The sequence below is a fragment of the Haliotis rufescens genome, unplaced genomic scaffold (genome assembly GCF_023055435.1).
Source record: "Haliotis rufescens isolate VD_foot unplaced genomic scaffold, xgHalRufe1.0.p SCAF_125, whole genome shotgun sequence".
Taxonomy (NCBI): domain Eukaryota; kingdom Metazoa; phylum Mollusca; class Gastropoda; order Lepetellida; family Haliotidae; genus Haliotis; species Haliotis rufescens.
Genome location: NW_025963808.1, coordinates 291970 through 364058, shown reverse-complemented (window position 1 = coordinate 364058; position 72089 = coordinate 291970). Strand labels below are relative to the sequence as shown.

Below are 72089 nucleotides of genomic sequence, written 5' to 3'. Positions count from 1 at the left end.
CATCGTGTTACCAGTTATGCCAACATGACTGGGTAACCAACAGAAAACGATGTCGTATTGGCCAGTAGCAAGATCATTATATAATTCGACAATTTCTAATAAAAGTGGATGATGACATAGATTATTTTGAATGGCCTGAAGACATGAAAGAGAATCAGAAAATATGACAAATTGTTTATATTGGGATTGTTGAATGTATTCAAGTGCTGTTAAAATAGCTTTAGATTCTGCTGTAAAAATGGAACAAGCATCTAGTAATCTTGACGAGATTGTTTTCGATCCAATGACTGTGGCACTAGCCACTGAACAACCATCCTTGGATCCATCAGTAAAGATAGATCGATAAGTATTGTAGGTATGTCGTAACTGATTATATTCCTGCATATACTGTAATGGATTAGTGTCTGATTTCTTTAGTGTTGTTAATTCAAGATCAACCTGCGGCTTTGCCAGTTGCCACGGGGGAGACGACAATAATTTGCCGGGAGATATGCTAGAAAGTTCAATTTCTGCAGCAGAAACGTCAGGCTTTATCCGTTTGCCAAGAGGTGGAAGAATGGATTGTTTCTTTAGATAGAGATCCTCATACAGTGGCTTAAATACGCAGTGATAAGCTGGATTATATGGATTAGAAAACAGTTTGGTAATGTATTGTAAGGAGAGTTTTATGCGACGGTGTTTGAGGGATGGTTCATCAGAGTCTCAGACCTTGATGGTGGATGGTATCCAATATTTTTAAATTACTTTTACAGGCCCCACCATAGACGATGGAGCCATCTAGTTTAGAGCGAATGAGTGCTCTGTACAGTTGGAGGAGCGTTTTCTGATCCCCTCCCCACTTTGGAATTTGAAACGACTTTCAACAAATCAAGGGCCTTCATACATTTATTTCTCAAATATTTTATGTGCGGTAAAAGGTCAGATGATGATCAAATATTATGCTCAAGAACTTGGCCTCTTTCACAACTTGAATAGGAGTGTTATCCAAAACTAGTTCTGGGACGCTATGGGGTTTGTATTTTCTACAAAAATGTATACAATTTGAAACCATTTTCTAAGGACCATTTATTTATTTTATTTAGACATAATTGCAATTGTCGTCCAATAGTATGCATATTTTTACCGCGACAAGATATGTTAAAATCATCCCCCAAAAGTGAACCATCAATCGAATCATTTAACACCTTAGAAAGGCTATTTATTTTAATACTAAACAAAGTGACAGACAAAATACTGCCTTGTGGGACACCTTGATCCTGACTATAATGATCAGACAGGGTAGAACCAACACGAACTTGAAACTGTCTATCTGATAAAAATTTGGATATAAATAGAGGCAAACGGCCTCGTAATCCAAAATCATGTAAATCTTTTAAAATACCATGTTTCAATGTAGTGTCATAGGCTTTTTCTAAATCGAAAAAGATAGACACTGCATGCTGCTTGTTTATAATGGCATTCTTAACGAATGACTCTAATCGAACCAAATGGTCAACAGTACTTCGATTTTTCCGAAATCCACACTGAATATTAGTAATTAAATTATTGGATTCCAAGTACCATGTTAATCTATTGTTGACCATGCGTGCCATGGTTTTGCAAACACAGCTGGTCAATGCAATAGATCTATAATTTGAGGGATCGGTATGATCCCTTCGTGGTTTTGGTATGGGAACAACTATGGCATCATGCCATGAAGGCGGAAAGTTGCCAGATGTCCATATTTCATCAAATATTAATAGAAGGGTTTCTAAGCATGTTTCTGGTAAGTGTTTTAAGAGTTGATAATGTATGTTATCAGCTCCTGTGGCAGTATCATGAGCCTGCCCAAGGGCAGTATGAAGCTCATGGATTGAAAATATTTCATTATAATCTTCCCCATTATCAGATTTAAAATTAATAGATTTCTTTTCATGCTGTTTTTTATACTTTTGAAATTGGGGTACATAGTTAGATGAGGAAGAATGTTTAGCCAAAGTTTCACCAAGTTTATTTGCAATATCTGAAGTATCCGTCAATAATTCATCCCCATTTTTAAGATGGTGAATGCTAGATTTAGAACCCTTACCTTTAATTTTTTGGATCATGTTCCATACTTTCGACATAGGCGTACGTGAGTTTATCTTTGAAACATAAACCCGCCAAGATTGGCGTTTGCTTTGCATAAAGGTGCGCCTGGCTTTAGCATTTAAAATTTTGAAAGTATTCAAATTATGTACCATAGGATGGCGATTGAAATAATGTTCAGCCTTTTTCAAGAAATTAGTACTTTATAATGTAAACAGTGCTGTGGAAGTTACTATACTTCGATTCTGGTGTTTTCTGGAAAATTCAAGAACAGCATAGACCAAGCCTGTTATGAACAATTCTGAAAGGAGACTGACTGACAGGAGACTGAAAAAGACTACATCAGTGGACAAGGGCAAAGGTATCTCATCTCACATATTATCTCACATTATGTCCTCAAGACCAGCTTTTATGTGAAGATTCACCCTGGACACCAGCCAAGGCCACTGTTTATTGTGTACCATTTGTTGTTGGTTTGTTGGTTTCACACTTAACGCTTTTCTGTACAGATTCCTGGGTAAACATATTGTTTCAATTTGTAAAGCGACACGTATCAATCTGTTCGAACTTTCGTCACAAATTATGCTGACAGGCATTGAATCAGAAATACTGTAAGTTGACCCTAGATACATTATTAGGTGTTACATTCCTGTAATTAGAAGGCCTACCTGTAATACGGCTGCCTTCAGTAGCCTCCCATTCAAACCAGTCTTGGTGTTGGGAAAAATACGAGAAGAAAGGTCCTCTGTAGGTACTTGTGAAACCGGCTGCAGTTTTCTTGAAGCGTTCTTCCACATCATAGTCTGCAGCAAGGAGATGTTCTGACAACACAATGTTATATTAATATCACAAATAGCATGTATTGTTGCGCTAATGTATTCCATGAAGTTGATTTGCTGTCACAAACGAAAAATGCATTGAATGAATCTGTTGACCCACTATGCACAGACATACATGTTCAGACATACAGTTGCAAAGATAACAAGAGATTATTAAGTCTACATTGGAGTATAAGTGTAACAAACTGAAGACATGTACACTCCGAATCGATGTAACAAGAACTTTAAACGCGTTTAGGAAATATAAGCACATGTTTTCCTTTCTTCGTTGAAGATTGGACTTTGAAGGAAATGAAAAAACTGTTGTTGATCTTTACAACTTGTCAAAATGATATATATATTTTTGCTGTTTGCGTAGTTGTCATCATGATTTTAAATGCTACTTTGGTAAAGAACCTGCAGTATTATTTTTTTAGGTATATGTTTGAGTTATACACAAATAGTGTTATTTTCAACAACCTGGTGGGAGGGGAATGACGACTTTTAAACCATGACAAACATACCCTGCATTGGCTGCAATATATGTTGTCTATTGTCGTTACAGCAACGTTGTCAAACACAATGTCGTCAATGATCAGTGCATCTACCGTTCCCGTTGACAACACTACCAGCCACCTGGAGAAGTGTCGGAGAAGTAGGCCTGCTCCAAGGTCGCTATCAATCTGCTGAGCCTGTTCATGACAGATGACTGGACAGTGTATATAAGCTGGATATATTGGCAAGAACATCAGACATTTCTCCTCTTTCCCTACTTGGGATGACAGCTTACATGCATTCTCTTTGAATAATAATCATAGTTAGGTTGCACCATATTCTATTCTACCTTGATATAAACAACTCAGGTAATCAGGTTTCCAATTCGCCTAACATACCCCGGAGAAAAAGAAAGCACTTTTTAAAATCTCTATTTGTGGGTAGTTAAAGAACGAAAGCATATGCCAGATAGGTAGAACGATATCAAGCAATGAATGTATGAAAGTGCTGTGTGTGAATATATTTTGAACAGAAGAACGGGTTGATAAAAACTCGGAGAATATAAAGGGTTTCATAAATTTCAATTGCACAGAGAAAGCTGTCATTAATTGCTGGTTAATGTTTTCCTTGATATTATTTTCTCATCAGACAATATTAGCTCTTTAGCGTTTTGGAATAGTCACGTCGTCGATCATACAAGTGTACTTATGATAACACCCAATGTCATAACCATTTTGTTCGTTGTTTAACGCCGCACTCAGCAATATTCGAGCTATATGACGGCAGTCTGAAAATAATCGGGCGGGACCAGATAATCCAGTGATTGACATCATGAGCATCGATCAACGCCTTTCGGATACGATGACATGAATGAACCAAGTCAGCGAGCATGAACACCCGATCCCGTTACTGGCTTCTTAGGACATAATATGTAATAGCGTAAATCAGCATCATGCATTGCATACATAGTAATACCTTTTGTAGCAAAGGACGAATTGTTTCAATGTCAGCGAGAACGAGAAACTTGAGGTTCCTTTTGACAGATTCCTGATTTTCATACAACATGACTGTAGACATATGCCACGATATCATGTTTGGAAAGGCATCGAGATCCACAATTATGGCTTTCGTCTGTCGTGAAGTTGTTCTGATGATGTCGTCTATTCGCGAATCTAAAAAACATATTCCGTCTTAAATGAGAAAATGTCGTTTGTATTTAAAACCGATTCCACAGCGAATAAACAATATTTATTCTGGGTCTTTCACTTGTAAGTGGTAAATATGTTGTATTATCAACATTAATACACAAATGCAGCACAAATACAAACATGGTATGCTGATCGTATTTTTAACGATAAGCATGTCTCTCAGTTTCTGTCAGGTTATCAACATGTCTAATAACCTGACAGACGGGCGGCACCAATTAAAATATGGAACTTGCTAAAGGCAGTATATTATTATAGTATGTAGACATTAATTGATAAAAAGTATTGAGATAACATATAGTATGTAGAGATAGATTGATAAAAAGTACTAAGTATTGGGATAGCATCGCCCAGTAATGTGGCACAAGCATACAAAGCTTTAGCCTACATACAGGAACAAACCATTTAAAGTGTTAACCTGTTTTTGGTCCAATAATGATAGCCGTCGGTAACATGTCCATCTCACAGAGGAAACCGCTGAGGTTCCCTGTATCAGAGACAGCTTGCGAGTACCCAAGAAACCAACATGCTGAAAATAAAGAAACGTTTAAGGAAACATGATTGCAACACACCCAACATAGTCGTTGGGGTATCTTTCTCTTTCCATCCATCCATCCATCCATCCACCTATGCATTTATCTGTTTAAACCTTACACCATACCTTTAAGGGGATTTGTCTCGTAATTTCTAAACGCTGTTGGTGGATGGTTCTGAAATACCTCACCTTCATTTGTTCATACAAAGAAATATTTTCCTTACATGTACACAGTCTTTTTAATGTTCATCCTTGATTATTCCTTATTTAATAAACATTTGTTTTAACGTTATCTAGTTGTAACAGGGAGTGTTTATGTAGACTCCCTGGTTGTACCTTCTTTGAAATGTGCAAATCCCATTCAAATGTTAGGCATTTTCTTCCAGCCTAAGGCAAAAGATGCCCTCTATTTCTGTTTCATAATTCATAAGTAAAACCACTGTCCAAAAGAAACGATACCCAGTGTTTGAATGGTTAAGGAAGAAATATAGAAAATCCATACTGGTATATCTCATTAGAGCAATCTTTTAACGTCATGTGTACAAGCATTGATTGCATTCAGGACAGGCCAATAAATACGCGTGAGGTCAACGGTGAAAGTCACAGTACTAACACATGACGAGGCAAGTGTGTTAAATGTCAGAATACGCATCATAATGTCACGTTAATATCGGGTATGTCCACCTGCAGCATTAAACCACGCCAGAGCACGTCGACAGGCCGATGACGTCAAAGGTAGGTAGGGTCGATGTGCTCTGATACCATGTGCTCGTTTTCTCCTGTACACGGTTTGCCGACTGATCCTGTGTCGCAGTACCTTCTGCTGCCGTTAATGTCGCCGTGACGAAGCGGTTTGAGAGGTGAATTGTCCGAATGCAGATGTCTTGAATGGTCGCCGTGGTCTTCCGCTTCTCGGCCTGTCTGTTGTCGGACCTGTCTGACATAACCTTGTTGGCGCATCCAAACGTCCTGCCAATGACGGCGTGCGTTGCTCCCTGTTGGGCCATTCCAACGGCTCTCTCCCTCTCTATCGCAGTTAAACGTGTTCCTAACGTGTCGAGGTAGCAGTAGATCTTTGTGCAAGTGCACTTTTTGACACGAATTGTCAAATTTTCTTACCGATTACATTTAGCTTGGTTCGTGGGATATGTTTAAAAATGTTTTAATATAAAATAAAGAAATTATAATAGTTTGTGTCGTTTATTTGGACATAAGTTTAGGATGGTCACTGTTAACACAAACTCAAAGGTAGATCATCCTGACAATAAGAATATATAAGTGAATGATTAAGAAATGAGTTATTATCCCCCACTCCAAAGCCCGTTCGTATGTTCGTCACGTTCCGTTTCCGGAGTATAACTCGGAAACCGTTTAAGATTTTATTCTGAAACTTTGTATGTTTCAAACACTTGCTGAATAAGTCATTCTTGATGTTTCAGTATCACTAAAATATGTTTTCTGGACAACAAACAAGGCTTAGACTCAAATACGCCTAGTGTTTTAGGAAACTGTTTAATATGGAACTTTGTGCTTTGCACTTTGGCAAATACAGTAGTAATTCATCAAGACGATTCGTTCTTATTCTGCAATTGATCATCTTGCAGATTTAACAGTACAATTACCTTGTCCATTATGCTAGATATTTGGAATAGGCAAAGCGAACAAAATCAAACCCATATACCCGAGGTACTGAGGTCCGTGATAACACATCAAGCTGATTTGTATTTCTGTCGCTTTTGCTCCCCCTGAAGTGTTAACAGTACAGTTACCTTGTCAATTATTGTAGCTATTTTGGATATGCCAAATCAATCTCCTGCATCCGAGCCGCTGATATTAGACATACAATTTAATGTTTTGTTGAAGCATTAACTATTTGGCAAATATAAAACCAGCATTTGTTCTTGGAAGTTATAGTGATTGCTTATAGTGACACGAACCCACCTTGTATGAACAGAAGAGAAGTTCCTAAAATGTCAGGAATTGCCATGTTCAGACGTCAAACAGTTCCAACACAGTCCGAAAGCTATGACTTTACATGTTGATCCTTTTATTTGAATGCACATGTACAATTGGTTCACAACACTTTGAATGATTAATATGGACGAAGTGCGGCTTCGTGACAACACTTGAAGTGATTTGTAAACATGTTAATGAAGATATTACGCCTTCTATTTGCTCTTCACTGGCGACTTAAAATATGTTAAATGAATCCTTGTAAAACAAAACCCGATTGCTATCATTTAGCAAGGCCATATTGTAATGCTACAACAACTACCATATTTAGGGATATGGAATGGTAAACACATCGCTTGTTTCTGCCAACATCACATTATCGACTTTTATGACATGTCCCTTGAGGCGACTAACGGGAATGGATGGTCAGGCTCGCTGACTTAGTTGATGCATGTCAGCGCTCTCAATTGCATGGATCGATGTTCAAGATGTCAGTCACTGGTTTGTCTGGTCAAGACTCGATTATTTACAGACCATCGTCATATAGCTGGAATATTGCCGAATATTGCTGAGTGCGGCATTAAATAACAAACAAACACATTCCCCTCGGGGAACTATTTACAAAGACTATTGATTTCCGTTTGATTCATTTATGGCATTATAACTTTCATGCAGATGCATTAGAATAGCCACATCAAAATTATATATAATTTTAGTATTCTAAAGAGAATTTTCTCTAAAAAGGAAAAACTGCTATCATGTGTATAATACACTGCATGACATGAAATAACTGTTGGAATATTCAGTATCTGTTGGTGTGGCATATTATGTCAGTATCATGAGTAAGATCATCAATTTATTTTTTACTGATCTATCTTGTCACCATAAAAAGGGGGAAGTGGGGTAGCCTGGTGGTTAAAGCGTTCGTTGAAGGCCAGGGTACAATGTTTCCGGTGAGTCTCCTGCCGTGATATTGCTCGAATAGTGGTAAAAGCGGCGTAAAACCACACTCTCCCACTAATATCAGAAAAATATCCATTTGTCATTTTATGGCTTTGGTCGTATTTTGACAGCGTTTACATTGTGGTTTTTAGAAAGCAGTTTAGGGAGGTAACTCTCTATCATGCTGATATTAGACCCTTGAAGAACCGGGTAAGAATAGCTCTTCAGCTACTAATGATTTAACAGGGGACAGTACTTGTCGTAAGAGGCGACAATCAGGATTGCAGGTCAGACTCGCCGACTTGGTTGATGCATGTCATCCTGTCCCAATTGCGTGGATCGATACCTGATTATTTACAGAACGCCGTTATATAGCTGGCATATTGATGAGTTCGGCGTTAAAGAACAAAAAAATAAAAACAAGCAAAACACAAAACACAGCCCTTGGGAGGTTTTTGACTGCTCTATTTGCCTTTGTCTACAGTCAATTGATGTTTTGTATGAAGCAAAGTGAACCCAGTGTGCTATCAGGAATGTTTAAATACAGTACGTTGATTGTGTGTTTGTAATTCATGGTTGTGCGCCCTATAATCCCGTATTACTGCATTATACTTTATTATCTTTTGTTCCTACTTCTGTTTTATGTCATCGTCTTTGATTCACCCCCTGAACCTGGTTCCCATCAATACTGTTGACTGTGGGGTCGAGCAACTAAACAAACAAACACACAAACAATCTGTCTTGTGCTATGAACTCCCAATAATGTTAGCCAGGAGATATAGGATAGTCCAGTACAACACATGTAATGTACTTTGACCATTCTGTCCCCCTCCGATATGGTCTGATTGATGGTAACAGCGACCCACTCACCCATTTGTTGTATTATTTTTTTAGAGAGAGCATTTACTTGAATTTTATCTCCAATATAATCACTAGTATGTAGTTCACAGTAAGGACATTTTTATATCTGTCATTTTTAGTTATACGTTTGTATTAAACACTCTTTGCTTAACAACGCTGATAAAAAAATGCTACCAACATTGTTGAGAAGCCAGATAAATTGTTGAGAGAGTGAGTGAGTGAGTGAGTTGTCAATACTGCAGCCATATATTGACTAAAACTTGTTAAAAAATATTTATTTTTTAAAACAAAACAAGTCCAGATACATGTACAAAAGCAAGTCTACCAAGCTCTAGCCTGCTCATTTCAACAGTCATGTAAGTAAAATGAACATCAGAAAAATTATCTGTTTAATTTTAGAGGAGAGAAATGTATTATGTAATAAAAGATTTCATAGACCATATGTTAGTCCAATGTTATACATTGATAATAGTATATGAAAATTTCTGAACGGTGCACTGTACTATATCTAGCAATATATCACATTCAGATTTTCATGTCCTTAAAACAAGACTGATAACATTGCATAAAGAAAACTATTGCTCAGGAACACAATGTATAAACGGGCAAAAGACCAACCCAGTAACCGTGGGGGATGGTGGTCTGCCGTCAGTTGCTGACGATCTACAGCCCGTTTTTATATTGTGTCGTCTGTTATAATCTGATTATTTTATTGTTCTAAAACTAGTTTAACAATTAGAATATGTTGCTAGTTCTTATACTGTCCTTCGACGACAGGTCTTAAGATATTATACAAATGCATAACTTGCTCAAGTCACGATATGGCTGAAACAATGCCGAAGTGACTTTAAATATTAACTCACTCACTCACTCAGTAATAGACCGTGGGGGGTTACGGGCTACATGCACGGTTCTCTGGCAGGATGTACATCATCTTACCGCGCATGATGTAGCACCAGGATACGACGACTGTTATAGGTTATAGGTGTCCAATGTAGTTTTGTATACTTCATTTTAGAACAATACGCTATGCATTTCTGTGCAGTTTAAGTATTTTGTTGACGAGAATAAGATAATTAATTGTGTTTCTTGTCAGCCTAATATGTGATTTTCGATATCGAACAGTTAACCATTATGAACTTCCTGCCCACAATTATGCATTATGCCACCTTGATATCACAGATATTTGTCCATAAATTAAATTTATAAATTTATTGTCAATCAGCTTCATAAACAGAACTGTTGTTTCGTCTTAAGCGCCGTGCTAAATCGCCATGACACACAGACGATAAAAATATGAAAAACTATGACACTGGGCGGACGCTCTACAACTGGACCACGGAGGCGGTACCGAGATCTGAAGACGAGGGTTCATGACCACTTAGGACAGCTGTTAACGTCTTTTGGTATGACGCGGCCGGGGATAGAACCCCTGACTATCCGTTCTCAGAGGGACGCTCTACAACTGGACAACGGAGGCGATCCACAGTATAAACGGGCTGTAGATCGTTATCTACCAATCCAGCAACAGTACTTTGTTGAGGAGTATAAGTTAATTAATTGTTTTTCTTGTCGGCCTAATAATTGATTTTCGATATCAAAAGTTTAACCCTCATGGTGCCTGGCTGTCAGCTGGCTTTGTACACCGCTCAGTGCAGCACTGTGGTGACCTAGCGGTTTCACAAACGTATACATTGCATCGAAAGTAACTGTTACGACGTTCTCATTTCTATACACAGTGTTACTAAACATTCAACTTGAGTTGATTGTCTCTCCAACATTACCTAAATTCATCAAGTCCCAAAGGTATACACTGTAAGTTTCAATGAAAGGGAAAACAAATTAAAACCGAACTTTACAGCACATCGTATCCATCCGTAAGCAGTTAACTCAAATGCTAAAAGGTATCGCTGTCATCATTTAGACGTTATGTTTATTGTTTTAGTAGTTGTATTATGTTTTTATCGCGTGTACCATCGACAGAAACTGGGGCCGAGGTACCGCATTCGAAACCAACCTTGACACAATTTGTTTACAATATGGCGTCAACTCACGTTAAGATGTCGTGGCCACACTTTTGAAATCTCCTCTTGCGACGAAATGTGAAACAGATAGGGTAATTCATTCACACGGGTAATTCATTCACACGGTCGGGTAATTTGACCAATCACACGTGATTGCATATTGACGTGTTGATTATTAACCTTCTCCCCACAAATATGAATATGCTACTTGATATTGACGATCACAGCTATCTGTCTATAATTTATATTTAATTATGTTTTGTCAATCAGCATCATAAACAGAACTGTCGTTTCATCTCTAACGCCGTACGAAATCGCCATGACACACAGACAAAAACAATATGAAATACATAAAATACACATAAAATCCTATGAGGTTTAAATGTCAGAAGTCTTAAGCCAGTTACTGTACAGTGGGGAAAGTAAACCTTTCTGACAAGTGTGATCTGAGTTCATTTTCAATTGGCTGTCTGATACTAAATTAGTATTGTGTATGTGACATGGGTGCACAATCAAAATTCGCAACCATTCGTTCAAAGGTTTAAACATTGCCGAAAAAAGTCGACAAGCACAGGAACTACTTTACTAATGTCATATTGCGCAATCAATATGACTGTATTACGTGTATCTTACACCATGTTAAAGCTGATCTGATTGCTGTGATGATGTTTATAATTCTAATTTGCGTGAGTTTGAAAAGAGTGGACGTGTTTTTCATAACTCCCACCATGGGATCTCTCTTTCCCAATACAGAGCTAAAAAAGGGCTGTTTGTACAACCAAACAAAGCGAGTAGAAGCATGAAAGGTATCAAAATTAGCAAAAAGTGTTTCTCGATGAGCCTACGGCTTCTGATCTGTCTGAGTTTGCTACTTGTAGCAGATGGTTGTGTTGCGACGAACCCAGGCCCACCTAAATCCGGCCCCGCACACAATACCCGAAATCAGTCAACTTTGTCCGTGTCTGAAACAGGATCGATACAGATATCGGCAACGGAAAATGAAAACAGCGACTTGATGGCGATTTTAAAGGACATTAAATCTAACACCACGGACATAAACAATAAGTTTGAGAGACTCGATGACAAGGTAACAAAAATGGCGTCTGATTTCAACGAGAAGCTAGCCTCGCTTCAACATGAAAATAAACAACTGAGACTTTCTCTTTCTGGTTTGGCAGAAAAACTCGAGGAGCTAGAGTGTCGTGAGCGGCGAAACAACTTAATAGTCCATGGAATATCTAGAGGGAGGGGCGAAACATGGGATCAGTCCGAGTCAAATGTGAGAGAGTTTCTGCGCGACGAGTTACACATGGAGAAGGCAAATGATATTGTTATTATTCGTGCTCACCGCCTCAACCCTGGCAAAAGTGATTCTCCTATCATAGCTAAATTCCTACTGACAAAAGACAAGAGTGATATTTTCAAGAAAGGACGGGAACAACAAGATAGAAGTCATCGATCACTTGTACTAGAGGATTTCCCACAGAAAATACGAGAGGATAGACGCGCACTGTCTACCTACTTTCAAGAAGCCAGAGACAGCGGGAAACGACCTAAGATACGTGTTAACAAGCTTATTGTGGAAGGGCAGGTATTTATGTACGACCGACAAGACAAGTGTGTGAAGAAGATGTCTACAGGTGGGGGTACGCATCGTGATGCAAAACCCTCTTTTTGCGATCGTTCATGGAGTGATTTGTTTGGACCCGGAAGCAACAGAAACCGAGACACGCCTCCTTCAGGGGAGGTAACTCCCAATGTTGACAATTTTGGTAGGTGATGTGACGGCCACAGCCCAACATTTGATATTCTCTCGTGGAATATAGAAAGACTGCGAAAATATGAAAACTCGACATCCCAGGTAAAAAGTCTTTGTGAACACTTTGACTTGATCGCGTTTTGTGAGTCATTTGTGAGACGGTCCGATGAATTCTCGGACTTCTTGTCCGGTATTCGTGCGGTAAACTGTGTCCGTCCCAAGACACACACGTTCGGGCGATATAGTGGTGGTATCATTGTTTTGATACGCTCTCACTGGCTAGATAGTGGACTGTTATGTAGGCTTTACGATAACTTTGAAAATACTGTTGTACTTTTATTCAAAACATCAAGTTTATCATGGGACTCTGACTGTGTTTTGATATTTACTTATATCTCACCCGAAAATTCACCAGTTAACGACAATATAGATAGTGATGGATTTACTCATCTTGAAAACTATTTGAACATTATTGTTGGGGAACACCCACACAAGCATATTTTTCTTGCTGGTGATCTCAATGTAAGGACAAATGACTTCCTTGACTATATCCCTGATGACAATATTGACTTTATTCAGAGAGATGTTGATGATTATCCCTCTGATACATTTGATATGCCAAGAAAAAACAGAGACTCAGTGACACATAATATTTTTTACAAAAGACTTTTTGAATTGTGTAGGACCTTTGGTATTCACACATTGAATGGGAGATTGTTTAATGATACAAGTGGTGAATTCACATGTTTCACTCATAATGGATCAAGTGCTGTGGACTACATGATTGCCTCCTCTTCTCTCTTTCCATATTTCTCTAACTTTGGGGTTGGTACACAGGATTACTCCAATCACTTCCCCTTATATTGCTCACTCAATATTCAGGGTACCTCATCTGGTAAATATAGTCAACCCCCAACCCCAGGTAGTACAAGGAGTAACTCCAACTGTAATCTGGAAAAGGAAGGTGGAAGCAGTTGGGAGAAATATGTGTGGAATGTAGGTGCTAACGAAACCTTCTTGCACAAGCTTGCGGGAATATTAGCAGAGCATTATGATTATATCTTACAACTAGCTAATAATAATTGTAATACAGCAGTATCTTGTATAGTCAGTTATTATCAAGAAGCTGCAGAACACATAAAAAAAGTGTATGGTTTAAATTCTAATTTCAGGAGAAATCAGCAGCCTCCCTGGTGGGATGTTGAACTTGAATTTATTAAACATGACAAATACAAAGCCCTGAGAGCTCACAGAGATCATGGGAAAGATTTTGCACTTTTTAGACACTTAAGATCAATGTTTAAAAATGCCTTTAGTAGAAAGAAAAACTCATATCTTGAGAGAAGAACTGATAGTTACAAGAGACAACCAAAAGTTGTTCTGGAAACTGCTCAATGATAGTAAACCATTTAATGCAGTCACTCAATCAATTAATACTGAGCAATGGACTAACCATTTTATGTCTCTTCTTTTTAGGCAGGATCTTGAACTTGATAGCAGTATGTACCATATCCCTGACAATAATGATCTAACAATTAACATTCCTATCCTAGCACAAAAAAATATCAAGTCACATAAACCAGCTTGGAATAATAAATCCCCTGGGCCTGATGGTATTGCTGCTGAATTTTTAAAGTCTTCAGAAAAACAAATTACACCAATTTTAGTTATTATATTTAACAAAATCTTTGAGAGTGATAACTTTCCAGATGTGTGGGGAAAAATTATCATCTGTCCTCTGTTCAAGTCTGGTGATATGACTGATGCCAACAATTATAGAGGCATATCACTCATTGATACCATATGCAAAGTATTTACATCTATTCTTAATGCTAGCCTACAGAGGTGGTGTGATGATAACAATATCATTGACGAATCTCAAGCTGGATTTAGACTCAACCATTCCACGACGGATCATATATTTTCACTACAGGCCATTATCCAAAAGTATGCATGTAAAAAGAAAGGAAGGTTCTACTGCTTATTTGTAGATTTCTCAAAAGCTTTTGATAATGTTGATCACAATATGTTGTTACAGAGTTTGGCTGATATTGGTGTCTGCAGAAGGTTTTTGTCTATTATCACATCAATGTATGATAAACTGTGTGCCTGTTAGAACATCTACTGGGTTATCCAAATACTTTAAGTGTAATATAGTTACCCGTCAAGGATGCATCCTCAGCCCTCAGATGTTTTTAATATTCATAAATAAACTTATTGAGGACAAACCGTCTTTATTACTGAAGACTGACCAGCAATATATGCATTTATGTTTGCTGATGACGTGTCATCTATTACTGATACACCTTTAAATTTACAAAATAAGCCTTGGAACATTTTTGCAATACCACAGGCATGAAGGTAAACTTGAAGAAAACTAAAGTTATGGTATTCAGAAATGGCGGACCCCTTAGACATTATGAAAAATGGAAATTTAATAGTGTATATATTGAAACTGTGTCGTTTTATAGATATTTGGGTATTGTGTTCACGCCCAAACTTGTTTGGACTAAGGCACTAAATACTCTTGCTGCACAGAGTAACAAGGCCATTATATAGATATCAAAAGAAAGTTGGTAATATACCCTATCAAGATTTATTCAAGATAGTTGATGCTATGATTGTGCCTATTGTCTGTTACGGCGCAGAAATATGGGGCACCTCATATTGTAAAATTATTGAAGATGTACAGAATAAAATGTGTAAATGGTTTCTAAATACAGGTAAAACAACAAACAATGCAATGGTTTTAGGTGCGGAAGAGCCCCTCTCCAACTTGTGTATACCACAAGAGCCATCAAGTATTGGTGCAGGCTACTGCGTTTGGACGAGCACAGACTGCCTCGCCAATGTTATTTAATGCTCAAATCACTGGACCATTCTGGTCGCACCACATGGGCTACTTACATCAAGAATATTTTGTATAAATTAGGTTTTGGATATGTATGGTTAACACAAGATGTTGGCAATGTGAAGATATTTATTCATCTTTTTAAACAAAGATTATTTGATAACCTTCAACAATCATGGTGTAGTTCTATCAAAAGTACATCTGATACCTTTTATTAGAAACATTTTAAATCCCCGTTAAATGTAGAAAAATATCTTACACTCTTCATACCAGTACATCTGAGAATATGTCTGACTCGTTTCAGATGTAGCAAGTTTAAACGTGCAGTTGACTTGGGGAGATACACAAATATCCCATACACTGAACGATTATGTAAATATTGTATAGAAAATGGTATATCTTTTATTGAAGATGAATTTCATGTTTTACTTGTATGTGAGCGTTATTCAGCCCTAAGAAATATGTATCTTAAACAGTATACCAAGTTTCAAACTGTAAAATCTTTTACTGAAATTATATCATCAGAAAACTTTGATGTTGTATATAACACATGTTTATATCTATATAAAGTCCAACAGTTAAGATAAACTTAAATCGACTACTTCCTTGGCATGCGTAGTTCATGCAATCAACCATTGTCTGTAGTATGGGCCTATGGCCTGCTTACTGAATAAACTGTCTGTCTGTCTGTCTGTCTGTCTGTCTGTCTAATTAAATAATTTTGCGCACTCAGTGTTTGACATCTTAATTTACAGTTGAAAAGGACCATTTTGGTCCCGTGGCTCTAAGGGGATGTGAAAAGTGAGTCGTTCCATGGCACCACGAAGGCTGAATCAGATCACGAAAATCAAACATGAATCGGACATATTTTAGTGAAAACAGTTTTCTCTTTATCCTGTTGTCAACTTTGTCGATGTTGTGCTGTTGCCATGGATGCAGCCACTGCGTCTTGGCTTGAAAGTACGTTTTTGTTCCTGCCTATCGATTTTACCTTCAAGATAATAATTAGCTTAGGACCGTCTTCACTTTCACCTATGAATGATTGATACCTGTTTCGCCTTGTAAACAACTTAAGAATGTGATAAAAACCTCGCTTGTCGTTTGAAGAAACGTTTAAACATTGTCCCACAGAACAAGGGAATGAAGAGAATGAATCAAAACATGTTGGTCGTCACAGTTTACTCAATTCAAACTTAGCAAATCGTTTTATAGTTTAATCAGTAAATCCGCTATCGTGTCACTAAATGTTCCGTTTGGTCAATCAGCTGATTGTCTTGTTTGTTCGCAGACCGTCGTCCCTTGCCCGGGTACTACTGTTCAGAGTCGTGCAACACACACTTACTTTTTACACAAATTGCGCGAGTAGTTGTGCTACCGATACGGCAGAACATTACCATTATCCCCAATAGAACACAAACAGAAACCACTGATAAAAACACGTGAGTGAAAATTCCTTAAAGGCCCCCGCTAAAAGTCTCCTGAATCTATTCACGCGCTGTAGTTATTTACCTTTCTAAGTCAGAGTTTCCCAAACACCCACTGTGTTGCTTTGTTCTTAGGATATTGGTATCATGGAACATATGTTTAATATTATACATTGTGTTATGGCTTCAATAGACAAACCCGATACAATTGGTATCAAGATCCGATAGATATGCAAATTAGGGCACGTGGCAGGAACTATATTTAAGGTCCATACAACTTTTCAATGTCTGCTTGCTTAATAGTTATTAACTATCGTTTCGTCAGAGCATTCTTGTTGACTTTCTAAAGACATACATGGCGGTAAATCAATAGTCACGGTATGTGCAAAAGACAGTTTCCTGAAATATGTAGTCAAATGTGGTTTCTAGAGTTACATGTATTTAACATCAAATATTTTAAGAATGACATTTCATGTTTCTTATGTGTATGGTTCCGTATCATAATTGTCGTATGTTAGGAAGAAAACCCATGTCTTTCCAATACATTAAATGATCCTAATAAATGATATTTACCATACGGAAACACTTGGCCAGTAATGACTGTTTCTCGAAAAAGGTATGGTATGCGTTGTGTGATATGAAAAAGTTACATGTATGTGTTTATGTGTAATCCAGAATATATCTGACCGGTGGTAGGTTTTGCAGCGTGAAGACGGTGTCAGTTTCGTCTGCTGTTATCAACACAATTCCTGATATGAAGTATACATTATTCTGATACTATTACTTTTCTTATCATTTCGAAGCACAGATTAGCAATAAGTGAGGGATTAATTGATCGCCTTGCCTACATCCCATCAGTGCTGTAAATATGCCAGGGCACACAAGGCTACAATCGATGATGTAGGAAATGTTAACTTCAAAATTAATGATCAGTAAACCCTGGTATATCCAATACAATCAGTGTTGTGTATAATACTATTGATTAAGCTTGTTTCCTCGCTTTACAAACTATTTGACATAAACCCTGTTTGATCTTCATGCATGAAAGATGAGGATAGTTGAGGGGACTAATCTAGCCGATCCCATATGGATTTGGGAAATAACATGATAACCCACTTGAAGTCGAAAAGGCTCTAAATCATGCTATTTTTACAACAGAAGTTGGAGTTTTTGTGCTGTCCCCATCATCACTTTGTGAGAGGCGATGGGGTCACATAGTGGGTAAACCGTTCCCTCGTCACGCCGACGGCCCGGGTCCGATTCTCCACATGATTATAACATGTGAGGCTCATTTATAGAATCCCCTTGCCGGCATATTGCTTGAACATATAACACCTTGTGACGCTATTTCCCACAGAATGTCTTCTCCTGTAAACATGTTCATGGCCATGTTTTTGTGGGCTAGCACATTCATTTTGAAATGGTAGCAAAGGACTATGGCTTGTCATAAATATGGGGATGATGCAATACATGAACTCGTAAGGGGGACAATACATTTTGGATAATACTTCTCCATCTGGCAACCCACACAGAATATATGTCAGATATTCTTGATGTGTGGGTTATCACTATCTTCAATCGATACCTTCTTTTAAATGTTTGAACATTGTATGCAGATGTGATTTCGATCTTCTATGGCAAAGTGTTTCGTAGAATGGTGTGAGTGCATTGATTGTATGATTGTTTTCTTTTGTTGGGGTTATTTTGTCTCTGATTTGGTCATTGCTTTATTGAAAATTGATTCTGGATTCTGGTGTTGAAATGAACTTCGCTAGACTATCTCTCTCGTTTCCAGTTTGTTATAAATAAGAGAAATATTTCCCAAGTTGTGATTGTGTTTTGACGTGCTTGACTACCTTTAGCGTTTGTTATTAACAATGTCAGTTTAATATAGTTCTGCTTCTAGTTCGTCTACTATGTAATTATACTGTCTTCATCTGTATCACGTACACTTTCATTTCGTGTTGAATACCTTGTAGACTTGCCTTTAACCATCAATAAATACGTCTCCATAGCAGTTGATCATCAATATTACATCTGTGTCGAGTGTGTATTCATCAATAGTTTCTTTCAGAGTACGTGTCTTATCGTGCAAAACATGGATATTGAATTAATGTTATATGTGTTCAGGGGGCCAATGTATTGAGTGATTGGATCGATTTTAACCTGAATCAATTCCGACCTTTCAACAGATATTTCATGGTTTTACAATATGAAAAAAACATTATCGAATTTTGCTTGTTTACCTGTTCAGATTGACATTGTGTTTGTGTATATGTGGCCGTGACCCGATTGATTGTTTTCCCGGGTTCAGTTAAACTATTTATTCATTTGTTTTCCCACAAACCTTTTAGTTGTTGATATTTTTTAGACATATCAATCCAAGTAATGTTGTTATACATTATTCTACAATGAAAACAAAATTCTGAATAGCAAACCGCAGTATATGATGTTGCTTGCTACAAAATATTTGAACAATAAATGTTGTACGATATACTTACATTGTCCTGTTGATATATCCGTGTTTTAACAATATTTATAGTGTTCAAACATGTCTAAATCTGTTTCAGAGGTTGGTGTATTGTACAACGTAATGAGCGAAGCCTCCTCTATGGTGACCAATCTCACAGCAGGTTACGTATTTCTTCAAATAATAACATGTTGGTCACAGATCTAACCTGACGTAATACATGTATGTTAAAGCAAAGCATTTGAATTCATTGCATAAAAGAAAGCAATCACGAATGTCTGCAACTGTTTTATTAATCTAAAAAGCTCAGACATATTGATGAAAGTCACAGTACATTACTTTACAGAGAGGTACATTCTCATATTCATATGGCTTATGGGGAGACGCTGGAAATCGGCTTCACATTTAGGGAGTCGAACCCGGGTCTTGAACGCAACGACTGAACCCTTTACCAACCAGGCTACCCCATGGCCCTAGTTAGTGATTAAGTGACACCATCACTTTAGAGATTCCAGCTTCTAACTTGTCCCCAGCAACCTTTACTGGTTACAAGAGGCGATTAAATTGGTTGAGTGGTCAAACTGGTTGATTTGGTTGATTGTGTGTCAACGTGCCACGACATGGTTGCACCATTGCTCACCACAAGGGTTAGCTGGACAAGGTTTTAAAAAAGATTGGATTATATAACTAGAACATTGCAGAATGTGGCGTTTCATAACTGACAGTCAACCCCGTCTCGGGAACACACCGCTTTGGCTCATCAAATCTCCAGTCACATTTCCTTTTATTCAGTTACACCTGTAAATGCCAATTATATGTGGGTGTATTTGAATCTGTATCTATCAGATGAATTGAGTCCTTCAAGCACGGAGAATGTTGGTGGCTAAAATTGTTTCCAAAAATACAGGAAGTTATTCTCTTGGCACAAGCACAATTTCCAATTTTGAGTTGATACTGATGTATTCTCGCGCTTGCAAAGCCTGCCACTATCTAGTGTACTTTGATTTTACATCCTTGTAGGTAGGTTATTTTTGGATGAAGACACGGTGTTTGCCTTGGTGCTGTGATATAGCTGTGAGTTTAATACTGCAGCATAACTAGAATTAGAGCATCTAACTGCATGTTGGGGATGGTGGAAAATTACATAACTTGCTATTATCATCCCACACTGTACCTGGCGGGCAGGTTTTTGGAAACATACCGTTAACTGAACACACCACATATTCATCGCATCCTCCTGAGCAGGAGTGAAAGCTCCCGATGAGATCAACACACTCCGACACACATGAATCTGAAACAATACAGTATCTACATGTATTTTCACTCTGAATATAAATGTTATTCCACATTATCAGACATATTTAGTCATGTATATCTGCATATAACATGTGTTATTCGCTGAATTCATTTCTGATCTATTAAGGTCAAATGGAAAGTTGCTACACACTAGTGTTGAAAGTGCTATCCTAACAAGAAATGTCACGTACAGACCTTATAGTAATGACTCAACATGTGATGTTTGCAAGAAGTGAAAATTATAATTCATTTGTCATCTGGATATATGTTACTAATACGATCTAATCATAACAATGAAATCCAAATATGGATATACTTAGAACCTTAGAATTCGGAATACCTTATTTCAAAAACGTTTATGATTATTTCAACTAAATCAATAAATGATTCAATATCTTTTACAAATAATGAAAATAAATTTACAAATCTAAAAACATATATCAGTAATCAACGACTTGAAATGCTTACTTGTTTCAGTAGTAGTCGAGGCAGTCATTACAGTGGTAGGTGCTGCAGTAGTCGTTACAGTGGTGGGTGCTGCAGTAGTTGTTACAGTGGTGGGTGATGCAGTAGTCGTTACAGTGGTAGGTGCTGCAGTAGTCGTTACAGTGGTAGTTGCTGCAGTAGTCGTTACAGTGGTAGTTGCAGTAGTTGTTACAGTGGCAGGTGCTGCAGTAGTCGTTACAGTGGTGGGTGCTGCAGTAGTCGTTACAGTGGTAGTTGCTGCAGTAGTTGTTACAGTGGTAGTTGCTGCAGTAGTTGACACAGTGGTAGTTGCAGTAGTTGTTGCCGTCGTTTGTTCTGCAGTAGTCGTAACAGTGGTGGTTGCTGCAGTAGTCGTTAAAGTGGTAGGTGCTGCAGTAGTTGTTACAGTGGTAGGTGCTGCAGTAGTTGTCACAGTGGTAGGTGCTGCAGTAGTTGTTACAGTCGAAGTTGCTGCAGTAGTTGTTGCAATGGTTGGTGGTGCATCTGTTGTTACCGTCGTAGGTACTGCGTCAGGTGTTGTTGAAGCAGATGGTATATCAGTAGATAGTGCTGATGTAAGTACAGAAACAGAATCAGATTCAAGTTGCTTTCATTTCAGTATTGACAGTGTATGTATGCCCCATGTTATCAAACAGGGACTGATCAAAGCTGATGAGAAAAATGAAAAGTGTGTTGAGTACCATTTATGGACACTATTGCAGAGCGACTTTAGCGTCCCTTACAGGGTGGGTGAGGTCACGTATCACATTGTGAACGTGTTAGTGTTTGTGTTCTGTCAAAACAAAAGCTAAACACAAAATTAATCACTTTCCTTTTCCAATAATTGTAACAGCGTCCTTAACATGTTTAAATCACAATCACATCAGAGCAAGTTAAGGTTCCAGACATGTTTGGCATCTAATCATGTTTAGGCCAAATGTGTTACAATTATGGACCATTATGTGCTTAGCTTGGAGTTTTAGGATCTAAGCATATGTTTTCAATCAAAAACTGTGTGTCAGTGAAACTAATAACGGTTTCAATTGATCAAGGAGTCAAATAAACCAATATAAGCATACTATTACATTCTTCATGCCGATCTACATGATTTTATTATTCTGTTTTACAAACACCAAATGAACACAAACAATAAACGACAATGGCAATGTGTCTATTAAAGTATCTACTAGAAGGGAGATAATTCGCTGAATGCCACCATTGGATATCAATACCACCTTTTATGCTTCACCGCGTCAGTTAAACAACTCAGATCAGGATGTCAGATGTGCTGACAGTGTGCTTCTTTCCGTTAGGGACTCTCCCGGAATGAGCTCCAGGCCATACCTACATGTAGCACTGCATAATAGGTCTCAGTAAATCCAGAATTAGCCATTGCTCTTGATGATAGTGTTTTTTACTTCTCGTGTAAGCAAAACCTCTAACTATATCCATTTCTTCAGATACAGGTCTGGTGTGCAAAATGTATTATTACTGAGTGTTACACAGATGCAAAGTTACTGACTCGACCTGAACCCCATCATCAAAATAAACGAGCTAAATTGTGATATGAGCAGCAGAATATCCACTCGAATCATGCATTACAAAGACCACATATAATTAATTACCATATCTTGATGATTATCATGACGACCGTCATTGAAACAATATTGCTGTATTCCAGAATATTACAAATGTCATTGTCCACACAGAACTCAATGCCGAATTAATGTGTTCTCATAATGTTTGGGAATCTAAACGTGTTTAGAACATAGGTAGGTTGTGTTTAGTTTAATGTAATTGGTACTGGTACCATTTCACGTGGTTAAGTTCTAAACACATTTCGATTGAATAACAAAACAAATTCATTTCTGTTGGGATTGAAACACATGTCAACGAGTTCATAAGTAGTGAGTGAGAGAGTGAGTTGTGTTTAACGCCGCTTTTAACAGTATACCAGTTATATCACGGCGTGTCGGCTTAATGTGGGAGGGAAGCCCAACAGGATGCAGGTCTCAGACGTTTACCAATTCGGTGAAACCCACGAGCACGGGGGTATAGGCACAAAGTTAGAAACATAATCGGGGCGAACGGGGATTCGAACCCACAATCATAGGTTTCTGGCGTGCCCAAGGGACGCAACTCTGTACAGCGAATCGCGTCGCCTTGGACGACTGGGCCATCCGTGCCCCCAGTTCATAAGTAAACATGTCTTGCATGTGTTTAATGCCATGTGTACAAGATAATACATGTGGAGTAGACGTTTCACAATTCAAATGTACATCCCAAATTTGAGTATTTCCGGACCAATATATAAAGTAAAGGGAGACATCATCTGTGAGTGACATGTTGTGCAAACGCTTCTCTGTTACGAAACATATTGACCTGGACTCGTAAATGCCCTCGACTGACATCTCCAACAATGCTTCGGGAGTCATTTAAAACACAAGTGTGGCCATACAACCAGTAACAAACAATGACAATTGTGGATAATAATCTTTTTGTCAAGATAACGCGACAGGTTTCTTCAAGGCCTTTTCAGAACAAAAGTATCCGAGTCGGGACTTACTGACTGCCGACAATGTAGTTATGTACACTAATGACTCGAAGTTCATTCCCCTTACACGCATGGGCACCTTACACGTTACGCAACCCGTGTGCACCCCGTTGGTCACTGGTGTGGAACCCGTCCGCCGCGCGTTTAACGCGGGTGAGCACCTCGTTCGTCACTCGTGTGCAACGCGAGACTCACTCATTAGATTGGGAACAAACGTTTGACCAAAGGAAGACCCATGTTAAATTGAACTTGGTGGTGGTAACAAGGAGAGACATCCTGACCAAAAATGCTGATACACATGTTATTTTTTGTACTTGCTGATGTCTCATTTTTAGATGTGTGGTTTTGTAGGAAAATATGAGTATTGGTGTGGCTTCTACATGATGTTTTGCGATGGTGTCAAGAGAATACACGATCCTAGTTAATGCCATTCAAATGGGTTGTTTTTTTATTTGACATTAAATGTGTGTAGTACGACTTTCAGTGTTTATGAGGCTTGGCGGGGCATTGTTTTATTGGACCCTAATTACTTTATGACGCTGGAAAAGTGAAGCATTTAGTTAATGAGAGTAGGTTATATCATGGAAGATACACTTGAGGGAGAGGGTTCTACTAATTACCCTACCACAGGAAGAGACCTGTAGATAAGATGACCGTTGCATAATGGCCGTCAGGAGAGATAAACATTGAGCTAAAGCACTTTTGTTTTCACGCGTTGTTGAATAGTTTCCCAGCGCTACTGTCAATTTATCTTCTACTTGATCCTTGATACATCATTTTGGCATTAACAATATATTATTTTCAACGTACATTATTAGTTTTCTAGTCATATGTTTTTGAATATTTGTCAAGTCTGTTTAGCTAACAAGCAATAATGGTAATATATATGGTGGCATGTAAATATAAAACGTCTGACGTAAAACGTAGTAAGTACAATAGTAAATACAAATATTCAAATCACATAACAATACAATTATAACAAGATACATAAGTAATTCTAAAACCTGTGTTCCACATTCAACATGAGCTGTCCAACTTTTAAAATACCAATGTAACCTTCTGTAGCAGGAACATGAGCTGTCCCACTTTTAAACTACCAATGTAAGCTACTGTAGCAGGAACATGAGCTTTCCCACTTTTAAAATACCAATGTAAGCTACTGTAGCAGGAACATGAGCTTTCCCAATTTTAAAATACCAATGTAAGCTACTGTGGCAGGAACATAAGCTTATCAATTTTAAAATACTAATGTAAGCTACTGTGGCAGGAACATGAGCTTATCAATTTTAAAATACTAATGTAAGCTACTGTGGCAGGAACATGAGCTGTATCAATTTTAAAATACTAATGTAAGCTTCTGTAGCAGGAACATGAGCTGTTCCACTTTTAAAATACTAATGTAAGCTACTGTAGCAGGAACATGAGCTGTCCGACTTTTAGAATACTAATGTAAGCTACTGTAGCAGTAACATGAGCTGTTCCACTTTTAAAATACTAATGTAAGCTACTGTAGCAGGAACATGAGCTGTATCAGTTTTAAAATACTAATGTCAGCTTCTGTAGCAGGAACATGAGCTTTCCCACATTTAAAATACTAATGTAAGCTACTGTAGCAGGAACATGAGCTTTCCCACTTTTAAAATACTAATGTCAGCTACTGTAGCAGGAACATGTGCTGTATCAGTTTTAAAATACTAATGTAAGCTACTGTAGCAGGAACATGAGCTTTCCCACTTTTAAAATACTAATGTAAGCTACTGTAGCAGGAACATGAGCTGTCCCACTTTTAAAATAATAATGTAAGCTACTGTAGCAGGAGCATGTGCTGTATCAGTTTAAAAATACTAATGTAAGCTACTGTAGCAGGAACATGAGCTTTCCCACTTTTAAAATACCAATGTAAGCTACTGTAGCAGGAACATGAACTGTCCCACTTTTAAAATACTAATGTAAGCTACTGTAGCAGAAACATGAGCTGTATTAATTTTAAAATACTAATGTCAGCTACTGTAGCAGGAACATGAGCTTTCCAACTTTTAAAATACTTATGTAAGCTACTGTGGCAGGAACATGGGCTGTATCAATTTTAAAATACTAATGTAAGCTTCTGTAGCAGAAACATGAGCTTTCCCACTTTTAAAATACTAAGGTAAGCTTCCGTAGCAGAAACATGAGCTTTTCTACTTTTAAAATACTAATGTCAGCTACTTTAGCAGAAACATGAGCTTTCCCACTTTTAAAATACTAAGGTAAGCTTCCGTAGCAGAAACATGAGCTTTTCTACTTTTAAAATACTAATGTCAGCTACTTTAGCAGAAACATGAGCTTTCCCACTTTTAAAATACTAAGGTAAGCTTCCGTAGCAGAAACATGAGCTTTTCTACTTTTAAAATACTAATGTCAGCTACTTTAGCAGGAACATGAGCTATCCCACTTTTAAAATACTAATGTCAGCTACTTTAGCAGGAACATGAGCTATCCCACTTTTAAAATACTAATGTCAGCTACTTTAGCAGGAACATGAGCTGTCCCACTTTTAAAATACTAATGTCAGCTACTTTAGCAGGAACATGAGCTATCCCACTTTTAAAATACTAATGTAAGCTACTGTAGCAGGAACATGAGCTGTCCCACTTTTAAAATACTAATGTTAGCTACTGTAGCAGTAACATGAGCTATCCCACTTTTAAAATACTAATGTCAGCTACTTTAGCAGGAACATGAGCTGTCCCAATTTTAAAATACTAATGTCAGCTACTGTGGCAGGAACATGGGCTGTATCAATTTTAAAATACTAATGTCAGCTACTGTAGCAGGAACATGAGCTGTCCCAATTTTAAAATACTAATGTCAGCTACTGTGGCAGGAACATGGGCTGTATCAATTTTAAAATACTAATGTCAGCTACTGTGGCAGGAACATGAGCTGTCCCAATTTTAAAATACTAATGTCAGCTACTGTAGCAGGAACATGAGCTTTCCAACTTTTAAAATACTTATGTAAGCTACTGTGGCAGGAACATGGGCTGTATCAATTTTAAAATACTAATGTAAGCTTCTGTAGCAGAAACATGAGCTTTCCCACTTTTAAAATACTAAGGTAAGCTTCCGTAGCAGAAACATGAGCTTTTCTACTTTTAAAATACTAATGTCAGCTACTTTAGCAGAAACATGAGCTTTCCCACTTTTAAAATACTAATGTTAGCTACTGTAGCAGTAACATGAGCTATCCCACTTTTAAAATACTAATGTCAGCTACTTTAGCAGGAACATGAGCTGTCCCAATTTTAAAATACTAATGTCAGCTACTTTAGCAGGAACATGAGCTGTCCCACTTTTAAAATACTAATGTCAGCTACTGTGGCAGGAACATGGGCTGTATCAATACTAATGTCAGCTACTGTAGCAGGAACATGAGCTATCCCACTTTTAAAATACTAATGTAAGCTACTGTAGCAGGAACATGAGCTATCCCACTTTTAAAATACTAATGTAAGCTACTGTAGCAGGAACATGAGCAAGTTACCACAGGTAGCTTGGACACTATCTCAAGTGGATGAGTGTGTGTGGGTAAGTAGTGCATGATGGTTTAATGGTCCGGGATGCTGAAAGGAACTTAAGACTGTAGTACTATACATAATGTTTGTATTATTCGAAGAATAGAGATAAACGTATTGTGAATATTTTGAAGTATACTACAATTTAATGCCTCTTTATTATACATGCACCATGCCAGAGTAAATTTATTAGTATTAAACAAATGAAAATGAACCTAAAACCTATTTTCAAATAGGTATCTATCTAACTGTCTTACCTCCGTACAGACACAAGAAGCTCGTGGCTGCCTCAGTTGGCACACACACCTCATCTACAGGACATGGTCGACTCGCGCAGGGGTGGTCAAAATTCTGCAAAAAATGTTTTCAGTAATCAGATGTAATAGAAAATATAAGGTTAGTCCCAGATGTGGCTTCTTAGAAACGGCTCCACCCCCATAGTTTTAACATAACTTTTATAACGTCAAAGCGCCTTGATGCTTGCGTCACTGTGCTCTAACTATAATGGGCAAAACTATTTGTATATACACTACACATGTGGACAGAGTAAATGTTATTTCTTAGGTATTATCCTACAAATAATATTACCCCGGAAAGTGCATTTTTTTAAATCTTACGTAGCTTTACATCATCGCATTGATTCGGAAAAACGCAACCAGTGCTTTTATAAAAGGGTCATGGTGCTGCACGCACTGAAAGTGCAGCAGCACTATACACGGTATTAAAGTGCAGGGTTTTTGATTGCCTGGCATCTGCGTTAATCGAACAATGACAGTTCAACAAGATTAGAAGAAGTGCAAAGAAACACCCTCATAGGTTTCTTGCAGGCGGAGGAATCCCGATCAGCTGTAGGTTTTCAATGTAGTGCCCAGAACCACAACAAGGTTATAGGATCGGTTTTAACAGCGTGGGCTAACACGTGATCGGCCTAGGTCGGGACGACCAAGGATAACCGTCCCCGCCCAAGATCGCTTCATCCGACCACAGCCACCTCAACCGCATCGCAGATACCTGGACTGCGCAGAATAATCTCCACCCAAACCGTACGAAACCGTCTAATAGCAGTAGGTCTACGAGCAAGACGTCCTGTTTGACGCATCATATTGAGTCGACAACATCGTCAACGACGATTGCATTGGTGTCGTCAACGCAGGGTATGGCCTTAACTGCGATGAAGAGATGTCTGGTCCAGCGACGAATGAAGATTTCTCCTCTGTTGAGGGGATAGAAGAGCACTGGTCTACAGATATCGTGGAGAATGTTACGGCGGAAACTGCGTACAGGAAGGAGACAGGTTTGGTAGGGGTAGCCTTTTGATGTGGGCGCCTATCTCTCATCATGGCAGAACAGATTTGGTCCATTTGCAGGCCAATCTGACGGCTAAACGATACATAAACGAATATTCCTACCACACGTCCTCTCAATAGCAGACAATGGCAACGGTGTATTCAAGCGGGACAACGCTTGACCGCATCACAAGAGCCTGTGCACACAACAACAACGTTGATGGTTTCCCCTCCCTCCAGATCCCCGGATTTGAACTCGATAGAGAACCTGTGGGATGAATCGGATAGACGGCTACACCGACGTCAACCACAACCCCAGACGTTGCAGCAGTTGGTTTTTGAGTTGCAGGCCGAGTGGGCTACCATTCCCCAGGATGTGATTCGCATACTCGTCTCTTTCATGGGCAGGAGATGTCAGGCCACTATCGATTCCAACGGGGCACATACGCTTATTGGTAGTTGCTTACCTTCATCGTGTACTTTTCCGATGTGCATTGTACGGTTTATATCTGTATAAACCTCACACAAATCTAGCTTTGCGTTGCTGTTTTTAAGAGTATATTGAACTGATAAGCTTTTAGCCTTTACTGTTTTGTTTCGGCATGCTTTCCATCTAACTTTAACAGAAATAAATGTGTCGTTAAGTGTACATGCCGATACGAATGTTCTGAGTGGTTTTGCTTGCACGCACACATATGCACGTTGTTTTCCTCATGTGCTTTGAGTACTGCTGAGACTGCTATATTGTTTATCTGCCGTTAAATGCCTCGTGTTTGGAAACACTCAATATCTTTTATAAAAAAAACAACATTTAAATTAGTATCCAGCCTGTTTTCATTTTTTTAAGAATCTAATGATGTTATGAGTGCTTATGCAAAATAGACATTGATACCCGTATTTTGTTAGTAAATATAAAAGCGTGCATGACTTGAACATCCGTGTGTTCTTTTATGATTAAGAAATACTGTGCATCAAGAATCCAAATAGCAGGCTAACTGTCTTTCTCTTGAACGTGTGGTTTTATTTGAATGAAATTATAGAGGTAATCGTTCGTTATCTGTTCATCTTTTGAGCAAAACAAAAGAGAAGAACTCAATTTAAAAATCTATATCAATATATTATATAAAATATATGGTACTCACATGTACATAAATATGCTCTCTGACTCATAGCATTTATTCACCTGATGAAGGAGTAAGCATGTACTCCGAAACGTGTCTCGTCATAATAAAGAAGTTGACATCCATTAAATCTCTTCCTCATATTGAATGATAGATCATCACAAAATACTATTTGACAGGATTTCAACTGATTTGTAGTAGAGTCATACAGCTTTATCTGTAAATGAGAAGATGGATAAATAAACTATTGCTTTGAAAAGTTATCTGTAATTTGTATTTGTTTGTTTTATGTTAAAAAGATACATATTATTTACTGTGTTAATACCATACAGCACTTCAAGTTTTAGAATGTAATTTACTCAGCACTTGGAAAATGGGGAGATGATACTTACTTACCCCCCACATCAAATGTTGTCGCATGAGTTTGGGTATCAGAGCATAACATTACAGCATTGCTTCACAGAAGATCGATCGGAATACATGATCATGAAATGCACTTCTTTCGTTGCACTTAAGTGAAGTGTCCAAGTTCAGCGAGTGCTGTGATGTTAAGTGCCAATTCAGATATTTTTTGGTCAAAATTTCTGAGTGACAATTTACAATAATCTATACCCCTACAGGACTTGTTTTGTGTCATTACATGTTTCATAGATGTAGGTGCAATAGGAAGCATCTGTTTGATATTCCGGAAATATTTATTGACGTGACATCGAATAGATATGTTTGTTTATTGTTTGACACCGCACACAGCAATATCGCAGGTATATGACGTTAGGATATCAATAGTTGAGTCTGGACAAGACAACCCAGTGATTGACATCATGAGCATCGATCCACGCAAATGGGATACATCTTGGATGCTGCAGTATTTTGTAACAATGATGGCCTCTCTTGCCCCAAAATGAAGTTTATTTTTAGTTTCACTCATTAAGTGTTAATGCTTCCTATTCTCACGAGTCTTCAATTTCGTACATGACCATTTTCTTTCCATAGTATCCACATCCACATTGCCTCTACTGTACCATGCGAGACCTCGAACATATAATGTATAATAAGACTGAAAGGTCTAACGTATACCCGGCTTGCTGTGTTCGGCCCCAAACTGAACAGACCAGCGTATGCGCTATTTCTGGACGTCTACATTCCTCCAGTCATATTCGAGGTTGAAATGGAAAGATATATGACCGACACTCACCATGGTTGATATTCACAGAAATGAGAAACTTTTTCAATCTTGTGTTCAACGTCTAAACATATTCATTGTGTGTCATTCAGATGTGTTTTCTGTGGTACAAAAGAAAGACATAACCCGTCATCCAAGGCCCGTATACAAAGGGGTAATAATATCATGACACCCGTGCAAATATGTACCTTGAACAACGACTATGGGTATTGTGGTCCAAAAGGTGTTCATGGTTTTCTATAATAATAGTTTATAATTATAATGACAAACCCCTTTCCAAATCCAATAAAAATATCATGAGCATGTGATGGCACCAGGTGTAAAGACATACCGAAATTAACTTGGAAATGAGGTCCTTGTTGCCAGACGGTAGAGTCATTGCTATTGTGACTCCGAGTTGTTTTAGGTTGATGAACCGTTATGATATATGGATTTATTAATATTAACTTTCTTATCTCTGTGGTTGCAGAGTAAAAATGCGTTTGCTCTAACATTAAAGGGCGTGTGCATATAAAAGGTCGTAGCATTATCACATAAAACTACCCACGGAAAACATTAAAATGTACAGGTGGACATTGTGATAATTGTTTGCAATGTATCCTCATGTCAGTCGTAAGAGGCGACTAACGGGATCGGGTGGTCAGGCTCGCTGACTTGGTTGATGCATGTCATCGATCCCAATTGCGTGGATCAATGCTCATAATATAAATCACTGGATTTTCTGGTCAAGACTGGATTATTTACAGACCGCCGTCATATAGCTGGACTATTTCTGAGTGCGGCGTAAAACAACAAACAAACAAAATCATTTCAGTATCAGGGCATTGTACTGACAGACTGACACCACTCCCGCCAATGGAGTTTGTAGCAACTGAGAAACAAGGGTACATCTAACTGATAGATAACAGGAAGTCACATACCAGTCCAAGTGGAGCCAAGGCGTCCGAGTATACATGATGCTGGCTGACAGAGAAGGAGCCAGGTGAGGTGTTCCTGGTGTCTCTGCTGAGCTGACACAAGGCTGTCCCTGTAGCAAACGTGGAGGACCTGCACGGAGTGGAGTACCAACACAGAGACTGACACAATGTGAAGCTGGGGACGCGAGTCTCTTTGAAAACACCAGACACGAGTTGTCCAGAGATGATATTCTGTCCATGTCCTTGAGCGACCGTCACCAGCATGCACGGAATCATCAGTAACATGTTCAACGCCCTACTCAATGTGCAATAGGAAGAGGTATTAGAGCAGTAGGAAGAGGTATTAGAGCAACAGGAAGAGGTATTAGAGCAATAGGAGGGGGTATAAGGGCAATAGAAGATGTATTAGAGCAATAGGAAGAGGTATTAGAGCAATAGGAAGCGGTATTAGATCAATAGGAAGAGGTATTAGAGCAATAAGAATAGGTATCAGAGCAATAGGAAGAGGTACTAGAGAAATAGGAAGAGGAATTAGATCAATAGGAAGAGGTATTAGAGCAATAGGAAGAGGTATTAGAGCAATAGGAAGAGGTATTAGAGCAATAGGAAGAGGTATTAGATCAATAGGAAGAGGTATTAGAGCAATAAGAAGAGGTATCAGAGCAATAAGAAGAGATACTAGAGAAATAGGAAGAGGAATTAGATCAATAGGAAGAGGTATAAGAGCAATAGGAAGAGGTATTAGAGCAATAGGAAGAGGTATTAGAGCAATAGGAAGAGGTGTCAGAGTCAACTGCGATTGTTCCCGTCAATATCAGTCAGAACCGTCGGTGACAGTTGATGCCAAGAAGAAACTGAGCAAATCAATTATTGCTCTTTGTGGAATACTTCAGTTAATCCTGCCTGCCAACCAGCATATGAGAGATGCTAGTGGCTCAGTTATTTAAGTTGTGTGTTTACTGATTTTGATTAACACAATAATCAATATACCTTCCTGTGTAGTAAGCTGGGACCACGCATAGCTATAACAATGACGTAAGGTACTCAATTACAGGCATGTTGTTACATTGTTTGTAGTCACTTTGTAGTTCTCCACTTTACATCTTCTACCAGTATCAGTATAGTATATCCTCAGTGCTATTCTGTGTATACACCACTAGACAACCACGAGCAAATACCTTTAATTGTTCATGTTTCTGTTCATGAAACAACACGTGGTACACATCTACTAACTGTGCCGTGACTTCCCTCCAACAATAAGCTGCGATTCCTTAGAGGGAACGTGGTACAACAGCGAGGTCAACACCGTGAATATTCTTTTTTTACTTTGTACAGCTTCCTTTGATACACTGTGATCTAAACAACAACAAAACGGAAACATGTTTTACGGACCATTTAATATTCGGGGATGAGTTGCTTGATTGTTGTTTTTGAGAAAGAATTACGTTTTTCAGTTAATACTTCATCAAGGCAATCAGTTTTAATTGGTTTGTCTCAAAGCAAACAAGCAAACAAACAAACAATTCATCCCCGAGTAATAATTGTTTTCGCACACCTCAGTGGTCATGAACGCTCGTCTTCAGATCGCAGTACCGCCTGCATGGTCTAGTGGTAGAGCGTCCGACCGGCGTGCGCAAACGACGTTAAAATAAAGTACTTGTTGTTACCCTGTCATTGCCGCTCGGCATTAAGGGGCTAAAAGAAGGACTGTTTTGCTCAGAGTCAGTATAATGTGTCTGAGTAAAATATTCATGTTAAACTGCATGGTATCTTAGTGGGCTAGCATTATAAAATCGGCATGACATGTGAGATTTTATACTTGCTACGGAACCTGGCAGCAGCCAAACATTCGGTACCATTAACTGTGTTCTTATAACACAATTAGGAGGCAGTATTTCAGTTGTCTACAACGTACATGGCCCGGTACAGATCTGTCTGAGAGACATGTACATGATCATCATACATGGAATTAACACTCAGTTATTCAACATGTACCGGTCCGAAATGACTGTCGGGAGATTGAAGACTGTTAAACACTTGCTGTTTATGGATCGGTTTTCCCACAACACTGAAATAGTTATGCCAGGATATACATAGTACACCTATATTGTTCCCATCAACGTATTGCAACATAGCTTTACTGAATGCTTCATACACCATCACGTAACTTGTTTGATAGGCATTACTTAGAAGTTGGCGGATGACAAGATAGACGCAATTTTATGGATAACAACTTCTTTAATACTGTAAAAAGCGACGTTTCGGTAAAGATCCTTATACCGTTGTCAAGCAAGACTGAATGAGGGACATAGTGCAGAATATATATAGCAAGTGGAGGATTAACATTAGAGGATTAACAGTAACAACAAGGGCATACATGAGTGGGATAACAAGAGCCAACGGCAGGAACACATCTACACCCCAAGGTTAAAGGTGTAGTCTACAAAATTGACTGCAACTGCGGGCAATCTTACGTAGGTGAAACATCCCGCCCAATCAACACTAGAATCAAAGAGCATAAAACCTCCACCATCAAATCCGACAGCAAATCACCCCACCCACCTCGGCATTTATTCCAAATTTAAAAATTCCAAAAATTCAATATAATTAAGGAACCCCTAAAAGCCCCCTCTTGGGTTGCACACACCACTTTCACCCTTTTTGGAATACACTAAATGGTCTGGCCAGGCCCGTGTGCGATATACGCTACAGTCGGAAAGCGCACGTTAAATCTTCTATATCAGTCAGTCAGTCAGTCCCTCATTCAGTCTTGCTTGACAACGGTATAAGGATCTATACCGAAACGTCGCTTTTTACAGTATTAAAGAAGTTGTTATCCATAAAATTGTGTCTATATTGTCACCATCACGTAGTCAGCAAGGATAAGCTATATGGGTAAACTGCTTCATTACAATTAGGAGCGACTTTTCTGTGAAGGTTCAAACACCGTTATCAAGCAAATGTTTGAACCTGCACCGAATGGATATTGCTGAGTGCGACGTTAAACAATAAACAAAAAAACCAAAACAAACACTTCGGGTAGCCTTTCTGTCAGACTATCCACGATCAAAGGGCATTCCTGTTTCCAGCTATGGGTGTAGACCATGTAGAGTAGTATATCAGGCCACTTATAGGTGTCTATAACTGTACACAAAGGCACAACTACATGGGGACTTTCCATCATAAGCTAGTTGTTAAGAAATGAACGGGGAACGATGTACGTGGCTGCATTCATCATGTCCCATCTGCACCACAGCGTCTCGGTAATAATACAGTCAATACAAGCCAATCTAGTTTCAGAACACAGCGATCAATGCCACCGGAGTACGATGACAATAGGCCGTCAGCCAGGTCACAGAGCTTGATCACCCGATATTAGTCAGGCGCCTAGGGTACCTATTCGTAACTGTCTTCATGTTGGTGATTATGGAGTAATCAACATTGTTATTCAAACTTCAATATTCTTAGATCGATTCATAATGTCGTTATTATTTTCTGATGAACGATCCCCCCTTGACGCCCACAAATCGTTTTCGTCAACACGTTTCCAATAACATGATTGGATTGCTTTGGATTATTATTATTGTCAAGGAACATATCTAAATTATACTTGTAATACCAAATAAGTGAATGAATGTTATGCTAACAGCTGGTCGGCTCTACTGGAGCAGGTTTGTCACAGTGACCTGGCGCATGCCTGAGAGTTGTAAGTCGATGTCGATCCTATGGCAGTGTCATATCAAAAGACGTTAGAATATGGTACTTATTGTTATCCTGCCTGCTTGGTGCTCGGCATTAAAGGTATAGAGCAAGGACTGGTCAGTTAGAAGGTATCCCCAGCAATGTGAGCTTATTGTGTGAGGCGAGTGGATTGGGTAGTCATGCTCCGTGTCCTGCCTGGACAGAGTGGAATATTGCTGAGTGCCGTGGCGTTAGGCAACGAACATACAGTTTTTGGCTATGTTCCTTTTGGTATTAAAAATTTCTTTTCAAACGGTATGCAACCAAGGGAGCGACCATTTGATACTCCCTTTAGGGGGCTGGGAATCTGTGTCGAGAGTAGACATTTTTTTCAGCTTCAGCAGAAAAATCACATTTTTTGTTATTTAAAACTATCAGCCTGATTTTATGAGATACACAACTTGCAACGATGTCATTTTTGTGACAAGTAATTGCTTCATACTTCAAAGGTATGAAGTGTAATTATTATTTTCATTAAAATCAGGGACAATATATTTTTTTCGATAGATAATGGAGTTAGACCCGCCACCGCCACGTCGTTCCTTATTGTAACAAAGACGTTTTCGTATCCTCCCTGATACTAATACTCCAACTTCTAAATGCCCCTCAAAGAAGCCAGGAAGGTGATTAAAAGGACAGTTGTTATAGGAGAGTAAAAGGCAATGTATTTACTATCTATCGTATACAGTGAATTAAATGAATTGATAAGTATATTGAAGTTAAATCAAATGTCATATGCAGGAAATAACCCTGAAACATTGTTTGTGTACAATATATCTAATATAACTTCTACATGCATATGAATACTCCCAGTGGTTAGACCATTGTGGCATGTTGCAATCAAGATATAACACCACTGCGAAGGTCCACAAACACCCCTTACTCCGCATCAGGTGTTCAAGATGCGACCGCCTCTGGAGTGGATAACGCGTCTGTCTAGAAAGTTGGGGTAGCTGAAATACAATGAAGGCGACGTAAAACCCCATTTCACTTCGCATATCGGATGTTAAGACATTTATTTACATTACCTTTTAAAATTCAATTTTACAACATAACATACCACCTGATTTTTGCGTCCAGAATGTTACGTCTGCAACATGACAGCCGTCATTGACCTACGTTGACCAGCAGCAGAATTGAAGCAATGCACATTGTTTTCAAAGAATTACGATTATAAAATTACCGTTGCCGTAGAAGGAGATCGGCCGAAATTAGGATATGGAAACATTAAACCAAACAGAGGCATCCACCTTAGACTAATGGACCTTAGAGACGAGCTATTGATACAGCTGGATCCAACTGCACCTTTAGATTAAATAAATGTTACAATGGTCATTTCGATACAAATCCAGCTCTGTCGATGAGTGATCGCTGACCACAGTCTACTGACTGCAGACCACCGACTGACCACTGACCACTATCTACTGACTGCTGACATCAACTGATCACTGCCCACTGTCTTCTGACTGCTGACCACAACGCAATCACTGCCCACTGTCTACTGAGTGTGGACCACCAAGCAATAACTGCACACTGTATACTGACTGCGGACCACCATACGATCACTGCCCACTGTCTACTGACCGCCGACCATCATACGATCACTGCCCACTGTCTACTGACAGCTCACCACCACACGATCACTGCCCACTGTCTACTGACCGCCGACCATCATACGATCACTGCCCACTGTCCACTGACTGCTGACCACCGACTGATCACTGCCTAGTGTTTCGAACCCGTGTGCATTGTACTTGAAGGCAAGCTCTGGCTTCAATATTCACTAAAGCGTTTGTAAAATATACCCAGGAACATCCTCGCAAAAAATGGCTGTTAGTGCGAAATGTATCCTTTTAGTAGAAATGTTGGATTTCAAGGCGTTTTAACAATTGTGCTTGATACTTTTCATAAATATACTCTATGAGCACAACTCATTCACCTTAAACCAAATTTATAGCTAAAACATACTTTGACATATTCATTTTACAAGCAATGTGTTACGCCATTAAATTACATTTTAAATAATACTAAATATAGGAAAGTCGTTGTGTTTGTTCCAATAATTCTATCGCACCATTCTGAAGTACCAAAATCGCAATTGTCTGGTTAGTATAGGTGGGCTATGTAGCCATGTACTGTGCACATTTCCTTAGAGTCCAGACTGATGGATCAAAATCCCAGCTTCGCCCAACGTTTTCCCACCGATAATCTTTTATCAATCAATTTCAATCCCTCCACCCGTTGGTGATGTGAGTTGAAATTGAGTTTACCTTATTCAAAATGTCCATTTCCTAAATGTCCTATACAGGGAAACAGGCAAACAAGTATTCAGATGGCTCAATATAGACCTGTCGTGATATATAAACACTCTTAAATTACATTAATCATGATTTTCATGCATTTTCCAAAGGTTTCTGTGTACAGGCCTTTGTTGGAGGATACGGAGGAAGGGATGGTCGTGCAGAGTTGCGTCCCTTGTGATTCTGTGTTCTGGGGTTCAAATTCCGGTTCGCCCCGATTATGCTTCAAGGGTGGTCAGCACTACGCCCCGCTCGTGGATTTCACTAAAGAGGTAAACGGTAAATCCAACAGTAACCTCCCAAAACTGGAATATTGTCAAAGGGCCATCATACGAAATAAATGAGCACTGACTCGGTTGTTTGCCGTATATACAAGTTTTTTTTATACAGTTGAAAGTAGTTATGTACAGGAGCGTCATTGTCTTAGGTCAACTTACACATGGGTCCAGTGTAATAAAACACCTAGCCTTACCCTTGGCTAAGTGGGAGAACAAATCCCTACCACCCAAAATCCCCACCCCTTGTTGAAGGTTTACATAGCCAAAGCAATAATCCACAGATTAACTAATGAGTAATAAAAAAAATTACAATGAAGTATAAACTAGGTGCACAGCCCCACGTGGTAGGCTTACAAAGCCAAAGCAATTCTACACAGATTAACTAATGATTAATAACAAAAAAATTTACAATGAAGTATAAACTAGCTGCACAGCCCGATGTGGAAGGCGTACATAGTCAAAGCAATACTACACAGATTAACTTATGATTAACAACAAAATTTACAATGAAGTATAAACTAGGTGCACAGCCCGACGTGGAAGGCTTACATAGCCAAAGCAATAATCCACAGATTAACTATGGTTAATGACAACAACATTTACAATGAAGCATAAACTAGGTGCACAGCCCGATGTGGAAGGCTTACAGTGAACGTATGATACAATATCATGGGGTTAGCAAAGCAGGCTCAGCATGGTCACCACATGTTTCAAAAGATTGGAACATGGTCACATGAAGCATCCGAACGAACTGACAGAGCAGGTGGGTGAGCATTGACACCGTTTTTTTCGTCATGGGAGCTGTAGATCGGGTTGTCCTCCATCACTGTGATTAGAAGAAGAGAAGAATTAATTCATTTTCGACGTGATGTGTTTTGGGTCGAGAATTGGCACATCATCGTTACTGTTTTATAGCGCACACTGTGAAACGTATTCTGTCTCTAACACATGTGTGTACATTCAAATACGTGCTAACAAATTATAAAACAAAAGATAAACCGGGTCCTATTGTATCACCCATCTAGATGTGTGTGTGTTGGGATTTACGCCGCCCTGAAGACTTTACGACACTTATATGTGCACACGCTGCAGAATACTCCAGACATTAGTTGGAGAACAAACCTCTTTATCCCTAATGTTATCAATAAAATTTGAAATGATCCTCCATCGACAACCTTTCCATTATTTTTGATGTACTAAATATTTATAAATATCAGTCCAAAATGTTAAGTAATTCGAAAGGAAAACGTGGTAGATCAAAGCTAAAATAGTATCCTATTACACACAAATGATATGCTTATTGTTTTATCTTTAAACAAATGTCCAACTTAGGTTAATTAGGGTCTGATATAAAATATTAACGTTCAAGCAGTACATATCAAGGACATATCAGTCTTTGTAACTGCGTGTAGAACTAGATAGTTTAATTCCTGCCTCCTCTCTGTGAATTCATCCCACGTTCTATGTCTATCTGACGTCTGTCTGTATCGTGTCTGGACAAGACAATACAGTGATTGACATTATGAGCAGCAATCCACCCTGTTTGGGTACGTTGACACGCCATCACATAAGTGGACGTTTGACCACCCGATCCATAAAGTCGCCTCTTCTAGCCCCAAATCCCCTCGGGGCTAGTAACGCCTTATTGACAAGTAAACCGTCACACGAGATGCTAAAGGTTGCACACCCAGACATGTCACTTACCCACAGACTCATATGATCCTTGGTCTCTGTGGAACAAACACAACAGTACAGTGTACAACATACTTAACTATTCCCCTTGGAACCGATGCTAAAATAACAAACAAACTAAGCATATAATCTTCAGGTTTAATTAGATGAACATTCTTTCTTTCATATACTTGAATAAAAGATTTCATATTTTGTTTACGTTTTAGAATAGAGCTTGTACGACAAAGTAAATAATATTTTTTTTAAATTATAATTGTCAAGAGATATTATTTTTAACTGCACGTATTTTGATGGTACAAACATGTAAATAAAGTTACTACTTACTGTTCACTCTGTTTTGATTTCGGTCCAGCTGAAGTATAATTTGTAAACATACTTTATTCACGGCGAGAAATGAAAATAAAATAATCATCAACCCTGAGAATGATCTCATCCGTATTTTTAACAATTTCATGTATACAAAAAAATCATTTAAATTCCTGTGCGTACACCATTATGGGCAAATACATAACTTGTTTAAGAGTTTTAATGGCTCTTAGCAATAGTGCAGCAATACCATGATGGACAAAAGAAACCGGACTCACACATTGTACAAACGTGGGAATCAAACCAGGGCGTTGGCGTGACGTGTGTTCTATTTAAGCACAAGGCTACCCCATCGGCCACGTTATGCAAGAGTGACTTGCTGAGCATGTTTTAGGGCACCGAAGCTTAATTGCATCCACTCTAGGTGTGATACATTGTCATTACGGCATAACATTATTGGGGGACAACATTGATACCAAATGCACAGAAGCAATACGACTTCACTATGGTTGCAAAATACAACGCCATTTTGGGGTGTTGTTACTACATTAGACCCTTCAAAAAAACCATACCATTTGCAGTGTTCCTTGCTCGCCTTGACCTGAGAAGGCCAACCACGGTAGCAACAACGGCAAGTAGAACCAAGGCGCCACTCGCTGCTGCACCTATAAGCTGAGGTGTGGAGTCTGTAATCTCTTCTCCATTGCCAACACCTGAAGATTACATGAGAGATATTCTAGTTGGGTACCTCTTACTTAACTTTTTTGTGAACATCCCCATTCATGAAATCAGAATATTTGAACGACAAATATATATATTTGTTTTAACAATTTTACCCTTTTTCACTGGACGAGAGGTCGGTCACATGACAGCAATACTGACGTTCATAAGAAAATGAACGACGCAATTTGACGCTCATACGTTTTTCACGAAACTGTATTCTTGAAAGGACGTAAACACTTACGGACTACTTCGACATTCCTTGGGATACCCCGAGGAGTTCTCACAAACGGATACATAAAGATGCGTTCTGTCTGATCATTTAAACCATTTAATCTTGAACACAGCGTATTCGCCCACGACTATCCTCGCTATGACCTATCTTTGTGAACAAACGAAGCGAGTGACATCCAAGCTATTGTATCGACTCGACCTGTGTCTAGCCTGACAGTGACAGTCTGCAGCAATCTCTGAATTTACCTTATTAGTTTTAATTTGACACATCTCTACAATCACCCTTCAATGAGCTGCCAACACACACACACACACACACACACACACACATACACACACACACGCACGCACGCATGCACGCACACACAGAGCGGGTTAAAACGATACTTTACTGACTGATTGACTGACTGACTCGCAATCACTTACGCAATCTCTAACACATGGCCCCTTAGTTCGAAGGGAATGGGTAATATACCCGAAGAGTTTAGCACAAAAGACACGCTTGCAAAGACATGCCAATCTAATATGTGGCGCAGAAACCCCTCTTATAGTATGGAGATCCATGTCAAGGGTATACATGAACCTCAATTACCTTATTCTTTAAATGGAAAAATTTCAAACAATGGTCTTGTGAAGTGTTATGAAATTAAAGGATATGCTCATCGCATCCACACACCATTCACACAGAAGAATGTATACACGTATGTACCAGGTCAGGAACGTGAGAAATACATCGATGTTCTCAAACAGACAATAATACAACATCTGTTGTGAATAATACTTGCGCTGAGTACTTCAATTAAAATGAGTACAATTGTCAATATTGTAAAGGTTTAAGTTAAGAGTAATAGCCTTATCCTTGCATCTATAAATGAAATATTTGACAAAAAATATAATGAATTCAAAGACTTTGTCAGTGTAAACAGTATTTTTACATCCGTACAATATAAACTATTGGTCATGTATAATAAGCTCCTATGTATACATGAGAACATTTAGCTTGTTTTTAACCATCCATCAGGGATTTCCAAAATATGTTTTCTTTTTCATATTCACATAACAAATGTATACTAGATTCGGTTTTTAACATGCAAAAACTACATAGATCATTTGATCGCAATTTTTGAGTGAGTGAGTGAGTGAGTGAGTGAGTAGGTGGGTGGGTGGGTGGGTGGGTGGGTGGGTGGTGAGTGAGTGAGTGAGTGAGTGAGTGAGTGAGTGATCGCATGTTTTCCTTTACAAAGAATTCTGAATTTACAAAGTTTGTTGTATGGATTCTATGACTAATTCTGTATTGGGTGAGTGAGTGAGTATGGTTTTATGCCGTTTTTAGCAATATCACGGCTGGGGACACCGGCTTCACACATTGCACCCATGTAGGGAATAGAAGATCGGCGGCGGGACGCGCCAAAGCCTTTAACCACAAGCTTTCCCAACGCCCCTTGTTCTGTATTGAATCCATCTCAGCCTTGTATATCTCGTTGTTGAAAAAAGGCTTCACATATATCTGTTACCAGTCTGGTGTTTTATCTAAATGTATGCTCCCATTTGTGTTGCGAATCTGCCAACGTTAATATTTGGATTATAAAATGAAGGGGCAGTAATACATTTGCCAAAGTTTAAATGGTGTACTTTGGAATCCTGATGTTTTTAAGGTTTTGGGTGTAAAGTTATCTACTAATATGGAAGAAATTGCTCATCGAGGTCTTAACCTTTCTGGAAAGTTATTTGAAACTGAACAAATAACTCATAGATTGATGAAGAGAACTATTACGCCCCTTCGCAGTATTGCTATAATGGCTTTTATTACCCACGTGATGCAGATGCAGGTGGTGAAATACGTCATGTCACGCATGTTCCGTACAAGGTTGAGCTCGTTTTATTCGTTTTGATTGGATAACCGTGACGTCTATCATAACGGAACTACTTGTTTCATTCACAAAAACCACCAAAAAAACCCCAAAAAAACAACAACACGAGACGTCGTTCACTTTTACAACTGCAAGGCAGAACTTTAGGAATCGCATGAATGCGAGAGACATTTATGCATAGAGAGACACTTTAGTAAACCAAACAAGATAGTCACACGCTTCAAATTCACTTTGCATTCTATATTAGTTATGCATGCTGCTAATACAGACATTACACAATCGAGCTATATCCATTTGCAATGTACGATTACCGATAGATCCAGGGTCCCACTGAGCGTGACGCACCCGACCAGTCTCGCGACTTTCAATTTGATTTTACGTAAAAGGGGTGAATTGAAGTCAGTTTAAACAATCCGGACAGTTATCTAGACTCACGTTGGAAGCTCCGACGTGCGCCGTTAGTGTCCCCTTCGAAACGTATTATGTGGGACTGCTTCCGAGGGTGAATGAAAGTACACGACTGCACGACCAGATAACTAAAAGTCAACAGTTCCGATACAAGTCTTTCGAAAACTCCGCGGAAATGTGTCTGACTTCTGATTTCGTGACCCCCAAACACCCAAAAGGTTAACAATAACGCTGTGAGTAGATCACGGTTGTCTTTTCTTCTTCCGAAGGTGATCTTGCCCTGTCACTGACATGCAAGAAGATTTGCGTTTGTCGATTTTCACGTCTTCAGTACAAGGTCGTAAAGTTAAGTCTTTGGCGTGCACTCTGATTTCCTCTTCAGAAATGGTACGGACAGGATACAAATTCAGCTGATAGATCAAGGAAACCGAACGATTTTGATTGCACAGCCGGGACCTCGTCGGAGCGAGTGACCGAGTGTTGCGCCGAGATTCATTGACTTTTAACGTTTCCTTATACTTGTCCTGCGTACTAACAACATTGCTCAGAATTACTATAAGTTGACTAAATTCTTTACAAAGTGCTGTCATGTTTGCACACACAACAGGAACATGTTGTTAATGTGTATGCATAGAAATGTCAAAAATGCCCATATGTGGGCATATATTAATATGATTTGCAAACCGGTTTCAGTTTAGTTTGTTAACGAACGAAAGTTGTTTCATGTATTTTCAAATGAATACAGAATTAATGTGGGTAAGTAATAAACTACTACACTCATTCTCGTTAGATACCATTTTTTACGTGAACTTTCTATGGTATATGACCTCGCAAAAGTGGTATTCTCTACATACAGTTGAATTATCTTTTTGTGACTTTACCAACCTCACAAAAGATTTTCTGAATAGTAACATAACATATTGTTTAAATTCTTGTGGAATAAAAAAACAGATAAAATAAATCGAAGTACAATATGCAAATCAGTTTAAGAGGGAGGTCTTGGCATAACTGATAGTGCTACTTTTGTTCAGTCCCTGAAATTGATATGGATAAGAAAATTGGCTGATGTGAATCTGGAGAATGTATGAAAACAAATCTTTTCGTTTCACGAAAATTATAATATTTTTTCTCAAAATGAGATGTGATTGTCAGAAAAAACCTGGAAAGAGTAAAACTAACTTTTGGAAAGACTGTTTAATATATACATGTACATGTATTAAACATTTAAGCTGGACTTCTCAAACTAATAACATTTCAGAAGAGTACGTGTGTGTGCAAGGGGGTGGGGGATTGACATGCTGGCTTCAATGTTGATCACGATGCCCACATCAAGGTTTGGGCTAATACTGGCCGGCCTATAGAGCAGTGACCATGTCTTTGAGTGAGTGAGTGAGTGAGTATGGTTTTACGCCGCTTTTAGCAATATTCCAGCAATTTCACGGCGGGGGACACCAGAAAAGGGCTCAACACATTGTACCCATGGCGGGAATCGAACCCGGGTCTTCGGCATGACGAGCGAACACTTTATATAAATTAACCACTAGGCTACCCGACCGCCCCACCATGTCTTTGAAAATTATCAAACTGAAAGAAAACCTTCTTACATCCGAAACATTTTGGTCATGTCGCGCACATGACATTTAAGCCAATCTTAATTAGTGACATAGTTAACTCATTCCACGATTTACCCAATGTGGATAACATTCATTGAGGACCAATGGTATTAACGGTGCGTGGTTTATACTCTCAAAAATGAATACGTGTGTAATTCTTACGTGCCTGTAAGGATGTTAAGAGAGAAAGTAATAGTAAACTTACTTATGTTTTGAACGTGAAGAGCAACGAACTGGCTTTGATGTCTTTTCTTCCCAATTAGGACGACACAGAACCAGTCAGCCTCATAACGGATATCGACGTGTCTTATCCTCAGCGTGAATTGTCCATTTTTGCAGTCCGTCTGTTGTACATACAGGCCTGGCAATGTTTGCATCCTCAGTTGACACTTGTTGTTGAAAAACTCCACATCAGCTGTTTTATTTCTTTCGTAGTTTCTGTACCATTCAACGTTGACAACATCTAAAGCTTCTGTGCGACACACGAAGGTAATATTCAGACCTGTTGCGACCGTTTCGTTTGTACCGTCGCTGGGTTTAGCAAATATTATTATTTCTTTGTTGGCATCGAATGTGATTTCTGAAAGACACAAAAATGGAATCCGCATTCAGGAAGGTGCATGTACAATCTACCTTTGTTCACAGCCTTTATAACATCACACACTCACGGTAGCATGAAAAAACGAGTACCAACAGGGCACAGGGCGCCAGGAAAATGAAACTCTAACCCTGAACCTAATAACATCACACACTCACGGTAGCATGGATAACGAGGACCAACAAGGCACATGCCACCAGGTAAACGTGACCCTAACATTGACCCTAATAACATCACACACTCACGGTAGCATGGATAACGAGGACCAACAAGGCACATGGCACCAGGTAAACGTGACCCTAACATTGACCCTAATAACATCACACACTCACGGTAGCATGGATAACGAGGACCAACAAGGCACATGGCACCAGGTAAACGTGACCCTAACATTGACCCTAATAACATCACACACTCACGGTAGCATGGATAACGAGGACCAACAAGGCACATGGCACCAGGTAAACTTGACCCTAACATTGACCCTAATAACATCACACACTCACGGTAGCATGGATAACGAGGACCAACAAGGCACATGGCACCAGGTAAACGTGACCCTAACCCTAATAACATCACACACTCACGGTAGCATGGATAACGAGGACCAACAAGGCACATGGCACCAGGTAAACGTGACCCTAACATTGACCCTAATAACATCACACATTCACGATAGCATGGATAACGAGGACCAACAAGGCACATGGCACCAGGTAAACTTGACCCTAACATTGACCCTAATAACATCACACACTCACGGTAGCATGGATAACGAGGACCAACAAGGCACATGGCACCAGGTAAACGTGACCCTAACCCTAATAACATCACACACTCACGGTAGCATGGATAACGAGGACCAACAAGGCACATGGCGCCAGGTAAACGTAACCCTAACCCTAATAACATCACACACTCACGGTAGCATGGATAACGAGGACCAACAAGGCACATGGCACCAGGTAAACGTGACCCTAACATTGACCCTAATAACATCACACACTCACGGTAGCATGGATAACGAGGACCAACAAGGCACATGGCGCCAGGTAAACGTAACCCTAACATTGACCCTAATAACATCACACACTCACGGTAGCATGGATAACGAGGACCAACAAGGCACATGGCGCCAGGTAAACGTAACCCTAACCCTAATAACATCACACACTCACGGTAGCATGGATAACGAGGACCAACAAGGCACATGGCGCCAGGTAAACGTGACCCTAACCCTAACCTAATAACATCACACACTCACGGTAGCATGAATAACGAGGACCAACAGGGCACATGGCGCCAGGAAAACGTAGCCCTAACCCTAATAACATCACACACTCACGGTAGCATGGATAACGAGGACCAACAAGGCACATGGCGCCAGGTAAACGTAACCCTAACATTGACCCTAATAAAATCACACACTCACGGTAGCATGAATAACGAGGACCAACAAGGCACATGGCGCCAGGTAAACGTAACCCTAACCCTAATAACATCACACACTCACGGTAGCATGAATAACGAGGACCAACAAGGCACATGGCGCCAGGTAAACGTAACCCTAACCCTAATAACATCACACACTCACGGTAGCATGAATAACGAGGACCAACAAGGCACATGGCGCCAGGTAAACGTAACCCTAACCCTAATAACATCACACACTCACGGTAGCATGGATAACGAGGACCAACAAGGCACATGGCACCAGGTAAACGTGACCCTAACCCTAATAACATCACAAACACTCACGGTAGCATGAATAACGAGGACCAACAAGGCACAGGGCGTTACAGAATGTATGACCAGAGGCTGAGTAGGTGGTTCATCTGAGTTATATGCCTTCATCCATTAGACTTGATAAATACCAATGCACACATGAGTGTACACACAATGGAACAAAAGGTAACAATAAACAAATAATGATTGCGTGGATCGTTCTGTATTGTTTTCAAACAGTTTGCCTTGTCCAGATTGGATTACTTAGACTGCAGACCAGTAATACTGAAGACTTGGCTCGCTCTCTGTATATTCTTACCATCGCTGATTCTCTGTGTGTGTGTCTGTCAGACACTGTGATCAGGCATGGTGACTTGGTTGATTGCGGATTGTCGCTCATAACATTAACCACTGGTTTATCTGTAGATATACTACTTGATAAATCTCAATCACGTTGAGCAGTATCGCTATATATTCTGACGATAGCCAGAATGAACACAATTGTACACATATGTGGTATTATACATACCTTGTTGTTCTCCATGCACCACATGTGTGTAAAAATGCATAACTAGTCCGTACCAGAATACTACATGTGTTTCATATCCCATGGTGCAGTGATAGTGTCAGACAAGTACCGAGACATTTGACCCTAAGACTATACTTAGCGAAGTGCATCCTCATCATCGAGTGAGGCCCCATCACCCGCATCCTTCCGCCAGCGGAACAAGCACTATGCAGTCACTTGTGACTTTATGGAATGACTTACTTCCTTGTGGTGAAACTGTAATCTATTGATTCTGTTCAGGTCCATTCACTATGAAGATGTTCAGCTAATTAATTGTTTAGTGTTTTTCATTTAACGTCGCACTCAGCAATAGTCCAGCAATATGCAAAAGGTCTGTAAATATGTGTACATTCATAATATATCAGTTGTTGTCACTCTACTCTAATTAAGTAGAACATACTCTAACAACCATCGCAAACATACACACCACAACAAAGACCACAAGACCTTCTATACACCAAATTACAATCGTTGAAGCTCAGATATCAATGGGGGAACATCCTGAACTGTGAGATTCTAACGACGATCTGGTAGTGCTGGGATGTTAGGTCACACTGACATGTCACTTTGACAGGAACAAGGAACCTGAGATGACTCGATAGCCTGCTGAGGACTTTGTTCCTGTGAGTCATACAGCTCCTTGGCAGTAGTTGAATGTTGCGATGGCATCAGTATGTATAATGATTAAACCAAAGTATGTTTAGTATGACATAGTCATCGCACATTACAATCCTCAATCTGGTGTAATGAACACATCATAATACGCATGATACGCAGCATATACATTTAAATTGTGTTCCTTATAGAAGACTTTTATTCATCAGCGAGCTAAAAATGACCATAAATATAGTGGCGCATTATTATCGGGGCGCATATTAGAAACAATGACGTACACAACAATGCACCCAGTAAACAATACAAATGAGGGAAGGATTTCACGTCTCACACAACAATAAAATGTCAAGTACCGTCAGTTCCCTTACACAAGTTGATCAAGCAGCTCTGACAGTCGCCAACCTTGTATGGCCGCATCTATTATTTGGGAGTACTGCAAGAAGATGACACTGCCTGTAGTTGTCAACCCTTTGCAGGTTGCTGGGGTAGCCTAGTGGTTAAAGCGTTCGCTCGTCACGCCGAAGACCAGGGTTCGATTCCCGACATGGGTACAATGTCTGGTGTCTCTCGCCGTGATTTTGCTGGAATATTGTTAAAGCGGCGTTAAACCACACCCATATGCATTATGCTCACACCCAATTCTGCTGTTAGTGAAAGACTTTCCTCAGTTACCGACTGCAATCGTGGCTTAGTCACACGTTAGTCAACTGTGACATGAATCGAGGAAGTGAGAGAAATATGACACAAGGATTTCACATCAGTAAGGATAATATCGTTGATAATATCTCTATGTGTGCTTAGGGTGGGGCCTTTATGAATTTTCTGAGTCACGTTATGATCAGCATTTACTCTTCACCAGTGCGGAAGATGAAAACGAAACACTCAACTGACCGAACAGCAGGCGACGTATTTATTACACCTGAATGTTAACGTTGAAGTTAGAATGCCTTTGGAGGTGGATTATAAAATGATATGTGAAATAAGTGGAATATTCAATCATGCGTGGAATAAGGATCTTATTAGTTGTCATGTAAAGGGATGCGCTATAGAAGCGATAATCAGAACCGATGAACTTGGAACCACGAATTAATAGATAGATGTAAGCTGCTCGGCGAATACACTAGTTCTAAGTTACTGCACTGAGAGTAATTACATTTTTAATATTAGATTTTTGAAATGGGATTAAACATGTATAAAAAAGACACAACTACCTTCGAGTACTACTGTAATGTAAGCATCATACTTGTGCTTGTGGGTTTCACCAAAGTGGTAATAACAGCGACAAAACACTTTACTTTTTCATATGAAACTTCTAACAGCAGTGTCCAGTGAACATATTCAACGATATCATAAGCATGAGTTTATTAGGCACACCAGTGGCACCCGTCACAAACACATGCACACCACAATGGTTGAATGTATGAATGTTAAGTCATCCCTTTTGTCATACAGTCTTGTGAGTTTTTTTGTCTTACTGAAACGTCCACATATTAAAAAGATGAGGCGTTTTCACTGACATTATTTTTTTATAGCTCAGGTGGGTAAATCAATTGTAGGGAATTGCCTATTTAACCATTATTGAACGATCATGTAAGATCATCGATATACCTGAAGCTTATTAAATTAAACGTCTTGGCACAAATCCCCTGTTTACATTGGCCAGTTCGAGCAGAAATACAGAATCTGAAATTAAGACTTTATCACATATCAGAAATATTTATAATAGTATCATCTCATCTGTTCATTAATTCCATGCAGCAGTATGAATGTTCTGAAATAATGCCATGACTGAAGTTGCCGGGGTTTGCCACACAGCAACCTGTTTGGCGCATTGGGAAATGGACACCTCCTGACTTCAAATCCGTTAGGTCAAGTCGTCTAAGGCGCCGCGATTTGCTGTTGCGTCTCTTGGGCACGCCAGAAATCTAGGGTTGTGGATTCGAATCCTGGTTCGCCCCGATTATGTTTCTAGGTTTGTCAGCACCATACCCGTGCTCGTGGGTTTCACCGAAGTGGTAAACATCTGAGACCTGCATCACTTCGGGCTTCCTCCCACATTAAGATGACACGCCGAGATATAGCTGGAATACTGTTAAAAGTGGTGTTAAACCCAACTCACTCACTCACTCACTCAAATCCGTTAATATTCATCTTGGTAAGGGTACATGGAGTTAGCTGGGTTACTTGTCAGTAGCACCCGTGCCAGTAATGACCCCAACACTCCACCCACATGCACCCATTTAGTCAAGTAGCTTCATTAAATGTTAGGGCAAAATAGATAAATACTTGAAGGAACCTATTTGGCAAGTACTGTATAGGATAAACCTTTTGTTAATGGTGTTAGCGTCCTTGTTTCGGTTGGTATATATTTCCCTCACGGAAGCTATTGTTGTTGGTTTTATTACTGTGTATGTTTGAGTTTCATTTTACTCAAACTTTCCTCATACACATTCATGATTAACATAACAAGCGAGCTGGTGTTTACGCGTTACGGAAGTGTTATGTGTGGTCAGGAGGTTGAACACATGGTATAGGAGATATATGCAGCTTGATGAATCAACGAAAATCATTTTTATGCGCACGAAATTAACAGGCGAGGTTAAAGAGGAAACTTTGTTTTCGGGGTTTCATTTGCCGGGTAAACGAGGTGATTTTAATGTTACCCGTGCTGCGTAGTGAAATCATCCACGTGCCTCTTGTCAGACGAAATGGCGGCTGATACTGTAAGTAAATACACAATGTTCATAACAGTGAGTGAGTGAGTGAGTGATGTTACGCTGTTATGCGGCTTAAAGGAATATTTCCGCAATATCATGTCGCGGGACCATTTGGCTGTGGGGAGCGAACGTCTTAACCACTAAGATATCCTAACGCCCCTCGTTCATAATTGAGATATAGTTATATAATACTATCGTGTGAAGGTTCAACACGAATATGTATTCATCGATATTGGTATTTTGTTCTTTCGAACACCCACACAGGAGAATGCGATGAAGAGAGATGGTGTTCATTATCACGTTCAAGGTTATTTCAATTATATGGTTGTGTTCCTCACCCCTAAGCGGGATCTGCTGATCATTATTTCTGATGTCAGACTTTGCTCCTTTTAAGATACTCGATCTGTAAACACCATACCCAATGTTCAAGAGTTTCATATACAATGTTTCCCTAACAGTATGTGTTTCGATTATGAATTCCACGGTGACATGGATGGCACTGACCACAGGTCTGACATGTTGGACTTGTTCAAGAAATTGTATAGCTCAGAACATTACATGTATATAACGCAATGGTCAAGCACCGTCACAGTGACCGTAGCAGAGAGAACATGACAGGTATGTAACGCAGTGGATGGTCAAGCACCGTCACAGTGACCGTAGCCTAGAGAACATTACAGGTATGTAACGCAATGGATGGTCAAGTACCGTCACAGTGACTGTAGCAGAGAGAACACTTCATGTGTGTAACGCAGTGGATGGTCAAGCACCGTCACAGTGACCGTAGGAGAGAGAACATTACATGTATGTTACTCAATGGATGGTCAAGCACCGTCACAGTGACAGTAGCCGAGAGAACATTACATGTATGTAACGCAATGGATGGTTAAGCACAATCACAGTGACTGTAGGAGAGAGAACATTACATGTATTTAACGCAATGGATGGTCAAGTACCGTCACAGTGACTGTAGGAGAGAGAACATTACATGTATGTAACTCAATGGATGGTTAAGCACCGTCACAGTGACCGTAGCAGAGAGAACATTACATGTATGTAACTCAATGGATGGTCAAGCACCGTCACAGTGACTGTAGCAGAGAGAACATTACATGTATGTAACGCAATGGATGGTCAAGCACAATCACAGTGACTGTAGGAGAGAGAACATTACATGTATGTAACGCAGTGGATGGTCAAGCACCGTCACAGTGACCGTAGCCGAGAGAACATTACACGTATCTAACTCAATGGATGGTTAAGCACCGTCACAGTGACCGTAGCAGAGAGAACATTACATGTTTGTAACGCAATGGCTGGTCAAGCACCGTCACAGTGACTCTAGCAGAGAGAACATTACATGTATGTAACGCAATGGATGGTCAAGTACCGTCACAGTGACTGTAGGAGAGAGAACATTACATGTATGTAACGCAGTGGATGGTCAAGCACCGTCACAGTGACCGTAGGAGAGAGAACATTACACGTATCTAACTCAATGGATGGTCAAGCACCGTCACAGTGACTGTAGGAGAGAGAGCATTACACGTATCTAACTCAATGGATGGTCAAGCACCGTCACAGTGACTGTAGCAGAGAGAACATTTCATGTATGTAACGCAATGGATGGTCAAGTACCGTCACAGTGACTGTAGGAGAGAGAACATTACATGTATGTAACGCAGTGGATGGTCAAGCACCGTCACAGTGACCGTAGGAGAGAGAACATTACACGTATCTAACTCAATGGATAGTCAAGCACCGTCACAGTGACTGTAGCAGAGAGAACATTACATGTATGTAACTCAATGGATGGTCAAGTACCGTCACAGTGACTGTAGGAGAGAGAACATTACATGTATGTAACGCAATGGATGGTCAAGCACAGTGACCGTAGGAGAGAGAACATTACACGTATCTAACTCAATGGATGGTCAAGCACCGTCACAGTGACTGTAGGAGAGAGAACATTACACGTATCTAACTCAATGGATGGTCAAGCACCGTCACAGTGACTGTAGGAGAGAGAACATTACATGTATGTAACGCAATGGATGGTCAAGCACCGTCACAGTGACCGTAAGCGAGAACATTGACATTGAGAAGCACAGGCAGAAAATAGGTTTACGGTGGGCTTTGGAAGGTCATTGGAAAACATGCTATCGATAGTGTACGCTGTGTAACTCAGACAGAAATATAACTGAAATAATGTGATTTTTAAAGTTTTGTTAACAGAACTATACTTTTACGCGTAGAGAGGGAAAATGATGCCACTGTCGGCGACCTGCACCAGAAATGTGTGGACACGAGAACGATACTTTGTAATATCCAGGACCAATTTAAACCACAGACATGATGCAAAATGTATAAAGTGTGAAGTGCTTAGAATAGTTACTTACAGACTTACATATGTGTAAAACATTCATTCGTAATTGCTGTCTATGTGTCTGTCATATATTAGGAGAATGCTAAGTTGCTGTCTCCTTTGAAGCTGTATGCTGCAGTAGTGTTGATCTGTGGAGTGTTTGGACTACAAAATGTAGGTAGGTATTTGCTATGTAGATGTTCGCCTTATTGTCGTAGTTCCTCTAATTCCATAGAGTAACATATATTCACAGACCATTGAGTTTCTGATATCGAGCAATAATTGTCAAGCAGCCAATTCTCTCCCATTTATTTATTGACATGAACTAGAAATAAAAGAAACAAAATCAGTGAAACCACCAAATCTGCTTCATACTTAAATCCGTATACAGATTCAGAGTGGTCAAAGAGAATGTGTGACAAAAGAGGAGACTTCAACTGTCCCTTAAAATTGAGCAATATTCCAACAGCTCAACCCTTTTGTTGCTACATGTCACACCCTTCTAAGTACAATCGAACATTCTCTTTCCACTAAAATTTCAAATTGGCATAGGCCTTAGTACTATGTTCAAAGTTTTTGATGGAGGATATTTGCAAATTTGACCTATCAATAACCGTCATGCTGTCCGATGCACTTCCCCATTTGGACTTGTACCATTATACTACCACATGCTTCCGTGAACACTTGACTTGCTTTGCGTGTGTTTGTGACGGGTACCACCGGCGGGACAGAGCACGCTCCCTTTTCCAAGAACATCTTGCATCATCATCATTTGTAGTTTTTAGACCTTCTGCTTTTTTATGACCTTCATCTTTTGGCATAGTCAGAACAGTACACTGTACTCTGATTTTAGTAGAAATGACTCATGATTGTGGACATTGATGTTTTTCATTTGAATCCATGTTTCGCTCTGGTGATGATGTATGACAAAACCCAACATGTTTATCCCAGCACCTTTCACGCAAAATACTCACTCATTTTTTGCTTACAAAATAAAATTGAAAATGAAACTAAATATAAATAAGATGGCTTTCAATCATATCGGCATGACAATCAAATATATGTCAGCCACTCGCATCAATATAACAACGGGATATACGTCAGCTACTAATGCCATCCTCATTGATCTTATTTGAATAATTGGTCATGGTTATAACAACACAACTATGTATTGAAAATACATACAAATGAACAACAAACACAAATCTTTGAAAGTCATGTCATTTTCTTGCCAGGTCTTCGTCTGACTTCTGACCCAATGTTTGCTAAGGATGGAGCGTCTGTTACTATATCGTGCAGAGATACTGGGGGCAATAATATCACAACAGCACAGTGGTACAGAAACAATGTGATCATCTTCCAAACAAGTCACCTCCTGCCAAACCAGACGCTTGATGAAAACAGGAACACATCTGTATATGGGCGAATTACTGTGGACGCAACTATAAGACGACATGACATCATTCTCCCGTTCAACACCACTCTTGACGAACGATCTGTGTGGTGGTGTAGAAACGGCGATGAATCAAGTTACAACATGACACTTTGTTCGGAGCATATTGGTAAGGAGACAATGTAGAAGTGGGATGATACTGACACAAAGAAATTTGATTAAAATAACAAAGAAATAAAACATATTTACAATATGAAGATTCACATTTGTTGGCACCAACCTCCTGTCAACTCAATTTGGAAGGCCCATTACACATTATCTGACAATGATGAAAGATTAAAGTCAGTTTCTTAACTTTACAATTTGTAAGCAGATTCGGCGTAGTTAACGCATGTCACGTTTTATTGCTGTAACATGTTTTGAATGTTACAGATGAATGTATACGGCCGAATCTCACATCAGAATCAAAGGAAGCACTAGATGGCAACAATGTCACCCTTTCCTGTAGACACGGAGCAGGTCGCAATATTACAACAGTGCTGTGGTATCGGAACTATGTTTATATATTCCAAACGTCCACCCACAAACCGGAAATAGTACAAGACAAGCAGTCGGACAAAGACGACTACCGGGCTGTGGATGGGCGTATTTTAGTTAACGCCAACTTTGCCGTTCACAACGTGAGCCTCCAAATGAACTCTTCGCTTGATGCGGAATCTGTGTGGACTTGTGATAATAATCAGAAGTTCAGTGATGACTTGGTGATCGAGACAAAAAGAAGTGAGAGAGAGATAACTCCTTTAATCTGTACGTGTATCGACAGGGCGATATATCTATATATTTCATATGACGATTTTAATATGCCTCAGCAGTTTATATAAAGATGTGCACTTCAAGTGGTTTGTTACTTACATACGTATCTGCTGTGGCTGATTGATTTCACATCATGATAATCATCATCATCTTCTTATTACAGCTGGCAGTTCTGAATCAACCGCCTTTCCTCTGTCATCGACACCAACAACTTACAGGAACGGTAGGAGGCATATGGTAGAACCACGATTCAAATATGTCAGTTGTGTCTATATTTTTACGTTTATTACTCTAATATTGTAGAACATCGGGCACGAATGTATATATATTAATGACTCCAATTTTGTTATGAAAAGTTTCCCACTAACCTGATTAGTTTACATAGAGATGTGTGGTATGTAACTTACATACTTATCTGCTGTGGCCGATTGATTTCACATCATGATAAGAATCATCCTCTTCTTATTACAGCTGGCAGCTCTGAATCAACCGCCTTTCCTCTGTCATCAACACCAACAACTTACGGAAATGGTAATGTGTGAAGTACTAGAGATATATTATACATTCGTACTTGAAAGGTACATTCTAAAACCACACAAGGAATAAGTGATAACGGGGATAATTTCAGAGTCGGTATGTCTGGTCGTATCTCTGCTGGGGATTTGGTCAAGACGTTTAATTTAATAAGCTTCAGGTATATGGGAGATCCGATATCGTTCAATAATGGTCAAATAGCCAATTCCTTTTCTCTGATTGACCCATCTGAGCAAGAAATAAACAAGGCTAGTGAAACACCTCATCTGTTTCATATGTGGCTCTATGCGTACAGATTCAGAGTGACAAAACTCTCTACATGACTGTATGAAACGAGGGATAACTTCAACTTTCATACATTTGACTGTAACTATAACGTTGTTTGACCAGTGTTGCAAAATTCCAGGTATTTGTATATGTTTGTGTGTTTTAAACCGCAATCAACAATATTCCAGCTTTAGGGCGGCGGTCTGTAAATGCTCGAATCTGGACCAAATAATCCAGTGTTTTACCTCATGAGCATCTATCTACGCAGTTGGGATATGATGATATTCATCAACCAAGTCTGTGAGCCTTAACGCCTGATCCCATTCGTCGTCTCTTACGACTAGCACGGGTTGTTGAAGATGGATTGTTCTAACCCGGACCTTCATAGATCTTAAACGCACGAGCACTGATATGGTGTTCATAAAAGAATCGACTCTGGAACAAGATTCTGGAACTCCTAGCGGACGCGGCTCCAGACAAGGAATTTTGACACCCTAACACTGAAAACTCTTTGTGTTCTTAATAACATTTTACTTTCATACCATACCACAAAAGCACAACGTCAGTAAACTTGTATTGGTGTTATAATCAGATTGTTTGAAGCGGCGACAAATGGATTATATGTGGACAATAATTTGCAAGTGACACGTGATTTCTATCTTGTTTCAGTTGATAGTAAGAAAACCACCACCACCCTGGGAATAACTAAACCAACAACTGAAGAATACGGTAAGTGCTCTCATCGTAAGTATGCCATGGGAATAACTAAACCAACCACCGAAGAATACGGTAAGTGCTCTCATCGTAAGTATGCCATGGGAATAACTAAACCAACCACTGAAGAATATGGTAAGTGCTCTCATTTTAAGAACGCCATGTGAACACTCAAGTAATATCTGGGTAGGCAACGTAAGCCACTGGTACATTTTCGTCAATTCGTTTCACCTGTGGTCTGGAGTCTTTCAATCCGGACCGTTTTCATGTAAATAATCTGCTCTTTTCAGCAACAACTTCACAACCAAGCACACGTTCTGTGACAACACAAACAACCAAGGATGACTGTAAGTTTTGTACCTCAGGAAGATTTTGTCTTAAAGTAGAAAGTAATAATAACACAGTGATACGATAAAACACATCGCCATGCTTATTCAAATAATGAGTTCTCTCAATATTGTGAATAATTCACATGACCAGAGTCTGTCGGTAGTTTAAATATTTTTCTTCGATAAAAGAAATGTTTGTGCCTGTAGTATTTATGCTATCAGAGGATGGTTATTATCATCTATTTCAAGAGCACCTGCATAAGCTTACGTGGTGGCGGAGTCTTGAACTTTGCCGTTGATATCAGCTTTTGAGATTAGGAGATTTCCAGAACAGTAAAGTTATCAAAATTATTGTAATCTTTAATTCGCGTGAAGTCATGTTTGCTTGGACGTGTTTCTAAATTCTTCAACAGGTAATCATTGAAACTCCATATGCCGATTCCAGTTCACATTAGATCCCAATTACTGTCATCGTATCCCGACAATGTTGGTCGTTGTTCATGCTATCAACTACTAGTTTGCCAGATTCGGTATACCAGGACCATAGCTGACTGTGGAATAAAACAACAAACTCATAATAACAGTTAATAAGATGCAAAGGTCATGTTGATGCCGATCGATATGTTTGAAAATCCATAACTCTCTATTTCCAGCAAGCAGTGACAAAAGGACCTCAAGTGCCTCAACACTGACAACATCCACGTTCAAAAGCAAGTTTCAAATATGCTTATTCAGTAAATATTAAAGACGTTATAGACCATGTCCCATGTCTACCGAAAGTGTGTCTTTGCTGTTCAAGAGGGAAAAGGAAACACCGTCTTGTATCGTTGGACATTGAAAGTTCATTGACCTCATGACTCAGTGATTCCAGTGGAATACTTCTGGAGCAAAGTCAGATTGGATTTTTAGTTTTAGAGATATTAGCCCAGTAAGGATCCCGGGTTAGCAGTTGTTGAATTTTTCTTCAATAGATCGGATAGATCCTGGCTCGGTAATTCGGTTGTTTGCTTCTCATTGATGCATAGGGACTCAATTATATAAAGGCAGTCTGTCAACATCTCATTGCTGAGTGAGGCGATCTGTAAACAATAAATAACATATTAACCTTACACATTTGACCGCATTACACAATCCTCTGTGTCGCAGGCGTAGCGCCAGTCAAGTGATGACACCAATACAGATGAATTAAACGTGCATATTGCAGTTCTAGATTTGAATATGCTTATTTCACAGGCAGCAGAAAATCTACTTCTCATCAACCAGCTGTGCATTTGACGACACTTTCTCAGCCCGTGTCAAGTTCTGCAGGAACCAAGAACGGTAATATCAGTACAAAAACCACAGAATGGTACCTTTATGGTTGTGTTAAATGGACTTGAAAACATTCGTGTTAATTCTAGACTTTGATTTGTATTCCCTTGGCAACATCATGAAGCGTTTTCATTGTCCAGAAGACAATGAATGTTTGGTTCAGAAGTACAACCTGATATATTGTTACATGATTCGATGTTTCGATTCTCATTTTGTGTAAACATGCGGGAAAAACACATTCTCATTAATAACAATTGACACGGATGTTTCAGAACCATGCATGATGATCACATGTTAATACACTTTTTCATTATTACCCCTGATGACCATGAAGGTGCAAGTGAAATGTCATCATTGCACGCATACATGGGGGAAAGAAATTCCATACATGTACAGTACACGTAAGACCGATTTAATTGTAAATATATTGCTGAGTGCAGCGTTAACCAACAAACAAAACAAATATGCAGCCGTAAATATGACACGAATCAGAGTTCAATGCCCTAACCACGTCCGAAAGCTGTGAATAAAGACTTTACAAGCGTCTGTATAATTTTTTCGGCTGACTGAATTAAGAAACGAGGAATACTTCATGTTTAACATTACATCACTAATTTAGCAAATAATTATACGTATAAAAACGTATAAAATTGCTGAATCTTTGTTCTTTACAGAGATTATCCTGTATGCTGTAATTGGATCAGCGATTGTTGTTGTAGTGATGACAACTGTTGCTGTGACTGTGTGTCTTGTCTGTGTCAAGAAAATGATAGGTAAATACTACAGCAGTGTTATAGTATATGCGTATATAAAGGAAAGAACATTATATTCTGTTCCATAAGCCATTTATCAAAAGCATCCCAAGCTATACGGCTTTAAAAACAATAAAATAGATGGTAGGCGGTTAGTATCACAGAGACACTACATAAAAACTGAATTTGCAAGATAATAACTATGATGCTAATATTGTTGACTTTGAGCTTTAAGCATTCGAAGACAAGGAACATATGCATGTACTCTTTGCTAATTAGTTTAAAGATGGTTATATTTAAAAAAAATATGTTATATAATTCACTGTTACGTGATGCACTTTGCCTTCTATGAATGTTTGCCATTGATGTTTAACTTCATCGTTTCAGGTCGTAAGGACACTGACAAACATACGTATGTACAACACATGAATAACTTACATTATATCGTCCGTATCTTCATTAATTAAGACGATAGTGTGATTTAATGTAGTAAGAATACACTCCTTGATATCACCATGCAATTAATGACGGATACGCTTGTATATACTCCGGATGTAAGCTCAACAAAAACTCAAGAAAATAATAAGTTATCAAGATAGTGTTTGACCAAAAGGTGCTGTCCGTGTCAAAGATATGTGTTACAGTCTAATGTGTTGGAGCACGTGTCTCAGTCCATTCATCTCGGACATCTCTGAAGTGTAAAATGTGTTCGGCCAAAGTGACCGACATTGCTCTCATTACTAGAAAGTGTTAACTTCTGTGCTCGGTACTTCTGTAAATGATCTACGTCTAGCTTTCAGTCCATGGTTCCATTATGTGTCTGAACATTCATTTTCAGAATTGATGAGGGCACACCGGAAGGTAACCATGGAGATGTAAACATGGATGGTTTGTATTCTCATTTCTATATACTTCGTGTACATTTCTATATACTTCGTGTACATTTCTATATACTTCCTGTACATTTCTATATACTTCCTGTACATTTCTATTTACTTCGTGTACATTTCTATTTACTTCGTGTAGATTTCTATATACTTCTTGTACATTTCTATATACTTCGTGGACATTTCTATATACTTCGTGTACATTTCTATTCACTTTGTATACATTTCTATATTCTTCGTGTACATTTGTATTTACTTCGTGTACATTTCTATATTCTTCGTGTACATTTCTGTATACTTCACGTACATTTGTATGTACTTCGTGTACATTTCCATATATGTTGTGTACATTTCTATATATGTCGTGTAAATATCTATATACTTCGTGTACATGTCTATATATGTTGTGTACATTTCTATTTACTTCGTGTACATTTCTACATTTCTATATACTTCACATACATTTCTATATACATCGTGTACATTGCTATATACTTCTTGTATATTTCTATATAGTTCTTGTACATTTCTATATACTTTGTGTACATTTCCATATACTGCTTGTACATTTCTATTTACTTCTTGTACATTTCTATATATGATGTGTACATTTCTATATACTTCGTGTACATGTTTATATATGTTGTGTACATGTCTATATACTTCTTGTACATTTCTATATACTTTGTGTACATTTCTATATTCTTTTTGTACATTTTTATATACTTCACGTTCATTTATATATACTTCGTGTACATTTCTATATACATCTTGTACATATCTATATACTTTGTGTACATGTCTATATATGTTGTGTACATTTCTTTTTACTTCATGTACATTTCTATATCCTTCGTGTACATTTATATTTACTTCGTATACATATCTATTTACTTCGTGTACATGTCTATATATGTTGTGTACATTTCTATATATGTCGTCTACATTTCTTTATTCATTGTGTACATTTCTAAATACTTCACTCACATTTTTATATACTTCGTGTACATTTCTATATACTTCTTGTACATTTGTATATACTTCGTGTACATGTTTATATATGTTGTGTACATTTCTATATACTTCTTGTACATTTCTATATACTTCGAGTACATTTCTATTTACTTCATGTACATTTCTATTTACTTCGTGTACATGTCTATATATGTTGTGTACATTTCGATATATGTCGTCTACATTTCTATATTATTTGTGTACATTTCTATATACTTCACATACATTTCTATATACTTCGTGTAATTTCTATATTCTTCTTGTACATTTTTATCTACCTCGTGTACATTTGTATATACTACGTGTACATTTCTATATACTTTTTGTACATTTGTATATACTTTGTGTACATTTCTATATACTTCATGTACATTTCTATACAGTTCATGTACATTGCTACATACTTCATGTACATTTCTATACACTTCACGTACATTTCTATATAGTTCATGTACATTGCTACATACTTCATGTACATTTCTAGACACTTCATGTACATTTCTACATACTTCGTGTACATTTCTAAATATTCTGTTAACATTTCTATATACTTCTTGTACATTTGTATATACTTGTGTACATTTCTATATACTTTGTGTACATTTCTATATACTTCATGTACATTTCTATATAGTTCATGTACATTGCTACATACTTCATGTACATTTCTAGACACTTCATGTACATTTCTATACACTTCGGGTACATTTCTATATACTTCGTGTACATTTCTTTATACTTTGTGTACATTTCTACATACTTTTGTACATTTCTATACACTTCATGTACATTTCTATACACTTCGGGTACAAATCTATATACTTCGTGTACATTTCTATATACGTTGTGTACATTTCTATATACTTTTGTACATTTATACAGTTCATGTACATTGCTATATACTTAATGTACATTTCTATACACTTCATGTACATTTCTATACACTTCGGGTACATTTCTATATACTTCGTGTACATTTCTATATACTTTGTGTACATTTCTACATACTTTTGTACATTTCTATACACTTCATGTACATTTCTATACACTTCGGGTACATTTCTATATACTTCGTGTACATTTCTATACACTTCATGTACATTTCTATACACTTCGGGTATATTTCTATATACTTCGTGTACATTTCTATATACTTTGTGTACATTTCTATATACTTTTGTACATTTCTATATACTTCATGTACATTTCTATACAGTTCATGTACATTTCTATATACTTCTTGTACATTTCTATATACTTTGTGTACATTTCTATATACTTTTTGTACATTTCTATATACTTCATGTACATTTCTATACACTTCATGTACATTTCTACATACTTCGTGTACATTTCTAAATATTCTGTTTACATTTCTATATACTTCTTGTACATTTGTATATACTTGTGTACATTTCTATATATTCTGTGTACAGTTCTATATACTTCTTGTACATTTCCATATACTGCTTGTACATTTCTATATACTTCTTGTACATTTCTATATACTTCTTGTACATTTCTATCTACTTCGTGTACATTTCTATATACATCTTGTACATTTACATATACTTTGTGTACATTTCTGTATACTTCATGTACATTTCTATACACTTCGGGTACATTGCTATATACTTCATGTACATTTCTATACACTTCATGTACATTTCTACATACTTCGTGTACATTTCTCAATATTCTGTTTACATGTCTATATACTTCGTGTACATTTCTATATACTTTGTGTACATTTCCATATACTTTGTGTACATTTCTGTATACTTCATGTACATTTCTATACACTTCAGGTACATTTCTATATACTTCGTGTACATTTCTATATACTTTGTGTACATTTCTATATACTTCATGTACATTTCTATACAGTTCATGTACATTGCTATATACTTCATGTACATTTCTATACACTTCATGTACATTTCTACATACTTCGTGTACATTTCTAAATATTCTGTTAACATTTCTATATACTTCTTGTACATTTGTATATACTTGTGTACATTTCTATATATTCTGTGTACAGTTCTATATACTTCTTGTACATTTCCATATAATGCTTGTACATTTCTATATACTTCTTGTACATTTCTATATACTTCTTGTACATTTCTATCTACTTCGTGTACATTTCTATATACATCTTGTACATTTACATATACTTTGTGTACATTTCTGTATACTTCGTGTACATTTCTATACACTTCGGGTACATTTCTATATACTTTTGTACATTTCTATATACTTCATGTATATTTCTATACAGTTCATGTACATTGCTATGTACTTCATGTACATTTCTATATACTTCTTGTACACTTTTATCTACCTCGTGTACAAATCTATATACTTTGTGTACATTTCTATATACTTCATGTACATTTGTATATACTTTGTGTACATTTCTATATACTTCTTGTACATTTCTATATACTTTGTGTACATTTCTATATACTTTTGTACATTTCTATATACTTCATGTACATTTCTATACACTTCATGTACATTTCTACATACTTCGTGTACATTTCTAAATATTCTGTTTACATTTCTATATACTTCTTGTACATTTGTATATACTTGTGTACATTTCTATATATTATGTGTACAGTTCTATATACTTCTTGTACATTTCTATATACTTCTTGTATATTTCTATATACTTCTTGTACATTTCTATCTACTTCGTGTACATTTCTATATACATCTTGTAGATTTCCATATACTTTGTGTACATTTCTGTACACTTCATGTACATTTCTATACACTTCGGGTACATTTCTATATACTTCGTGTACATTTCTATATACTTTGTGTACATTTCTATATACTTTTGTACATGTCTATATACTTCATGTATATTTCTATACAGTTCATGTACATTTCTATATACTTCATGTACATTTCTATACACTTCATGTACATTTCTATATACTTTGTGTACATTTCTTTATACTTTGTGTACATTTCTATATACTTCGTGTACATTGCTATGTACTTCATGTACATTTCTATACACTTCATGTACATTTCTATATACTTCTTGTACATTTTTATCTACCTTGTATACAATTCTATATACTTTGTGTACATTTCTATGTACTTCTTGTACATTTCTATATACTTTGTGTACATTTCTATATACTTTTGTACATTTCTATATACTTCATGTACATTTCTATACAGTTCATGTACATTTCTATATATTTTTTGTACATTTCTATATACTTTTGTACATTTCTATATACTTCATGTACATTTCTATACAGTTGATGTACATTTCTATATACTTCATGTACATTTCTATACACTTCATGTACATTTCTATATACTTCTTGTACATTTGTATATACTTCGTGTACATTTCTATATACTTTGTGTACATTTCTATATACTTCGTGTACGTTATTATATACTTCTTGTACATTTCTATATAAGATGTGTACATTTCGATTTACTCCTTGTACATTTCTACATACTTTGTGTACATTTCTATATACTTCTTGTACATTTCTATATACTTCTTGTACATTTCTATATACTTCGTGTACATAGCAATATACTCTATGTACATTTCTATATACTTCTTGTACATTTCTCAATATTCTGTGTACATTTCTATATACTTCTTGTACATTTCTATTTACTCCTTGTACATTTCTACATACTTTGTGTACATTTCTATATACCTCTTGTACATGTCCATGTACTTCTCTTACATTTATATATACTTCTTGTACATTTCTATATACTTCTTGTACATTTCTATATACTTCGTGTACATAGCAATATACTCTAAGTACATTTCTTTTTACTTCTTGTACATTTCTAAATACATCGTGTGCATTTGTATATATTCTGTGTACATTTCTATATACTTCTTGTACATTTCCATATACTGCTTGTACATTTCTATGTACTTCTTGTACATTTCTATCTACTTCGTGTACATTTCTATATACATCTTGTACATTTCTATATATTTCTTGTACATTTCTATATACTTCGTGTACATTTCTATATACTTAGTGTACATATCTATATATGTTGTGTACATTTCTATATATGATGTGTACAATTCTCTATATGATGTGTTTCTATATATGTTGTATACATTTGTATATACTTCGTGTACATTTGTATATACTTCTCGTACATTTCTATATATGTCATGTACATTCTAATAAACGTTTCGTTGCAGTGATGGTCGACAATGAAGCTTATGTTCAATATGCCTACATTGAAGATACAAACAGTTGTGATGTGCAGTATGAAAGAGAACCTGCAGGTAGAAGTGCACATTTAACAACAGAATTAACGAGTCATGATTAAATCTTGTTCAGGTAATTTATTCTGATTTTACCATAACATGGGAATCTTTCATAATACCAAACGGTTATGTCAAATTATCAAGATGCAATGACGCTTTCATGTTAAGGTAACTGATAAATAATTGTACTTTTGATATTGCTAACAGTTAAAGAGCACAATAGTTCTAGTAGTTTAATACTATGTAATGTCCTTTTCAAAACCAGATTGATTAGTGTAGAATATTAGTGGTGGGCAGTGATGAGTGTCTGTGGTCTGAGCGTCAAAATAAAATCGCACACTAATGATGAAACTAATTTTAGTTTATTAACATTAAGTTAAAGCTTGATACGTCGAGTATTGTCTAGCTCAACACGAGAACAACCATATAATCTCTCATTCAACTCTTATTCCAAATATATTGCAATGTGAACGTGTTTAGCGCTTGACTAACGTAAAATAAATCTGGTTCATTTGTCACGTGAAACACCCATGCTCGTGAACATCACAATATCAATATATGACTTAAACATAATTCCTATATGGTACACAATGTGAAGACAAGCCATGTCAAGAGAAACTGTGGGGTAGATGCAATCACATGTGAGAGCGATTTGGTAGAGGTTAACTGTGTACCGGTGTGTCATTGTGTCGCCTTATTGTCCCCGGGGCAACGGTTGTCCAGTCATCTGAGAAGACGCGATTCATTGTACAGAGTTGTGTCCCCTAGGTGTGAAGCGGTGTGTAGACAGCTCTCTATCCAAGGTAGTTAATATAGCTTCAACTGCGGGAGACACGAATGTCCCAGTCATCTAAGGTAACGCAGTTAGCTGTTTCGTCCCTTATGTGTGCCGGGAACCTGATTACATCTCGGTTCACCCTGATTATGTTTCTATGTTTGTCAGCAACATGCCCGTGTTCGTGGTTTCACCCACGAGGTAAACGTCTAATCACTGCATTGCTGTTGGCATTCTTCCCACATCAAGTTGACACTTCCTGATATGTGTGTTAAAAGCGGCCAATTTTTATAACTCACTCACTTCAATTGTTTTAGTAATGGTCGACAACGTCTGTTATCATGGGTATTCGGACAGCGACGTCTCGGACACCTCGTACTGGGAGGTAGGCGGATGGTACTCGTCGTCTTCCCACTCCATACATGTCTTTGTTACAGATTCAAATTGCCAACACTGAAATAGGAACGAAGCATATATATTGTTTGTTAAACTATCTAAATAGTGCAAGTAACGTGTTTATGTGTTTTTTGCCTTTAACTTCTTAAAGTTAAACTATTTATTTGTTGATAGCAGTTAATGTAATACCAATTAATAATCCATCACATTGTCATATAATCTAGATGTTCTACAAATGTAAACTGTGTTATCCATCTCTCAGTCACGTCCTACATTCTTTGTGTTGACAGTACAACGGCCCCGCTGATGAGCGTGCTGGATCTGACAACAAGGAATAGTGAGTATATGGACGGATCATAATCACTACCATCAGACTGAAATATGTGTGTATCATTGGAGCAATATGTACTGATAGTCGCTATCCTCTACTATTCGGAGCCTTCTCATCAGACATGCCGACACACTGAATGCTGCCATTATACAGTCACTGGTTGACATAATATATATGCATGAATGTGCATTTTTGGTCGTTGATATTTTGATCCAATGGAATTTTCTCTTCTGACGATTTCAAGGGAAAACGTGGATCTCTGCTATCCTTCACCTGTCGTAAGTGAGTTGTGTTTAACGCCTCTTTTAACAGTATTCCAGTAATATCACGGCGTGTCAGCTTAATTCGGAAAAAAGCCGGAAGTGATGCAGGTCTCAGAAGTTTACCACTTTGGTGAAACCCACGATCACGGGTATGGCGCAGAGAAACCACGAAACATAATCGGAGCGAACAGGGATTCGAACCCATAATCATAGGTTTCTGGCGCGCAACTCTGCACAGCGTGCGCCCAACTGTCGTTACAGCAGAATAGATGCGGATTGGGTAGATGTGGCGATCGGCGGCGCTGGTTGTCGTTCACCCTTTTAGTCAGTCGTTCCATATGTCCAGACACCACTATTACAGTCTCCCGAGACATACGAGGACATATTGAAGACTGCCGCGCCGACACACATTCACGGTCGTTAATGTGGACGTTTAAGATGTACGTTGTATGTTGTTATTCCAGATAATGCATTCAGCATGGTGGCTGTCAAGATTACCTGAATGAACAACAAAACCTAGACAGACAACAACTCGTGTCCGAACAAACTGCAAAACATACGGACACACTTTGAACAGGAATATTGTCAACGAAAATGAAACTAAATTGTTCTTGGTCGTCGTGCGTGTTCGAATCTCATTCGATGTGTATCGAGATGTACTGCCAATATTGTTTTATTGTCATTATTTTTTAGTTTAAGTGGATTATATGTTATATGTGTGTGTCAGTATATTACATCCATTGAATGTTCTTCTGCAAAGTCAGTGCATTATTTTATCATTAAAAAGCATTGAACTGATAGGTTTTCGTTGATGCCTACGTACGGACATACTTATCTCTTATGTAAATGGTTTGATATTATGTGTATGACAGTTGCTTTTATATTTTCCCTCGGCGTTGGTGTACATGTATAAAGAAAGAAATTAGTGATATGATTCATGTCATCTGTATGTGTATATATATTCAAATTGATATTAATATTATTACATACAGATTTGCCATTCAAATTGATATTATTATTATTACATGTGGTATTAATATAATTATTGTGTGTTTATGTGTTATATCAAATCAATATCGTAGTTCATGATTATTGTATTAAACTTGATCACATGTTATGCATGTTGTATGCTAAGAATACCACAGTTTTGTCTGCATTGATGCTGTGGTATTACAGACGCTCCTTTTTATGCTGTGTGGGGTCATGAAGTGTATTTGAGTTATTGGATGCTTATTTGTTATAAAAAAAACAACGTGACAGTATCACGTGTAAAACGATATGAAGCAAAGGGAGGTAATAAGACGAACAAAGTAAACTAAGCAGATGAGACTGATACATACGACCATATGTTCACATTCAGTAGCTTTCCCACACGACCCATTAATGAATCACTTACACCTTGTGTTCCATCTGGAAGTTGAATATATGCAATCAATTAGAAAACTATGGATTAGAAAAGCTTAAACAATTTGAATATTTGTAAAATGGTCATGCTCGCGATCTCATTTGTTGTTTGACATTGATATATGTGTCCGTTTTTCTTTGAGCTAAGTGTCAGCTGTTGTATGTTTTGATGTGTTAGTGTTTTGCGCAGCAGTCAACAACGTTGTCATGGCGGCCTGTACCCAGTGGGTGATAGCATGAGCACGTTCACGGCGACGGTGCACAATGACGCAATCAGACAAGTTTCGCAGCCAGACCATCCGATCCGAATTTTAGTTGGCTCTCACTACAAAATATTATTGAACGCTGCCCATGTTTCAGTCAGTCAATCATTTACAGGTGTACTCGAGATTGAGGGAATATTGCTGTCGATGGCGTTGGGCGTTCACTTAATCACTGCCTCATAAATAATATTGTGACTCCGCAGTGTTCACTCAATATCCTAATGCTGGCGATCGTCCCTTACTTTATACATTTTACTGTTGAAATGCATGTATGTACTCACATTTATGAGATAAAACATTCACAGAACATTGTCTACTCTTGTCTAATCTTGCAAAACGAACGTTCAGTCTCTCTAACTCACTCCTTCAATTGACTACAACTTGGTAGGGGCAATGCTCATCCATTCAGCCCTGTAGTATATAACTGGCCAAAAATAACAAGATTGCAATCGGTTTTATGCCTGGAGCCAAAACATCTTAACAAAGAAAGAAGATCGTAAGCTATCACAAGATTTGATATCCAGGGCGACGAGTTATTTCTTTTAATTATTCTTGATTTTCAATGTTGCCCCTTTATTCTGCAGAGTCGTTGAGATACTGGATGGACACCTGTATTGATTCCCGGCTTGTGCACAAATGACTTGATGATCACAAACCCTGAGCAGTTTCTGCACAGGTGTTGACTGATTTTACTTGGCACGGTTTGTAATGTATGTAAATGAATCTCTATTTCTTTTACAATCAAAACAAATCAACACCCAAGTCCCTCAAGTTCAACTGCAATGTATGTCATTCTCACCCAACATACGGCTATTATCGTAGCCGAGAAGTGTTTGTTTGGTAGATACAAGCTTGTGGTTCGCTAACGATAATTTGCAGAGCGCTTCATTCAGTATTGAATCGTTTGACCCCGGGTTCTATATGCACAGTCACTGGCTTGTGATCCAGGTTTACCTTGCACTGCAGTACCAAACGTACCTGCTAAACTGCAGCTGACGTTTTTGACTGGCACACGTCAGCAAGATCGTTGTCCAGTAAGGAATTTTCAAATTAGTCGGTCCACATCTGCAAAGGTATCTTCGGCTTTCCAGAGCAGCAAGAACTTTTGGCAGAGTTGTAAGGCAACAATTATTAGTATTAGAGTGAATACAAATCACAAAATAACGATCGGTTTAAACCTATACTCCTGCATCCAAAACATCTTAACCCAGGACGAGATGTAAAGGGGTTCGATCCCCGGCATACCGAAACGTTAAGAGATGGTACTTGTTGTTACCCTGTCTGGTGTTCGGCATTAAGGGACAACCGCATGGACTAGTCAGTATACTGTGTCTGAGTGGGGTATTCATGTTAAAGAGTGGGGTATTCATGTTAAACTGCGGCATGGTATCTCAGTGGGCTAGCATTGTACATCGGCATCAGTCCGGACTAGTGCAAGTAGCCACCCATACGCACACACATACACACATATAAACACACACACGCACACACGTGCATGCACGTGGCTATATAAGTGCAATAATCTTGGACGCGACATTAGCAGCAAATAGACAATTCCCTTCCAATGATTGACCAGTGTTTTGGTAGGGACCCAGCAGTGACAGTATGGAGATATGATGAGAATCAAAACGCCTATCAACAATATTTGTGCAATTCCATTTTTAAGCGTTCCAGGTTGGTGTGACATAACGTTCACGAGATTTTGCTGTCAACACATCAACAATTTACTCTGTTTTAATTGACTCAGTCCTCCGTACGTGTTCCTGTCTGCAAGTACAGTTCATGTTATCCCTTCGTTAGTTGTAGCATCATGGGAAGTAACCTTGCACATAACCACCAAGCACTGTACGTCACTTAGATATACCCAGAGAGGCGGCCCAACACAGATGCCCGACAGACAGGCAGCCGATTCTCCCCTTCCTGATATTGATTTTTACAATCCTGGTTTATAGAACCTCAATTTGAAATGGATTCCTTTCCCTTCCTGACACTGAAGTGTTATGTAAATATACCACATTTATCAAATTGACATTATCATTCTTGTTGTTATAACTGAAGGAAGGTTAGTGTAAAAATACATATTTCTCATCAATTAACGAAGTCAATATTTTCTTTGGAATATTGACGGTAATGATAATCCGTTCAATTTCATGTCAGATTGTGTTTGTAGTTGTATTTCTCAAATGCTAAAAAGAGAAGCTATAAATACGTAAGCCCCTGTATGTTACTCCATAAGCTTTACGATCACAGACACGTTTCCTCATGTAAGCCTGTCTCATGTGAGATGATGATTTAGATTTGCACATTTAGAAGGTTTTGTAGCCGAATGGTGTATGAGAGTCTGCGTCTTCTTTTTAATTGGCTTTATTTTCTGTCTCAGGGGCGAGTTTTTGTTGTTATGAGGTTGCTTAGTAATGGGTTTGTGCAAGGCTGTAGTTTAGTGTAATGTGTTTGCTTTCAAAATGGGAGGGCTATTTCCCTAGTCAACTTTCAGGGAGATTTGAATGCAGTGCCTGATATTGTACCTGTGATATTGAAAGCGCTTTGTATTGTAATGAATCTAATTGGTTTTTTATTGAGAGTGCGTCCTATGCGGATGCGGCGTATTCTAGCTTTGTCGGGTGAGCGTTTTGTAGATGGTACATTTGTAAGTAGCGTGTGTTGGTCTGCTCCCCAGCTTGTACCCCGTGCTGCGCTTTAGTTTGAGATCATAGCTGCATTTTGTGATGATGTGTTTAAGTGGGGTGTGCATGTTAAGTGGTCTAGTATTCGGCCTAGGAATTTTGTTTGTGTGCTTTAGTGTGTTTGGAGTTATTTAGTGT

The 72089-nt window shown here is 38.4% G+C and overlaps 4 protein-coding genes across 5 annotated transcripts in view; 1 reads left to right on the top strand and 3 right to left on the bottom strand.

Moving 5' to 3' along the window:
- Window positions 1-6127, bottom strand: part of LOC125378557 (glutamate receptor 1-like) — a 12524-nt gene extending 6397 nt beyond the window's left edge. Inside the window, exons 1-3 of the mRNA XM_048393987.1 lie at window positions 5938-6127; window positions 5004-5114; window positions 2736-2888 (exon numbers count right to left, since the gene is read on the bottom strand). Of these exons, the coding sequence (XP_048249944.1) occupies window positions 2736-2888; window positions 5004-5114; window positions 5938-6127 (454 nt within the window). The remainder of the gene's footprint in view (window positions 1-2735; window positions 2889-5003; window positions 5115-5937) is intronic.
- Window positions 6128-19715: 13588 nt separating this feature from the next.
- Window positions 19716-34021, bottom strand: LOC125378553 (cell wall protein DAN4-like). Of its 2 annotated transcripts, XM_048393978.1 has the most exons (5): window positions 31786-34021; window positions 27533-27626; window positions 21169-21735; window positions 20606-20695; window positions 19716-20202 (listed from the first exon to the last, which is right to left on the bottom strand). In XM_048393978.1, the coding sequence occupies exons 1-5, from the start codon at window positions 32065-32067 to the stop codon at window positions 20189-20191; spliced, it is 1047 nt and encodes a 348-aa protein (XP_048249935.1). In that variant the 5' UTR covers window positions 32068-34021; the 3' UTR covers window positions 19716-20188. The 2 variants fall into 2 exon arrangements, with proteins under 2 accessions (XP_048249935.1, XP_048249934.1); XM_048393977.1 differs by having other exon boundaries at window positions 19716-20695.
- A 4158-nt stretch (window positions 34022-38179) lies between these two features.
- Window positions 38180-47951, bottom strand: LOC124119005. Its single transcript, XM_046481355.2, has 6 exons — window positions 47798-47951; window positions 45151-45525; window positions 40672-40812; window positions 40118-40145; window positions 39806-39831; window positions 38180-38927 (listed from the first exon to the last, which is right to left on the bottom strand). Exons 1-6 carry the CDS (start codon window positions 47877-47879, stop codon window positions 38812-38814), a joined length of 768 nt encoding a protein of 255 aa, XP_046337311.1. The 5' UTR covers window positions 47880-47951; the 3' UTR covers window positions 38180-38811.
- A 3019-nt stretch (window positions 47952-50970) lies between these two features.
- On the top strand, window positions 50971-69542 carry LOC124118994. Its single transcript, XM_048393986.1, has 17 exons — window positions 50971-51174; window positions 53630-53711; window positions 54769-55095; window positions 55359-55733; window positions 55903-55962; window positions 56211-56270; window positions 57210-57269; window positions 57545-57601; window positions 58237-58297; window positions 58788-58903; window positions 59569-59667; window positions 60034-60058; window positions 60485-60534; window positions 65767-65853; window positions 66928-66995; window positions 67297-67343; window positions 68065-69542. Coding segments are annotated over exons 1-17 (1590 nt in total). The 5' UTR covers window positions 50971-51159; the 3' UTR covers window positions 68066-69542.
- Window positions 69543-72089: the final 2547 nt, after the last annotated feature.

Coding starts and splice junctions, on each gene's coding strand:
- LOC124118994 (XM_048393986.1), top strand. Junction 55,963..56,210: donor ACCAACAACTTACAGGAACG/GTAGGAGGCATA, acceptor TTCTTATTACAG/CTGGCAGCTCTGAATCAACC. Junction 58,904..59,568: donor TTCTGCAGGAACCAAGAACG/GTAATATCAGTA, acceptor TGTTCTTTACAG/AGATTATCCTGTATGCTGTA.
- LOC125378553 (XM_048393977.1), bottom strand. CDS start 32,067: ATGTTACTGATGATTCCGTGCATGCTGGTGACGGTCGCTCAAGGACAT. Junction 27,627..31,785: donor CCTTGGCTCCACTTGGACTG/GTATGTGACTTC, acceptor CATTTTTTGCAG/AATTTTGACCACCCCTGCGC. Junction 21,736..27,532: donor CTTCTTGTGTCTGTACGGAG/GTAAGACAGTTA, acceptor TACTTACATCAG/CACTATCTACTGATATACCA.
- LOC124119005 (XM_046481355.2), bottom strand. CDS start 47,879: ATGGGATATGAAACACATGTAGTATTCTGGTACGGACTAGTTATGCAT. Junction 45,526..47,797: donor GGTGCATGGAGAACAACAAG/GTATGTATAATA, acceptor TGTGTCTTTCAG/AAATCACATTCGATGCCAAC. Junction 40,813..45,150: donor TCTTCACGTTCAAAACATAA/GTAAGTTTACTA, acceptor TGTAATCTTCAG/GTGTTGGCAATGGAGAAGAG.